The sequence below is a fragment of the Phyllostomus discolor genome, chromosome 4 (assembly GCF_004126475.2).
Source record: "Phyllostomus discolor isolate MPI-MPIP mPhyDis1 chromosome 4, mPhyDis1.pri.v3, whole genome shotgun sequence".
In the NCBI taxonomy this organism is placed as follows: Eukaryota; Metazoa; Chordata; class Mammalia; order Chiroptera; family Phyllostomidae; genus Phyllostomus; species Phyllostomus discolor.
The window spans coordinates 162,360,093-162,432,181 of record NC_040906.2 but is presented as its reverse complement, the minus strand read 5'-3'; positions in this window follow the sequence as shown (position 1 = coordinate 162,432,181).

The window sequence follows — 72,089 nt, the reverse complement described above, 5'->3', positions numbered from 1 at the left end:
GTTCAAGGGATTTTGAACTTTCATATTTGTTTTTATATTTTCATTAAATTTTCAGTTAGAAAATAGGGATGGTGTGAGGGGCAGTCAGGCAGATTAGATATCACCATCTTTATCTCAAAATAGTCTGAAACAACTTTCAGTGAGTTTCCTTATTGTTAAGTCACTGTAAAAATACATTTTTTGACTCTCAGCTTTAATTACTGGTAATCTCAGCAACCCTTATGAATTATGGTATTTATTTACTAGGAACTAACTCCTAAATATGTTTATACTACAAGACTTTTGTATGATGTTGTACAGTTGGAGGCTCTTCTCTGTGACACCCAGCAGTGGTTAAGAGTGACCCTAGACCTACCTGTCCTTCGTGTAGGGCCTCTGTGCCACTGTCAGAGTAGCCAAAATAGTTCTGTCTCCCTCTGTTAGCCCACTCACCTTAAGCAACTTATTTAAACTTTATGTGCTTTAGGATTTGTTAGTTTATTTGTTCTTTTTCTGCCTGTACTATGGGAAAACAAAAACAAAATAAAATTGATAAGCTTGCCTCAAACACTTCATGTAATAACTTTTAGGACATTTGTCATATAGAGTAAGCTTTAAATAAATGTCAGTTTATATTAGTTAATATTTTGCCCAAATAACTAGTCTATTTAGCAATATATCAGGTTTTTTCCCCAAAACATACTAAGTATATTTCTAAAAATATATTAAGACATGTCCAGAAAGTATCTAGCCATGCGCTATGAAAATAGGCATTTATTGGAAAAGGTACAAGATACAAGAAACATTGTATGTAGGACAATGAATCCTCAGTCCACTTCAAAGTAGGCACCTTGGGACCTCACACGGTTCTCCCAATTGCCATCAGCTGCCCCATCATATTTTCCTGAATCTCATCGATGATGGTCTGAAATCTCTTCCCTTTCAAACGTGATTTTAGTTTTGAGAAAAGCCAGAAGTTGCAGGTTCCAAATTTGGGCTGTAGAGGGGCTAAGTCACCTGGTGATTTGATGTTTTGCCCAAAATTTCTGCACGAGTGGTTTGATTCAAGTCATTAGCAACTGTAGTCCAGTGTTCCTTCTGCTCTGGTAGCAGAAGCTACAGAATAAATTTTGCCATGACATATTTCATGCCAAAATTTTACGTCAAATCTTAGTCACAGTAGATTTTGGAATTCCTGAGGCATCTTCTAGTTTTTGCACTTCCAGCTGCTGATCTTTGTTGGTTGCAGCCTATACATGTTCAACATTCTCAGGGGTTCTGCTTGTCGCAGGTCTTCCAGAACGTGGATCACTTTCAGCAGATTCTTGACCATCTTTGAAGAGATTGTGCCACACTTTTATTTGTGTTGCACTCATTGCACTGTCCCTGAAAACCTTCTGAATCATCCGAACACTTTATGCAGAGGAATGTTCAAGCTTCATGCAAAATTTGATGCACATTTGTTGCTTTACTTGCTCAGTCATTTTGAATGTGCAGGCACACAGTACACATGCTCACTCAACAGTGTCTACCATCCCCACTGACTATTTCAGTGAAGTTAACCATTGTTTACGCATGCTCATTGCAGGCCACTCTTCCTGGCTGCCAGGTTATATCAATATTGCCATTGTTCTCATTATATTGACAATGACTGGACTTTTTCCAGACAGACCTTGCACATTTGCATGTAATTTTTATTGGGTAAACATATTTGTTACATGATTTGATCATGAACACAATTGTGTTTATGACCTTAGTAAGAGTTAATCATGTCGATCTATTTGAAAATGTATCTTTTGGTGGGACTAATGAATTTCTCTATGACTACTCTCCCGCAGTCACTGTGTATTTTGCATACATTTTAATATTGAAATGCTTGTTTAGTTTCCTTGTAAGCTCTCTAAAAGTTAGTATACTTGCATTGTAGAAACTATGTTAAATACAGAAAAATGGTTACATGAAGCTCCCTTATAACACCACCCATCCAAGCAAACAACCCTTAAATACTATTGTACTTGAGTGGCACAACACCCTGAGAGTAAAATATTTACTTTGCCCTACTAACAAAAACATTAAGTGATAAAGTCAGGATTTGGATGCACCTATATTGGTTTCTAAAGCTAATACCATTTCCCTTATGCCATGATGTCTTCCCCTTGATTTAAAAATACAAGTCGTCCTTCAGTGCTAGATAGTACTTGAAAATGTTAGCAGTGAGTGATGTCAGTTCTCTCATAGTTGTTACCTACTTTAAAATGGCATGGAATGAAAAACATACTTCTGGGTTGTTAATTTTAAGATGAGCTACAAAGTGTAAATATACACAATATCTAAGCTACTTTAAAAGCATGTCATATTTTCTGTTTTAATCGTGATGGTTAGTGTGTGTGCATGTGTAGAGAAAAGGCACAGATGCAGTTGTGAATGATAATTTATGTAACGAAACTCATGAAAATGAGTTGGCTGAGGATTATTTCAGTGGTCTGAACACCCAAGTAAAGACCTGTTGTTCTCTGGCGAAAGATACCTTACTGTCCTATAGTAGTGTAGCGAAAATCAGGAAGCAGAGTAAATGCACAGGGAATTCAGAATAATGGATCGACAGTGTCTTAGCCCTGAATAAAATGTGGCGATAAAAACTCTATAACATACCCAGAAAATATCTTTTTTAAGAATAATAATACATTCGTGGTATGAATTGCCTGTATCTTTTCTTTTAGCAGTATATAAGTGATCACCTGTGGGTTAGTCTTTTTAAAAGAAGCGCTCCAATGAGCACTTTGACAGTATCAGTGGCACAGCTTCTGAAAGAGCATTGGAAAGATAAGGAATTCTTAGTGTCTTTTTAGTGGTACCAGTTTGTCCGAAAGTGAGAATTGAAGGACTGTGGAACTTGTAGGGGAGGTGAGTGGCAAAGAGGGAAGACTTGGAGGTGAAATTGTGGAGACAGGGCGGTATCTACTTCAGAACTGCAATAAAAGCAATATTTATTGAGCTTGTACTTGGGTGGTTTCACTATTCTAGGTGCTCCTTACACATTATCTTTAACATTTTATCCTGAAAAACAATCTCATAAGTAGATATTATATTTCTTCCCATTCTTTTTAGTAGGTTAACCAGGTAAGTAAAGTTTTGATTTAACTGCAGTGAAAATCAGACCCACCATGATACAGGTTCCTATAACAGTGCTTTATGAGGTTCTTATAGAACAAGTGTAAATATTTGACTCACACCTCTTTGAATTTGCTTCCCTTTTTAAATTAATTTTAGATTTTAAACTACCAGTGCAAATATTTACATTCAACTTTTTATAAAAAAGGTTTTATTTATTCATTTTTAAAGAGAGAGGAAGGGAGGGAGAAAGAGAGGGAGAGAAACATCAATGTGTGGTTGCCTCTTGCATACCACCTACTGGGGACCTGACCTGCAACCCAGGCATATGCCCTGACTGGGAATTGAACCTATGACCCTTTGATTCACAGCCAGCACTCAATTCACTGAGCTACACCAGTCAGGGCTACATCCAACTTTTAATTGCATTTAAGATCAGTATTATTTGTCTTTATCCCCTAAATAACTGAATTATACTAAGTTCCACTAAATAGCCAAATTTATGGAGAACATGTTACATGCCAGATATAGTAGTACATGCCTCACATTCTTTATTTCATTTAATGCTCATAATGGAACTATGAAATTGAGTTTAAAGAAGTTGAGAAACTCATATAAATGCATAGGTCTAACAGGTGTTTTATTTGTGTTTCACTTTACTACGATTACACATGTACAAAAATAGTTATGTTTTTAATAGACAAAAAATATATACATATCTAAAACCCTGATTAAGGTTTTACTCAGGTTAAATAAGGTTATACTCATTACTGTGAATAGAAGACATTATTCGGTTTCATCTAATTTTAAAATCTGTTCATATTTATGTTTCTCACAGTTCCAGTGTGTGTGCTACATGCTGTTGAGTCAGCTCTGACTCCTGGTGACCTTGTGAAGGAGTGATGTTCATGAAGTCCTGTCCCCAACAGCCCTGCTTAGCTCCTGTAGCCTCATGCCAATGGCTTCTTTTAGAGTCTGTCCATCTTGTATTTGGTCTTCCTTTTTCCCGCTGCCTTCTATTTTTTCATCATAATTGTCTTTTCCAAACAACCATGGCTTCTCATAATATGCCTGATGCAAGACAGCTTCAGTTTTGTGACTTTTAGCTCCAGCAATGTTTTAGGCTTAATTTGCTCCAGGACTCACTTGTTTGCCATTCCAGTGGTCCACAGTATCCATAGAGCTCTCCTCCAGTACCATATTTCAAATGAATCACATTCTTCCTCTCAGCCTTCTTCACTGTCCAGCTTTTGCATTTGTACATGATAATTGGGAATATGAGAATTTGGATGATCTTAGCCCTGGTGTGTAATGACACAACTTTGCTCTCAGTGATCTTTCCTAATTTTTCCATTGTTGCCCTTCTGCATCTCAGCCTTCTCTTGATTTCTTGGCTGTAGTCTCCACTTGAATATTTTTAAAGATTTCATTTATTTATTTTTAGAGACAAAGGAAGGGAGGGAGAAAGAGAGAGAGACACACATCTTGTGTGGTTGCCTCTCATGTGCTTGCTACTGGGGACCTGGTTGACAACCCAAGCATGTGCCCTGACTGGGAATCAAACCAGCAACCCTTCTCAGGCTGGTGCTCAATCCACTCAGCCACACTCTCCAGGGCTCCATTTGAATTGATGAATGAGTTAAAGTAAGCAAAATCTTTAGCAATTTCAATGTCTTTATTGTCTGTATTAAAGCTGTGCATTTTCTTCCATAGCCATGGCTTTTTCTTCCTGATGTTCCAATACAGTCCTGCTTTGGTACACTAATTTTTCATTTTGGCGTTCACATTCAAAATGACTGAGCAAGTAGAACAACGAATCTTCATCAAATTTTTTGTTAGGCTTGAACATTCCCCCACAGAGATTATTCAGATGATTCAGAAGGCTGTAGCAATGGGCAACTGGTAATTGGCAGCTTCATCATAACCACACACCCTCTCATGCATCACGTCTCATGCAGAGTTTTTTGGCAAAACATTAAATCACCCAAGTGGCTCAGCCCTCCTACAGCCCAGATTTGGTGCCTTGTGACTTGTGGGTTTTCCCAAAACTAAAATCACCTTCAAAAGGGAAGAGATTTCAGACCATCTATTAGACTGAGGAAAATATGATGGGACAGCTGATGACATTTGGGAGAACTGTGTGAGGTCCTAAGGTGACTACTTTGAAGGGGACCGAGGAATCATTGTCCTATGTACAATGTTTTTTGTATCATGTATCTTCTTTAATAAATGTCTCTATTTTTCATATTACATGGCTGGATTCCTTCTGGACAGATCTCATATAAATATATATTAATATATATGAAATGACCATGTTCACAATAAATAGGTGAATGATAAAAAATATTTAATATAATAATGTCATTTGTTTCTTTGAATGTTCCTGAACTATATCCCCAAAATTGCATAATAATATTTAAAAAATTAAGAAAAATTTTAACACCTTATGAGTTGAAGAGTCTCATGTTGATTTTGGTGAAAGCACAGATTTATAAACACGTTAATGGTAAATGAATTTTATTAAAATGCATTAATATATCATTTTCTACATTTCTAAAAAGTATACCTAAAAACTTTAGCCTCCTAGCTGCTGTGGCTCAGTGGGTTGAATGCCAGCCTGTGATCTGAAAAGTTTCTCAATTTCCAGTCAGGGCACATGCCTGGACTGTGAGCCAGGTCCCCAGCTGGGGGCCCATGGGAAGCAACTGATCAATGTTTTTATTTTTTTTAAGATTTTATGTATTTATTTTTAGGGAGGGAAGGGAGGGAGAAAGGGAGAGAGAGAGAAACATCAATGTGCAGTTGCTGGGGGATGTGGCCTGCAACCCAGGCATGTGCCTGGACTGGAAATCGAACCTGCGATGCTTTGGTTCGCAGCCCGCACTCAATCCACTGAGCTATGCCAGCCAGGGCTTGATCAATGTTTTCTTGCACATCAACATTTCTCTCCCTCTCTTTCTTTCTGCCTTCCCTTCTCTCTAAAAAATAAATAAAACCTAATAATAGAATAAAATAAAATAAAAATAAAAATCTTTAGCAAAGAATTTTAATGTTACTTATTGTTTCTTTACAGGCATCGTATTTTACACATGGTAGGGAAACATTTGTATTTTGCATTTACATCTTATGCTTTTACAAAAGTTTTTATCAAAACTTTAGATTTACTCATTTAATTTATGAAAAATATCTTCCACATAACATAATTTGAAATGCCAGTTTCTGTTGTCAACCTAGTCAATGAAATCAGGCTTATTCACTGTTCAGACAAACATCTCTGCTTATACTTTTATTTGGAAAACTTTTAAATATATATCTCTGTGATAGTCATCTGAAATTTCAATTAAAAGTCTTAAATAGTTAGGTGGGAAAAAGTTTAATATTTCCAGTAACGTTATTGATGTATTGTTACATATATGAGAAGATTTACCAATTTCAATTTAATGACTTTTAGTGTACAATTTAATGACTTTTAGTTACTTTTCCAATTTATGCAACCATCACCATAAATCGGTTTTAGAACCTCTTCATGCCCCTTATTTGTAAATTTCCTCTTGTACTTGATAGGCCCTATCTAAGCACCAGCCTCATGGAACCACTAATCTACTTTTTGTTTCTATATGTATGCCTTTTCTGGAAAATTTATATACATGGGTCATATAGTATGTGGCTTCTGAGTAGCTTTTTTCTTTCAGCATAATAAATGCTACTTTCCTTCTGGATATAACATGTGTCAATGGTCTTTTTTGTTGTTGTTACAAAATAGTATTTCATTGTGTGTATATATTTTGCCTACCTACTAATCACCTCATGGCCAGTTACGTTGTTTCCAGATTTTGGCTATTATGGATAGTGCTACTGTGAACCTTACATGTAACCTATATGGTACATTTACACAGTGGAATTACTGTGCAGCAGATAGAAGGAAGGAGCTCCTACCCTTTGTGACAGCATGGATGGAACTGGAGAGCATTATGCTAAGGGAAATAAACCAGGTGGTGAGGGACCAATACCATATTTTTTGTGTGAATCTTTGTATGGCAGTATGTTTTCATTTGTCTTGGATACATACCTTGGACTAAAAATGCTAGAATTTGTGGTAGTTTTATGTTTTACTTTTTGAAAACTTTCAAACTGTTTTCCAGTGAGAGTACACCAGTCTACATTCCTACCAATAACTTAAAATGATTCCATTACTCCACTTGTTTGCCACCATTTGTCTGTCTTATTTATTGTAGCCATTCTATATAGCATATATGAAAGCTACCTCATTTGGTCTTCATTTGCATTTCCCTGATGGCTAATGATAGTGAGCATCTTTTCATGTGGTTGTAAGCCATCTGTATATCTTCTTTTGTAAATGTTTACATCCTTGTTTATTTTCCTTGGGTTGTTTATTTTTTATTATTCAACTGTAACAGTTATTTGTAAAGTGTAGATATGTCTTTTATAAACTGTGTGATTTGCAAGTATTTTCTCCTGGTATTTATATTGGGTCTTGAGTTCATTTTGTTTATTGTAAGTTGTGAGGTCTACTATAATATTAATTGTATAAGTGAAGACCTTTTTAAAAAACGAAACTTCTATTGTACATCTTGAACAATTACCGTAGTTGTGGAAGGGTCTTACAATGCAATACAGACATTTGTGCATTGGCTTTCTGTCATGTTTATCTATCATGTTTTTACCCTACACATATGTGAATTGACATACATAGTGCAAAGTGAGGGGTGTTTCAATAGGGAAGTGCTTGGCATTTAGAACCTGAGCACTTATTATTTCAATGTGAATAGACTTGCTTGCTTTTTTCTTTGTCAGCATGAAGTGGGCAGCTACAGCTAAGAAAACAAAATTTTAAAAGTTACTTTCTGTTTTCCTGCTTTAAAAAAACAAACAAACCAGGAATATGGTTGAATCTTCCAACAGCTGTTAGTTGCATTGTTCTCTTTTTAAGGATAGACCCAAAAGAGCTGTATGGAGGAATTAGAAAAAACAGTTCAAAATTCCATTAAAGATTTGCTGTGACTGAATGAAACTGCTTATCCATTTTTTAAAAGTATAAACTTATAATATGTTAATCCTCCTCCTAATATGAACTTCATTAGCTTTCTCTTCTTTTGTGTACTGTATTTAGAATTTTTATAGAGTTTAATATACATGCATTTTTATTGTTTTCTTTCTGAAGATAAAAAAATACACTACCAAATGTGACTTATTTTAAAATCAGGTTTAATGTGTTAAATATAACCTGATGGAAATGTCCTTGTCATTGAATATTAGATACAGATAATTTGGTATTGAATACAGTGCCAAAAAATAAACTTAGACTGATATAATGTTATCTTTAACTTAACATTGTTTTTATTTCCTTCTATAAGAAAAAGTATATGCATGCTATTAAGGTGAAATACAGTAATATCATAGCCTTTTATAATGCCAAGAAAAGAGTTTTTCTATCAAAATAGAAGCTAGCATGCTCTGAACAATGTTACAGCTGTAACAGTAGTTATATATGATGAATCTGTTTACCAAAATGAAGAATTAGTGCTCACCCTTTTAGGTGGACATTCTCATTCCTTGACCACACTGTACTCAGGCCTCTTTCTAGTGAACCCTCTTCTGGGCTAGGCCTTAACCTTGGCTTTAAGTATAAGAACTGCAAACTCTCAGCACAAGCAATTTTGTTCACCCCTCACACTAAAAGACTTGAACAAACACTATCATAGTTTCTAGTAGCATAAGGTCTGTCCCTAGGATGACAGCTCTTAGCCCTCCTAAATTGTCTGCCTGAGAAAGCTCAATGTTGCTGAAAACAATTTACTGTTTGTTCCAGTCAAACCTGACTCTAAGACCTTGACCTCTATTTCTAGAAGCATTCTTTTAGAAATCTTCCTTCTCTGTCCCTTTGAGATATGTCTTTTGCAACCCATCTAATATTTAGATTTTCTTAAAAAACTGGGAACCATCCCCTTGCAATATATGCATCAGAAAAAATAGGGCACCATTCTCCCAATATCTATGAAAGGGTAAGAGTCCAACTTCAATAAACACCAGTTAGTAAACACAGGTGACTTAATCATATTGAAGAACTCATACCCAATAGTCCTTTAATATTTTTCATTTAGCACATCCCAGCATTAAAAAAAAAATCTATCACTTTTTGTTTCAATAGACTTGAGCTTAGTTCATGCTGAAATTTCTTTCTTACTGAAAAATAATGAATGGCATCTGTGTTGCCATTTTTAGCAAGAGTTCAGTGAATAATTTCTCTTTGACAATGGCAATTCCATCCTTTCAGTCATGGGGATTAAAACCTTTAGAATTATCCTTGATTCCCCTCTTCATTTCACCTTGACCTGCCGGTAGATCCTGTCACCTTTACCACTGTGGATCATCATTCACTATCCTGGACCAAGCCACATTTATTTACCTTCCCCTGGATTACTGTGATAACCTCTTAATTGTTATTGCATAATGAACCCCCACCCTGTCAGTTAATTTGCAAAACAACAGTCATGGAAATTTTAATAAGACCTAAATCACATATAGCTCTGAGTTGCTTAAATTCCCTTCCTGATAAGTTAAAGTTCTCAGAATGGAATACAAACCCTTATAAAATCTCTCCCCTGCAATTCATAATATTGATAATTAACACACTGACTTATTCCACACTATGTTGGTTGTTTTGTTTTCTTTCTTTTTTTCTGATTAAGACTACATCTTAGAGCACTTGAGAGTTCACAGCAAAACTGAGGAAAAGGTACAAAGCATTCCCATATAACCAACCCCTGCCCCCATGCATGCACAGCCTCCCCTATTACCTACATTCTCCATTAGAGTGGTACTTTTTAAAAAATAATTGATGAATTTACACTGACATATTATTATCACTCTATGTCCATATTTTATATTAGAGTTCACTCTTGGTGTTGTATAATAAAGTATAATGACAAGTTGCATTATTATAGTATCATACAGAATATTTTCACTGGGCCCTGATCAGTGTGGGTCAGATAGTTGGATGTCACCCCACAAAGTGAAAGGTCACTGGTTTGATTCCTGGGCAGGGCACATGTCTGGGCTGTCAATTGGGGTGCATATGAAAGATAACCAGTCAATAATTCTCTCTCATATTGATGTTTCCCTCCTCTTCTTTTTCCCTCCCCTACCCTCTTTCTAAAATAAATAAATAAAAATATTTGGAAATTAAAAATATTTCACTGCCCTAATGATCCACTGTGCTCTGTCTCTTCCTCCTACTCCACCTTCCCCAAATCCCTGGAACCACTGACCTGTTTACTGTCTCCATACTTCTGCTTTCTCCAGAATTTCATATAGTTGGAATCCTACAGAATGTAACGACTTCACACTGGCTCCCTTGACTTAAAAACATGTAAGCTTCCTCCTTGACTTTTCATGATAGCTGGGTTTTTTTTTTTTTAGCACTGAATAATAAGCATTCAATTGTCTAGATGTATCACATTTTACTTATTTGTTAATTAATTGAAGGGCATCTTGGTTCCTTCTCATTTTCTACAGTTATGAATAAAGCTATTATAAATTTCCATGTGCAGCTTTTGTGTGTAGACATACATTTTGAACTTTTGGAAATTACCAAGGAGCACAATTGCTGGGTCATATGGTAAATGCATATTGAGTCAGATAGTCAAATACTGCCAGTCTTCCAAACTGACTATGCAGTTTTTCATTCCCACAAACAATGAATGAGAATTCCCGTTGTTCTGCATTCTTGCCAGCATTTGGTGTCAATCGTGTTCTGGATTTTGGCCATTCTCATAGATGTGTAGTGATATCTATTTATTGCTTTAATTTACTACATTTTCCTGATGACATTTGGTGTAGAGTACCTTTACATATGCTTATTTGTCACATGTATGTCTTATTTGGTGAGATGTCTGTTAAGGTTTTTGGCTCATTTTTAAATTGGGTGGTTTTCTTACTGTTGAGTTTTAGGAATTCTTTGTATATTTTGGATAAGTCCTTTATCAGATTTGTTTATTGCATATATTTTTGTGGCTTTTCTTCCCATTTTCTCTTTTTTATTTTTTTAAATTTATTGATTTTGAGAGACAGAGACAGAGACATTGATTTGTTGTTCCATTTACTTATGCATTCATTGCTTGCTTCTTGTATGCACCCTGACTGGGGTCAGACCCCTAACCTTGGTGTATCAGGACCGTACTCTAACCAAATGAGCCAGGGCTCTTCTTATTCTCTTGACATTGTCATTCACAAGAAAAAGTTTTTAATTTTAATTAAGTCTAGCTTATCAACTACTTATTTGATGGATTATACTTTTGGTGTTATATCTAAATAGTCATCACTATACCCAAGGTCATCTAGGTTTTCTCCTATGTTAGCATCTAGGAGTTTTATAGTTTTGTGTTTTAAAAGTAGGTCTGTGGTACATTTGGGTGTGTCTAGGTTAACTTTTTTATATTTGATGTACAGTTTTCCCAGCAACATTTGTTAAAAAAGTAAAAACAATTTTTCTCCATCATGTTGGTTTTACTTCTTTGTCAAAATCACTTTTATTTGGGTTTATTTTATGGACTGTTCTATTTCATTGATCTATGTGATTATTTTTGCTTTCATCATTTCTACATTGTTTTGATTACCATAGTTTTATAGTGAGGTAGCATCAGTCTTCAAACTTTGTCCTTCTCTTTCAATGATATAGGCTATTCTGCGTCTTTTGCCACTACATACAGTCTCTCAAACCAATTTATTGATACCCACAAAATAACTTTCTGGGATTTTAACTGGAATTGCATTAGTCAATAGATTACATTGAATCTATAGATTACATTGGGAAGAATTTACACTCTGACAACATTGTTTTTTTATCCATTAACATGTAATACATCTTTAGCTACCATTTTATTTCTTTTATTAGAGTTTTGTAGTTTTTTCTTATAAATATTATATATCTTTTGTTAATTTTATACCTAATTATTTCATTTTATGGGGTGCTAATGTAAATGGTATTATATTTTTAATTTCATATTTCACTTTTTCATTATTATAGGAAAGTGATTGATTTTTAACATTTTATCTTGCAACCTTGCTATAATCACTTATAAGATCCAGGAATGTTTGTGTGTATTCTTTGTTTTTTTTCTACAGATTATGTAATCTGTAAAAAAACAAAATTTCATTTCTTTGTTACCAATCTATATATTCCTTTTATTTGCTTGTCTTAGCTTATTGCATTTGTTAGAACTTCCAGTATGATGTTAGGAAGGAGTGGTGGAAACCAGTCCTGGTCTTTGGGGAAGCTTCACATTTATCAGTATCATGAATAATCTTAGCTGCAGGATTTTTGTAGATGTTTTTCATCAAGTCACAAAAATTTACCTCTATCCCTAGTCTATTGAGAGATTTTACCATGGTATTGAATTTTGTCAAATGTTCCTCCACATCTATTGATATACTTATTCAGTTTTGTTTTTAGTCTGTCATCATAATTGATTACATTAATTTATTTTCAAATGTTGAACCAGGCTTGCATAGATAGGATAAATCCAACTTGGTCATGGTATATAATACTTTTTATACATTTTTTGAATTATGTTTGCTAATATTTAATTGAGAATTTTGGAATCTATGTCCATGAAATATGTTGATTTATAATTTATTTTTGTAATGCATTTATTTGAGTTTGGTATCAGAGTAATGCTGGTCTCATCTAATGAATTAGGAAGTATTCCCTCTGCTTTTATTCCCTGAAAGTAATGATATAGTATAATTTCTTACTTAAATGTTTGCTAGAATTCACTATTAGAATCCATTTTAGCCTGGTGCTACCTGCTTTGGAAAGTTATAAATTATTGATTCAATTTCTTTCTTTTTTTAAAGGTTTTATTTATTTATTTTTAGAGAGGGGGAAGGGAGGGAGGGGGGAGGAGAAACATCAGTGTATGGTTGCCTATCACATGGCCCCCACTGGGGACCTAGCCCACAACCCAGGCATGTGTCCTAACTGGGAATCAAACCAGTGACCCTTTGTTTTGCAGGCTGGTGTTCAGTCCACTGAGCTACACCAGCCAGTGCTGATTCAATTTCTTTAATAGATATATGTATACTGAGATGATCTATTTCTTCTTGTGTGTTTTGGTAGATTGTATCTTTCAAGGAATTAGTCTATTTCATCTAATTTTCCAAATTTATGGACATAGAGATATTTATGGTATTCCTCTATTATCATTTAAATGTCAATAGTACATGTAATGGTGTCCCTTCTTTCCTTTTTGATACAGTAATTTGTGTCATTTCTCTTTTTTCTTGGTTGGACTGGCTAGAGGCTTATCAATTTTAAGATTTTTTCCTATAGCCCCTTTCAGAAATTTTTTATTTTTATTTTTGATTTTTTGTAGTTTGAAATGATAAGCCTAGCTATAGGGGTGTGTGTGTGTGTATGTGTGTGTGTGTGTGTTTTAATTTGTTTGCTTTTTGTGCAGGTTTGGCATTAATCCTGCTTGGTATTCTCTGAACTTTCAGGATCTGTGGTTTGGTGTCTGACGTTAATTTGCAAAAGTTCTCAGGAATTATCATTTCTAATATTTCTTCTGTTTCTTGCTCTATCTTTTCTCCTCAAGGAATTCCCATTACTAATGGTATACCTTTTGTAGTTGTCCCACAGTCTGTGGATATTCTGTTCCACTTCTATCAGTCTTTTTCCTTTTGCTTTTTAGTTTTCTAGTACTCTATTAATATATCTTTTAGCTTAGAGGTTCTTTCCTCAGCCATTCCTAGTATACTAATAAGCCCATGGAAAGTGTTCTGTTATAAATATTTTTTTATCTCTAGCATTTCTTTCTGATTCTTTGTTAGAATTTTTCTCTCTCTGCTTAGAGTGCCCACCTGTATTTGCATTCTGTCTATTTTATCCATTAAAGTCCTTAGCATATTAATCATAGTCATTTTAAGTTCCCAGTGTGATAATTCCAACATCCTTGTTATGTCTGTTTCTGATGCTTGCTCTGTATAATCAAGTTGTGTGTACTCCCTTCGGTGTGCCTGGTACCTGTAAGTTTTATTTGATAACTGGGCATGATACACCAGGTAAAAGGAACTACTTTCTGTAAATGGCCTTTAATGATGTGGTGGTGTGGTGTGGGGAGATGTCGGTGGGTGTTCTGGAGTCCTGTGAGTAGGCCTCAGTCTTTTGGTGATCCTATGCCATTGTGAATTTCAGAAGTTTTTCTGTTTTTTTTTTTCTCCCATTTTGTTGGGAGAGCATGGCTAGAGTGGTCTGGAGTTGGATATTTTCCTTCTTCTAAGTCAGTCTCAGGTATAACCCTGTATTTTAGGCTCTGATTAACCATTTCCCCCTGATTAAAGGTCTTGCTAAGAACAGAGTGATCTGGCATATCACAAAATGGTTCTTTTGCCCCTCCTCCTGCTGGAGGCACAAAGTGATTTTCCTCTGTTTACTTTAAGAATCTGATCTTGTTTTGGGGAGTGAAGGTCACTTTGTATTTTTTACTCTCAGACTTGTCAACACTGAGCCTCCAGCAGTTCCTCAGTTATAGTTCTGGCGTTCCTGGCACTGGTACCCAAAGTAGTTTCTGCTTTCTAATCAGTCTCTGTTCCACAAGCCGTAACTTTCTGTACTTGCCTGTCTTTGCAGGCTTGGGGACAGTGGTTTGCTCTGTGTCCTCACCTCATTTATGGAACCAAGAAGAGTTGTTGATTTTTTAGTTTTTTCAGCTTTTTACATCTTAGGATGGAGTGTCTACTTCCATGTTATATGCAGAACCAGAAGCTGAAAGTCGCCTTGCTGGGTAAACATGCAGCACAACAAGCCCATTCCTGCCTGGGGGACTTCATGCTTCCTCTTTCTCTTTCTCTTTCTGGAATGTGCTTCTTCCCAAAGTCTAAATGACATGCTATGGTTTGTTTTTCAGATTTTTGTGGAAATGTCTCCCAGGCGAGGTCTTCTTTGACCATTCATATTTAAAATCGATTCTCTCTTACTGCACCATCTCTTTAAAGTAAGAATCCCTTCTTGTTTTATATTTCTCCAGATACATGTGCCACCTAACCTGTTATTTAGTTATCAGAACACTCACTTGGTTCTAATAGCATCAGTGGTCTTTAGCTTTGGATTGATAATCAGATTCATAATGCAGGAGGCTTTACCAGCACCACACTTATTTAGCTTTAAGAAAGGATCAGAGGCAGAGAACAATATAGAATATACAACAAAAGCTTCACAAATATCTCATTCTCAGATACGGCTTCCTATATTCACATTCAGAACATGTTCAGTCACAAGAGAAGGGTTTGGGTAGGCATAGGTCAGAGAAGCCGTGAGCTTCCGAATCCTTTCATATCTAGTGGCACATGCCCTCAGGAGTTGGTGACTAGTTCCCATTCTCCACTGAGGCTGTATCTCAATAGTCCTGGTAACTCATTTCTCAATAAACATTCTCAACAGTAAAGCACAGGGTCTTGTTCTTATATAGAGTCTTTTGATGAATTTTCAGTTATCTTGGATTTGACATAGTGTTCACCTATGCATTATTTGAGTTAATATTGCAAAGAAACATCATTAAAGGTCAAATCCTTAAGAATCCCTGAGTCCATAAATACACTGAAAGGCCACAGAAACAGTATTTAAACCTTTCCTTCCACTTCATGTATGTTTATTGTCATTTGGTTTATATTTTATCTCCCCTGACATTTCTAAAGTACCAGTATATGGCACGTTATGGCATTAGCAGTGAATGACATTCATGTAAGCTTTACTAACACAGTACTTTGAATATGTGTCGTCTTTAAATCTTTAGCTGAATCTTGAGTTTAATGGTATAGTGGCTAGATGTTCATTATCTTAAATGTAGGTTCTAATGTCTGTTTTCTTTTTTGTTTAGTTTTTCAGTATGACAGCTATGCCATTTATTATATTTATTTTCTTCTCTGAGTGTTGTAAGGCTCATAGTAATATTTGTTAACCCTTTTGGAAATCAGATTTTCTTAACTTTTCCCTATGATTTTGATTCTCTATTACAATTAAAAACCGTAGTTTAATATCTTTTATTTTAAATTTCCTCAGATTATTTGGTAACTATCCAATATATAAATATAACATAAAATAAAAATAATTGATATTTTTGGATTTGATTTTTGTTTTTAAAAGCAAATTTATTGTTAAACAGGTTTCAATTTGCTTAGAAGTTTTCAAGTAATCACCACCAATATAAGCTTTTTTGGTCTATGTATGTGTTTTAAATAAGTATATAGATATAAATATTTAAAATAACACTGAATAATGCATGAGTAGCTGAAAGAATTGGTTCTTTTGATCAAATATTAATATTAAGATAGCCTTAGATAATAGTGGCAAGCTATAAGGGTAGGCCATGATAGATTATTTTAAATAAAAGGTAAAGTATTTGAGTTATAGTTTTTCAAAATTAAATTGTTTCATAGTTTTGGTAAAATAAATATTTTATTTTTAATTACTATTTTAATAAGATGGCAGTAATACTATGTTTTTTCATTTTCATTCAAATTTTGGTTATAGTGGAGTGATAGCTGAATAGGTTGAGATATGAAGTATAATAAATACTAAATTGCTTAAAAATAACAAGAGACAGTAATGGCAAATCCAAAACTCTGGATTACTATAAAGTCAGTGTCTATTTATTTCAAAAGATTTGAATGATTTATTTGGAAATGATTTTGATTTCTTTGAGCTTGCTTTTTGGGGGGTAGTATGAGATCATAGAAGAAACCTATATAAAACAGTGTAGAGAAAATGGCCTGAGAATAAATTTACTGTAGGTTCTCAAGGCATATGATTTGGAGGTAATCTAGATATGATTGCAATTGGAAGTCTTTATCATCAAATTCATTATATACTGGATATACACAGTTGAAACAAAATTGTTTGGCACTTTCCTGAGAAACCTTGGGGAAATGAGATTATTTCAAGTAAATGTGATTAAGAAAATTCTAAAGCAAAAGATACAAGGCAAGCCAATCTTGCTATTTATGATATCGAAACTTTATTTCCAATCCACTTACATGCACTAATTAAAATAAATAATTACAATTCCATTACTTGGAAATGTCCTCAAAGGTAAATTTGTAAAGACTGCCAGAACATTAGCTAAAATTCAAAGTTATTAGGTTTGTACTGCAGGCTCCAGGAAAAAGTAAAAGACTGATAGATGAGAGATGTTTTTATGATATTAATTAAATATAAAAACAAAGAGTTAGTTACAGAGCTTGATCAGAGTAAATAAGAAAGTCAGAGTTTCTGTCTAATTTCACATAATTAATATTTGTCAGGCATTAAAAAGGATTGGAAGAAAAAAGTTCAGATTTAAATTAAACAATTTGGTCTCAACAGCATTGAAATAAGCTCCCACCTGCTTCTAATTTTCTTGTTGATTACAAAGGTCATTGGCTGTTTGAACTTTGAGGGAGAAAAAGAAGCTTTTCCAAGAGCATGCAAATGAAATCTCAAGCAAGGAGCCTGTATGTTAATGAGTGAGGGGCATTGATCAGTATGCAGTTCACAGACTCTGACTATGATAAACATTCCTGGATATTTTTTAATTCGCAAGGGCACTCATTTATGTGTGCAAGTCAGCAGCATAAATCCATTATTTGAAATTGTACTAAGACTTTCAATTACCTTTGTGAAAATAGGTGAACTTTTTGTATTTTGTTGGATTTGGTTTAATGGTTTTAAGTAGAGTTTAAAATTCTACAAAATTACAGATCTCATTAAAATATGCTATTAAATTACATTATCTGTGATTTCTTATAAATATGCTATTTCCTCTTTTTATGTATTTTTTCAACCTTCTACAAGAAAATGATAATAGATATCATTCATTGAATGCTAACAATGGATTAAGTATTTTCTATATTATCTTTATTAGTCATTACAGCACTGTTTATAAGGAATCATTATTCTAATTTTATTGAGGAAAAACTGAGTCTCAGTTCTCAATTCTTTGTCCAAGATGATAGAATTACTTTCTTTCAGGTATAATACTCTTTCAATATTCCTATCACGGAGGAAGGAGTGATTGTAAATACCGCCTAAGACATTTTTGAATTTACAATTACTTGGGCCTGATATCTAAAACTTCTATTCTACAGGTTTTTGGTGATGTCAAGTCTCTGTGTTTTAATTATTTATAATTTATAGATATAAATAATGATGTTGATGTATACACCTATTTGAAAATCACTGTTATTTGCTATTATAGAATATAGTTACTAAAATACTGCTTTCAGCCATCAAAAATGTTTAGATAGAAACTGATGGTCCTAGCCTCCGGGTCCTAGAAAAATGGCTTCTATTCTATTATTACCATCTAATGTCTATTGATCTATTATTATGTGCTTGATACTATTCTAAGCAGTTTATCTCTAATAACTAGTCTTCACAGCAGCATTACTGGATATAAACAAATTTCATAGATAAGAAACTAAGGCATAGTGTTAAGGAATTTGCCCCAAAACTGTTGAGAACTCCCTACCTGGTATCAGAACCCCCACCAAGGCTAAGGTGAGGGAGTGACCTTGGACCATAAGCCAGCAAGGAGACAAAAGCTTATCTCCCTGGCAGGACCGCTGCTTCTGCTGCTTCATTCATAACTGGCCCCCAATGCTTGGTTGGTTAACCAATGATGGGTAAGATTCCCCAAGGGGGGAACGGCCTAAGACAGGCACGATCACATGGGAGGCACCCAAAGAAGGACTTTGGGGGCTACAGCAAAAGGGGGTGATGGACCCTTGCCCCTTGGCTTTGACATAGCCTGAGTCCTCATTGTCTGCGAGAAAATCTCCTAATCTCTTGGCTGCCTTACTTCTCTTGCTCCACCTAAGCCTGAAACAATGACAGGGTGGTGCTGCCCTGTGCTGGAAAGAGCAGGTTCCCTGGGTGATCAGGCCTAAGGAAGAATATGTAAAATCTTGTGAAACCTGCTTTGTTTAGAATGCTCTCAGTTGAATGACGAGGGTCCAGGGAAGAAGTAAGTTTGTTCCTTAAAGTTTTTTACAGCTCTTTGACCCTGACTCAAAATAGGCCCTCAGACTTCCTTGTTACCTATTGTTTGATCCTTACTTCCTAGCAATGAGTAATGAGCTTTACCTGAATCCCTATGCAAATGAAACCAATAAAACGCCTCTCCAGAGGGGGAACGAGGTGCTCTCTTCATCAGAGAGAGTGGCCATTCTGTTCCTATTTCCCCACAGGACTTGGTTGTCTCTGTGTATGTCTTTCTCGTGTGTTGATGAGCCATCCACAGCATTCTGCGGTCACTGCCGGCCAGTGATCGCATCACCAAACAACAAAATTTGAATGAATGCTATGTGATAACAGAGCCTACTTTCATAAGATATTCCCTGAATACTCACTAGTATCTCCATGGTGCTCAAAGACTCTTTTTTTTTTGGATTATGAAACCTTTCACATATCCAAATTAATATGCATATTATCAGTGATAGGTACATGGAATAATAATAAAATACATATTTACTGTTAAGATATAGAATATAAGAACAATTAAACCCCTTTAACATGGCTTCAAAATGTATTTAAAAGAATTTTGTATTTACTTGTGTCTATTTTTATTACATTTTAGATTTTTTCCATTTTTGTGGATTGGATTTGTTTTATGATAAATATATGTGGATATAGATAGGTATATACACACATATAATATACTTTATTTTTCTTACTCAAAAGTGAGTTTTTTTACACTTCACTTTTTTCACTAATAATGTATTCTAGAAATCATTTTATACCTGTTCCAAATACCTTTCTTATTGCTTTTACGTTTTTATAGTATTTCATTTTGTTAAATACCATAGTTTATTTAACCAATCTTCTAATACTTCATGGTTAAACTAAGGCCACAAAAGTTTAAGGGCAAGTTCATAAAAGTGGGATTGCTGAATCAAATGGTAAATGAATATGCAGTTTTGTAATATATTGCCAACTTCTCTGTAAGTCTACAGTACTTTATATTTCCACCTACATTATATAAGCATTCCTATTTCTTCACAGCTTTATCAACAGAAGAGTTGACAACTTCTGAAATTTTGCCAGCCTGGGACATGATATATAATATTTCAATATTTCAGTATAATTTTAATTTCTAAGTGTAATGGGTGTGGGATGAGGTCCATGAACTTGGAGTGTCTGAGAATATAAGATCTCCCCAACAAGCCTAGCTTGGGGGCTGGGAAGAGAGCATCACAGTGATTGAGAGTTACTTTGCATATCAATAACAGCAGACTAGCTTCATAGTAATGCTGAATAGTTTGCCTGGGCCAGGGAGATGGGAATGACTTTGACCCATGATGTAGCTGGGAGGCAACTCCCCCTAGTTACAGCACCTGCATGAGAGCTTGGAGATGATTGGCTCCACAACATGGGGCCACCCCTGCACAGACTCATGGATGGCAGCCCAGTAAAGCAGGAAGGATATTTTAAACCCAGACTCGGCAGCATGAGGAGAAGCACACGGCTGCAGCATATTAAGGAGGACCCCCCCTCCCCCGCCCCCCAAGCCATGAGAAGAATCACCACTCGGCTTTAGCAGATCTCCGGCTTTAGCTGGAGATCCCAGCAACACAGCTGATTGTGCTGAGAATGGAGGAAGGCCTATCAGCTGAGCATGGATTACTAGGAAGAACTGGGACCTGCCTGAGTCATGGACTTCTATTTCTTTTCCTGAGATACGGTACCCCAGACTGGGCAAAGGGGGGGAGGAAGGACTGTGTGTGTTTGTAGGTGTTTTAAGGAACTTTGGGATTTTGACAAAGACATTAAGTCATTACTTTTAGTCTGTATAACTTGAATAAATAACTCCTTTCTTTTTCACCAATCTCTAACATGGAGAGCTATAATTCTCTGGCTTAGGGAAAGGTGAACCTAGTACAGGGGGACCCCAGGAGAAACAGGAGTCAATTCAGTAGCATTGTGGGACCCTCTTCCCTGGTGGCCAATCGGGGAGGATCATGGGAGACCACATGCACAGTAGCTTTGAAGTAATACAACTACTTGTACACACTCAGTAAAAGCCCACCAAAACTAGCCAGGAAGGATCTTTCCTGTAAGAATAGAATCCCTCCAGCCCATGAGGTCAATCTCTGCTTGGAGTTGGCCTGCTCCCATGTTCTCCTCTATGAACTCTGGGTGTTCGGTTCAATACTCTGTCCCGATCACTAAGAACCTGGTTACCTGTGCCCACCTGGGACACTACCAAGCACGCTCAAGCAGGAGTGACTCCTGCCGGACCCTGTATCTAAAACTGAAATGCCATAATGTGCGAACTTTTGGATTGTCAATTTCTTCAAAAGCTAATTACCTACTTGTGTTAATATTCCATTTCTCCCCTCCTCCTTCTCTGTGTCCTTTCCTTCTTCTCATTGTCTCTCTCTTTTCTCCCTCTTCCTCCTCCTCCTTCACTCATTTACTTCCTCTCTGTTTTAAAGGATCTCTCTCAATTCCTTACTATGTTCATCAGTAATTTAAAACAAATTTTTAGGATATGTAGTTTGCATATTGCCATATTATTAGAAAACAGAGCTATCAGACATTGTTTTTCAATAGTTTAGAAGGCCCTGTTGCATATCATTGATAAATCTGATGCATTCCTCTAACTTTATTCTGCACTTCTCCTTTATGAGAGAAAATTGTGTACAAATATTAATTTGTGCACTAAATGTTTGTCCTGAAGCCCAAAAAAGTAGGCATCAAGAAAAAATCCCAAAGAAAAGAAGGTGTGAAGATAAAAATCAGAAAATCCCAGGAGAGTAATGTTTATAGTTAAATTATGCCCAAAATGTAGATCGAAATAATTTACTGCTCCTATATGTTTTTTACTTGGGCGTTTACTTCATATAACTTTTAAAAATAAGTTATTTAATATTTAATTTTCTAATCAGTAGATTTACTGTACATAAAAATCTGTTTGAAACAGGGTTTCTAACACCTATTTATAAACCAAATTCATGGTAGCTGCATGGAAAATACTCAAAAAGCTTATTAAAATATAGATTCTTAGAACTTATGCATATTTAATACAGATAAAAAGCAATGCATCAAATTTACAGATAAATAAAGGAGGGGTTAAAAATAAATTGCCTGAGGTCCCACAGATACTATGGGACAAGCAAGTCGGTTGACAATTATTCTAAAGATGCCAGTATTGGACATATTCCTCATGACATTTGTGTCAGCCTTCTCAGTTTTTCTAATTATCTATTTGTCCATCATGAGGACAATGCAACTGAATGGTATGCTGTTGGGAAATGGTTCAAATTTATTACAAGGTAATTTTTTTTAGCTGCTAGTCAGAATTTTCCAAACTAAATAGAAAAGCAAACACTAAGAAGGGTTAGTCAGGATCAGTTGTTGAATGTGATTCACATTTATTCCTGAAATTGAAGTCATAGTTTATTTTATGGTGGATACAATAAATTGCATGATAAAAATAAACATAAATTGCAAATTTATGTATTTAGAAAATAAAAGTAAACAACATTTTACTGTGATTAGTGTTAGATAAATCTGTTGATAACATATTTACTAGGGTGTATACAGAACAAAGTAGAGAACAAACTGTCAATTTCTTCTCTGAAGAACATTCTTTAAACCAAGCAAAATGGAAATCCATTTAGCTTAAAGGGTACACAAGTAGCCTCTAGAGTATGTAAAAGATACAGAAAGGGATTTGTGTCATGTATTTCTGATTTTGAAATGGCAATCTGTATGAATAACTTCTTCAGTTTATTAGCTTCTCTCATCCTAAGAAGATTCTATCAGTCTTATGGCTAATCTTCTCAAAAGTTCCTCCAAAGAACCTGGAAGATATTGGGGCATGTACAGGGTTCTGAGGTTGAACTGCAGTTAATTACAGTTTGGAAGCCTCCCACAAGAAGCTGCAGTAAATGAGGTAGAGAGAGATGAGTGAACCATTTTTGAATATTTTAGCCAAAAATGGGAGGAAAATGTATCTGTTTGTACATGCATTACTGTATTTGACAGGGGAGACTGAGTTGGAGGCCTTGATGATTATTGAACTTAGAACTTAAGGAGATGCAGTGAATCACATGTCAACAGTGCTTCGTGTGAATATCAGTAGTGTCAATGCAGCTCTTTCCGAGTGCAAAGAGCCAATGAGTAGTTACAGTAATTTCAAAAAGTAGTCACAAATATCTATAGTTTGTCTTAATAATGCAGAAGTATAGACTCCAGAGAATTGTTTTATGAGCCACAATGGACAGGTTGGGGTTATCTTTTTTTCTTAGGTTGTCATTAAGTATGTAGTCTCTAAAATAAAGGATGATCTACCCATAACCCCCACATTTCTGAAATTTGAGAAGGACTTGAGGTATTCCTAGATAGGACAGACTATTCAAGAAAAATTGAGTCCAGAGGAGTAAACATATATATTTTTAAAAGTTTCCAAAAGTTAAAAATATACATATTTTTTTAAGCTCTATTAAGACACTGGCTAAAGGAGGTCATTTTGGTTGCAGGGCCAGGGGGCTGGGCACTGCTTGTGACAGGGCCATTGGAAGGAAGAACGGGCATCTCTGAGGACACAAAGCCCTCCTCACAATGTCTCCCATGTTATGGGGTGTTAATTGGTGCTATAAGGCAGGAAGAGGTAGTTACCAGAGTTTGGCCACTGATGACAGGAGAGCCAGCTGCAGTGGAGGGTCCAGACATGTATCTCCAAAGACACATAGGCTCCCAAGAGGAACTTTTAGCTACTGAGGACTCCAGCCCAAATTAGAGGTCACATAAAGCAGACATTCTGACTTGTAGCTTACATCAGTTCTTGATATAGTTTGGATCTGATGCAAATGTCTTGTTTAAGAATGTCTGTGGCCAGTTTCTCCAACCCATCTTCGATATGTGGTACTCTAGAGAAATTGGCTTTAGGTTTACAGACTAGCCTTTATGCTTTGAGTTGTTGAATAGCTGCAAACCAGTAAAGACACATAGTATGGAAAACTTAATCTTGTATTAAAAACTTGGTATAGACTCAACAAATTTATTTCCTATCTAAGCAGTTGATCCCCTGCACCCCAGCAACAGTGAATCATGGTGACAGTGGATATTGTTACTATCTATGTCAGCACCTGAACAGCAAGGTAATATACTAGAAATGGTGAAAAAGTAAACATTAAAGTCTCCTTTCATCATAACAAGGTATTTCCATCATGACCTCATGCCTCTCACAATATTCATAACAATATATTTTTTGTCACAATAACTGGATCACTTTATATCAAGGCCCTTGGTGCACATGATTTAGAAATATTTCTTTCATGCACTCCAGGTTAATTTATTATCACTAACTTGACCTGTTGATTGATCACCATGTAATTCAGTGGAGGCAATGATTCTGACATATGATTTACCTCATAAATAATTGAATATTCTATACCCAAATGAATTAAAATGTGTTTCATGATAACTATAGACATAGACTTATCACAATCGATAACTCTCATGCTTTTATATTTATGGTGATGGCTTCATGAGAGCATCTCAAAATTATGAGGTCTGTCTGGGGAAAGTCCAGCCATTGTTAATATGGGAACACTTTGTACGACATTGCTGTAACTTGGCAGCCAAAGAGAGTGGACTGGAATATTCATGACTGAACAATGACAACTTCACTGTACTAGTCAGTGGGGGTGATAGACACCATTGAGTAAGCATGTGTATTGTGTGGCTGTCACATTCAAAATGACTACAGCAACAATCTGCAACAAATTTTGCATTAAGTTTGAACATTCCTCTATGGAAACTATTTCAGTGATTCAGAAGTTCACAGTTATGGACACCTAGTGATTGGCAGCTTCATCACAACAACATGCCCACTCATGCATCATATCTTGCACAGGTTTTTGGCAAAACATCAAATCAACCAGGTAACTCAGCCTTCCTACAGTTCAGATTTGAAGTCCTGTGACTTCTGGCTTTCCCAAAACTAAAATCACCTCTGAAAGGGAAGAGATTTCAGATTGTCTATGAGATTCAGGAAAACATAATGGGGCAGCTGATGTTGATTGGGAGAACTGTGTGAGGTCCCAAGGTGCCTACTTTGAGGGGGACTGTGGTGTCATTGTCCTATGCACAATGTTTCTTGTATCTTGTATTTTCTTCAATAAATGTCTCTTTTTCATATTATATGGCTAGATAGCTTTATAGGCCTTATATATTAAGAAATGAAATGGGAGGAGATATGGCTCTATATCAATTATCTTTGGTTTGTCTGATAGTCTAAGATATTGGGTCACTCTTTCTCTCTGTCTCTCTGTCTCTCTCTTTCTTTCTTTTCTTTCTTTCTGCTATCCTCATAGAGAAAAGGGAGAGAAGCATCCATGTGAGAGAGAAGCACCACTTGCACCCCATATGGGCCTGGACCAGGGATTGAACATACAACTTAAGTATACACCCAAACTGGGAATCAAACATGCAACCCTTTAGTGCCAGGATGATGCTCCAACCAATGGAGCCACACTGGCCAGGGCTAGGTGACTCTTACTATTCTTTTTTTAAAGCATGGTAACTGGATCACATCTGTTCTTTTATCTCCTGTCTATTTCATTTTAGGAGCCATCCTGTCTTTTTCACTTTCTTCATCTTTATAAACATAACCCAGTATTCCATGTAGTACAACCAGCAGACAGAATTCAGAGAGAAGAAAGATGTGACCTATTTAGGTTTCCCTTGTTCAAGAGAATAATACACATATACTTGTTTTGGAAGATTAGATTTTGGGTTCCTAGAGTTAACCCCATTATACTCATCAGGTGGTCAAAATGCTCAAGGACATGATTACAAGGAAGATAGGTAAAAGTGTAGGAAAATATGTGATGTGGAAAGCCATTTAAAAACTCTGAGCAGGTTTACCTTTAAAACAGAAGCATCGTGAGAGTTCTGTGGCCAAGGAGCATAAGGGGAGTTTTGTCAAAGGGGAAAATAATTAGCTCCTTTTAGTTTAAGCATGTGTTACCTATGTCAAGTTATCAGACATGCATATAATATTCTCGCTAATGATACTCAGAAGTTTTTAGGAAGAATCATAATTTTCAAAAACTTCTTTATCTCTTTCTCCATTTCTATCAACTACATGTAACTCTACATAGTTTAAAAAATGCTCCAAACCAAATTTCTCTTATTTCAGTTTTTTTTAATTTGTAAATTATCTTGTAGAATGGGAATGCTTTTGTAGTGAAAAAACAATCTTCTAATAAACTCCCCTGAAATATGTCATGAGTTAGACTCCACTGTTAGAGTGATACCCAGGACTAGGTTTCTGTTTGTATTAATGGTACATTCTTGTAAAGCAAGTTACCATAATTCCTACCCAACAGTTACTTTTTTATTAGTATCTCTTTATTACTTTCCCTGAATTGGTGCCCTTTATCCTTTCTTTCTTCCCTCAATCTTAATGGTTATTCCTATTCTTAGAGACATGTAGCCCTATGAATTAGCTCATCCTCACTTTATGTATAATTATTATTTTTATAAATCTCAATAATTCTGTGCTATGGTATATGTACCTTCTTGCCATTTTATTAGTACATGCCATTGATCTGTAATGCATGTCAAGATGCAGATTCTAAGCCCTGGCTTGTGTGGCTCAATGGATTGAGCACTGGCCTATAAACCAAAGGGTCATTGGTTCGATTCCTAGTTAGGGCACATGCCTGGGTTGTGAGCCAGGTCCCCAGCTGGAGGCACATGAGAGGCAACCACACATTGATGTTTCTCTCCCTTTTTTTCTCCCTTCCCCTCTGTCTAAAAATAAATAAATAAATAAAATCTTTAAAACAAAGATATAGATTCCTTAAGCATGATTTAAGGCTAAAGAAAAAAATTGAGAATATAGCAAAAAATAAAGTATTATATTTTATCAAAAATTGTTTTCTTTGAGCTATATCATTATTTTTAACTCAAATAGTGCTTTTGGTAAACTCTTAACATAGTCATCAGTTGACATTTTTAAACTTGACCTATTTTCAATAAAAGTGAAAAATAGAATATGTCATAGACCTAGGTAATAGTGATCAATAATTCACAATGTGGAATTTTCTGATAGAAACTATAACTTGTAAATTCTTAAATATTCTATGAGGGTGCTAACAATGAAAGGTCAGTGTGATTTTTATATAGTTATACTTAGTAAAGTTTAATGAAGACAATTGCAAAGTTGGCTTTCTTTTTGAAGTGACTCATAATGTTTATGTGTAAAAACACCACCTACCCTAATGAGAAAAAATGTGATCACAATATCATTTATTTCACTCTTATATAAAGTATTCTGCTATGTTTGAAATAAGGATTTTATGGATCTGACCCCAGTCTTGAGCCAGCTGTGTGACTTTCTGCTGAATCTACAGCTTTCTTTTTGAGTCACCTTCTTTTCTAAACTAAGAAAATGATATTACAGGTGATGTATTTAAATTTTTAAGGGAGAAATAAAATTCTCTCCTCACTGAGACCTGACTTTTCATTTGAAAAGGACAGGTAGATATAATACCAGCATATCCAGTGTTCTGGTATTCTGGGGTGAAACAATAGCTGTTTGGTATCTTTCTTTTTGAAGTTGATTTCATTTATTTTTAAGGATTTGCTCAACCCTAGAACTCACAGGTGCTAAGGTCAGTTTCTTCTGGACACACAGGGGACTTTCTTGGTGCATCTTTTTTGTTGTTGTTGTTTCTGGGTGTTCTGGTTATAATTAGGAACCTTAATGAGGTTCTACAGTAAACTTCAAAATGTTCTGCTTTGCCTCATGGCCTTGTCTAGATCTTAATTCCTATGGAACCTGCCTCCTGGTTTAGCCATGGGCTATCTATGTAGAACTTATGTTTGACATAATTAGTAAATTTTTTCCTGAACTTTTGGTGATTTGGGGTTCAGAAAGTGGCCCACTTAGATTATCTACAAGGATTGTGGCTATTTTTAGTTAATAGAAGTAAGAGATTTTAGAACTATTCAACAGGACATGCAAAGAGTACATGAAAAATAGGGGATAGTACTGAAGAAATTTGGAGGAAAATACTGTAAATAAAATGGGCCCCTTAGGAGACAGATGGATTAGCTCTTAGATGTGCTCTTAACAGAAGTTTCCTTTTTTTTTTTTTTTGTTAATAAAACCCAGTTTAACTAAGTAATGGACATGGTTGTGTTAAGGGAAGGTGGGCTCCACCACAAGCTCTAGGATTTTCTGTGCTTAAATCAACCATGTAAATTTCTTTCTCCTCTTTCAGAGAGTAGCTTAGAGTTGGACATCTGATCTAATTCAGTTTAATGAGAAATCAAGGAATTATACAAAAAAACTGATAAAAGATTTAAAGGAATCTGTTTTCCTTCTTACCTTGAGACTAAACCTTGGAGCAGTGACATCCATCTTGTAAATGTATGGGAGACCAAGAGTAGTGCAGAGCAGCTGATTTAGATCCTGACTTTGGTGAGCATCTGATTTAACTAATCCTGGATTTACTGCATTCTGGATTTTTGTTTTGTTAGGAATAAATGTTTGTGATTCAAGCCACTTTTAGTTTTAATAGGCTGTCTAAAATTTGTGAGTGTGTATATGTGTTGGTTCTGATTAAAGAATTTGGAGATGCCCTGGCTGGTATGGCTCAGTGGACTGAGATCAGGTTACCTTGTAACTTGATCTCTCTTTCTCCCTCCCTTCCCTTCTCTCTAAAAATAAATAAAATCTTTAAAAAATAAAATAAAGTTTGAACATGCTAGAATAATGTAAGTTTATGTTCCTGCTAAGCAGACATAAATAAATATTACAATTCGCTTTCAGACTGTGCTCTGTAGATACTCTAAGCTGGTGGCCTATGGGCTCCTATATACACTTCTTTGGTCTACATGCTATATGTACCATTTTGTTAATTTTTGCCACATCCCTGTTATGTACTAGCCTATCTCACATATTTTTACAATCTGATTGGCTACTGTAGTCATACAGCTTAAGGTTTCTGGTTAAAAAAGCTATAAAAATTAACATTTGAAACATTTATGTAATCACCTTAAGATTTTGAAAAGGAACTATGGGATATTCTGAAACATATTCTGTATTGATTTCATCACTAATTTTTATTTTAAGAAAATAAATGTGCCAGTTTGCAGAGATGTAGGTATTTAATCCTTAAGTGGTGCTAATTTTAGTGATAAAATCATAAAAATCTCAATTAATATTTTGAAATTTAAATTAAAATATGCTATATTTATTTATAAACCTGTTATTTTTATTTTTCTTATTTGTCTCAGTTTGATCTATTATAATACATTAAAGACAAAATAACTGATCTAACAACCCTTCAGAAGGAATACTTATGGACTATGCAAGACAATTTTTTTAAAGGTTTTTTTTCTAGAGAGAGGGGAAAGGAAAAAGAGAGGGAGAGAAACATCAATCTGTGGTTGCCTCTTATGCACCCCTACTGGGGACCTGGCCTGAAACCCAGGCATGTGCCCTGCCTGGTAATCAAACCGGTGATTTTTCGGTTTGCAGGCCAATACTCAACCCACTGAGCCACACCAGCCAGGGCACATAAGACAATTTTATATGGCTCTAAAGCAGATGTATTTCATGATTTTTGGTGAATATTCATAAGCCTGTCAGAGCCATGCACATACAGAATAAACACTCAATTTCAACTTTGACTGTGCTTATAGAACTACATTTGTAGAACATTTGTTGTGGAATTTGCATATTTAAATTGAAAGACAAATAAGGGAAGAACTGTACTGACATGACTGAGAATGGCAAAGGAAATTGCGAGCCATAGGTTTGTAAAAGAGTCCATTACTAGTTTATCAGTTTAGGGTAACCTGTTATAAAGTCAGCATAGCAGTAGACTTATAAAGTCCGAGGCACTGAGACAGTGATTTAAGTTCTTTAAATTAAAATGACCTCTTTGATGATGATTATACCTGCCTCTATTTACATTCTGACACATGAAGGTAAATGATAAGAATCTATGTGAATTGTCTTTGTAAAAAATATATTTGGTAAATTACCTAAAGGTGTTTGAAAAATGTGCTATTTTGGTCAAAGACTATTGACATTTAGGATATTTACTGGTAAAGTAAAGCATTCAAAAAATGAAAATCTTTTGAAAGTGAAGCATTAAATAAATTGCCTTCAAATTTGCATTTTGTATTGCTTTTGCTGCTGTTACATTTGTCTTTAGCCTCAGCCAAGTGTCACATTCATAATATATTGTGTGAGTGAATTTTAATGAACTTCATAAATTTTAAATTAGAACTTTGCTTATGATATTCCAATAAGGGAATAAACCATTACTTGTAGAAAAGAAGGGCAAGGACCCACTAATGGTTTCATTTATGCTTTCTCTTAACCTTAAATTATACTTAAATATTTTAGTCTTTAGTAGATAGCATTCCATTCAAGGGAAGCAGGAAGTTTCTACATGTTTATGCTTTTCAAAACAAAATAATAAAGCAGGTAGAATACTAGGTCATGAACCTACCCATCTGTGTCAATGTGGTATGCCACCAAATAAGCTAGATTCTATCAGATATGTTTACAGCTTTTTATATATGTTTATGTTTCATATATGTTTATAGCTATCATATATGTTTATCATATTTGCAGCTTTATATGGTGGTTTTTGGACATGAAGATTGTTTAATGCTGTGGATGGCTGGTGACTTAGGGGAGGAACTGAAAAGTTTGTCATAAAGTTTATAATCAGGAATGAAAAAATTTTGAGAAAAAATAGTTTATATTGGTTAAGGGGAGGGTTCCCTTAACTTATTATAGATAAATGATGTAGTACAAGAAACATGGAATTCTATTTAATAGGCTTTTATTCATGGCAACCTGACCAAAATAACACATGCTTCTTTCTTTCTACTAATTTTGTCTTGGTGACAAAATGATGGTGAGCCCTAAAAATCAGCCACTGTCAAGTTAGTGTAGGTGTTGCATATAGATTATAGCAGAATGCATAATTTATCAACTATCCAGATATTAGTTCTTTAATCTCTAAAGTGAACAGAAGAAGGATATTTACTAAAAGATAATAAAATGTGTTAAGTGCTTGGACAGCCCTGTGCAGAGCAAATGGAAGGTACCAGGTGTGCTGCAGAGGTAACAGAAACCGGTAGGAGCAGAAGAAAGGCTGAGCTGAGGCAGAGGGAAAGGAAAGGAAGGTGCTCGGCAAAGCCAGGAGGAAGGAGTGGGGAGATGGGTTGCTGTGATGGTTGTTGTATAGGTCATAAAGTCATGTCTTTTAAGAAAGGGAAGCCTTTCATGTGCCCACAACAAAAAAGTAGGAAAAAGGAGTAATGCATGGTATTTGATGTAGAAAATGTAATCATTTTGAAAAAGAAGCATGCAAATTGAAAGGAAAAGTCATATTAGCTAACAATACCTAGGGGGAAAGATAAGAAAACTTCAATGTGGTAGTGTGTGAGAGATTCGGGGTGACTGCCAGTCATAATGGGACCGTGTCAGTAGACCACACAGAGGCTAAACATGTGTCCCGGAGGACTGCAAAGAAAATATTTGGAGTTTCGTCCTCCGAGGAACAATACAATGCCATTTTGTCCCCGGCACTCCCTTAGTCATCTGCCTTATTTCCCAAGAACCTCATCATTTATTCATTTTTTTAACAGTGTGGGATAAAATCCATGCCAAAGGGATTCTTTCAAAGGTATCCTTTTGAGAAAATATTAATTTCATGTTGACTACGAAAGTGCTGAAATGTTGATGATTGAATTTACAAAATTAACAAATGTCTACTACTAGAGTTAGGTGCACAATACTTGAAAATCAAATTTGATACGATTACATTTTATTCAAGAAAATTTTAGAGAAATAGAAATGCCTTTGGATTGCCTTACAAGCAAAATTCAGAACTTTGGTTTTTATTCTTAGATGCAGCTGTTAAACAGAAATGTGTGTGTGTGTTATGTACAACTATTTATACTTGGCTAGATAAAGGCTAAGCTTGAGCTGCTTTATTTGATGTGGTAAAAGAATCCAAAGTTATGTATTTTAAAGATTGACAGTTTGTATTATTATCTTCCTCTTATGTAAAATAAATCTTAAATATCTAGCCCACTGTATATTTGAAAAGTGTTAACATCTGCTACTTATCCACTGTAGAGTTACAAAATGTTAATATGTAAAGCTTCACTAAATTCTTTCATGTGAAGAAAGTCACTTTCATGTGAGTGAAATGATTAGTCATATTTCAAAATGGCAAACTATCTGTGCTCTCTGTTTGGTTGTTATATATCTCTTCTAAAAGCATGAGAATACATAGACGATATTTTAAAGTAGACTTTTGAAACAAGCATGACATTTTATGAATCGTTAAAATACCTTATGGAAAGAGTTAAGATTCCAAATGACATCTTATTTCGAACACAGAGCACAGCTAGTCAAATTTATCCAAAGCATATATTCACCTGATCAAAAATAACAGTTGGAAAACTTGTTCCATATTTTTTTCTAAAGACTTATGACTATCATGACCCAGAAATTCATGCTAAAGCATTTTGTTCCAATGAATAAGAGAACATTTCCAGAAATTTCAGGCTTGTCAAAACTTCAGTCACCTATTTAAAAATCCATCACCAAGAAATCTAACTTTTAAGGAAAAAATGCATTTGTCAGAAACACTTGTACACATAAAATGTTCACCTAAAAAAGCTATTGTCTCATTCCAAAAACACAGATTAGAAATATTACTGTTTTAAAAAATGTTTTAAATTTATCATGATAAATTTAGTCAGGTTTATTTACAAAGGTTTTTTTTTTTTTTTAAGAAGAGAAATATTTGCATTTGAGCTAAAGCTTAAATTGTGAAATAAGAGGTTTTGTCTTTAAAAATATTTTTCTGACATTAAAAGTGAGTATGGCAGTACTGAGGGATCAAAGAGGTGACTTTTTTGTCCATGATTCAGGTGGAACTCAGTTACATACCTTTCCTAAAGGTGAGGGCTTTGGTTTTGAAGGGTGAACCTGATCAGACTGGCAACTTGTTAACCAAACAATCATATCAGTAAAGGAGGTGTGATTATCACCTCTATTCTCATTATTGGTAATCATTTGTTCTCTGAGTTCTCATGGGTAATTCTGTGCTATAAAATAAATATGAGTTCTAAAATGTGCTGTCTTAATGGATTTATACTGGTATATTCTATGACTTAAAGAATCTTTTATATACCTCCAACATTATAAAGTTTCAATTAACATAGTAAATAGCATAATGAAAAAATGTAATGAAATAAATCATAATAGCTTTTCACAGAATGCCAAATAGATGGATAATGATTGCATTTTCTATTCTCATCTTAGTTTTAAATCACATGTCTATCTCAATAAATATCGAGTAATAGGTCTCAGACCTGCAATCCAATCCTAATTTCTGTGTGAAATTTGAAAGGCTGTGCATTTTTATGTGTGGAATTTTTAAAAAGTTTCAGCACTGAGATGACTTTAGTTTATATAATGGCATAGGCTGCTGACTTTATTTAAAAGGTGGAGGTTAAAAGAAAATTGGGACGTACTGAGAACTCACTTGCAGGAACAGATGTGCTAGTAGGGATCCCATTAACACATTACTAGGAGTTGGTAATTCAATATTTTTTCTATACAATTAGTAATTTTTAGATTTGTATTTTGCTGGCACCATAGAGTTCACAAATAATTCCCCCCAAATTTTCTTATATGTGACTCTCACAACAATTTCTAAAAGAGATGGATGGCTTTATTCACAAGTTTTCACAAAAGAAAATAAAGAAAGAAGCCAAGAGACACCCTAATGACAGTCAGAGACGAACAGTCTCCCACCCTTGGTTCACTGCTCTCTGCATTACATTACTGCTTTCTTGATTCCCAGGGAAAGAGTATTTGCTGATACAATATTTTGGATATAGCCTGTGCTGATGTTTTGAGCTGGTGAAAGAATACATAAGGGAAATATGCTAGACAAAAAGTCTAAAAATAAAAATGTGCATTATTTATCTCTCTATCATACAAAGCTATGTTGATGGCTCTTACTTTGAAATAATTCAAACAAGGAAGATGAGATAACAGAACCTCTGTAGATTGCTTTGAAGTATTTAGTAGGCACTAGAGAAAAGGTTTCTTGTTTTTGCTTTGTTTTTTAATACTATGAAAAATTTTGTTTGGTCTTGGAATAGACACAGTCCCGAACACTTGTGAATTCTTGTATTCTATCCAGGTCTTTGGAGGGTCAGGGGCATCTCACTCTAGCAAGAGTGTGTGCTGTAATAGTAATTATTCTAAGAAGTTTTATGTAAAAGACAAGCCAGAAGGAAGTTAAGTAACAAATATAACTAATTATTAGTTTAATAGATTCAGTTTCTTTAAATTATGTTTTACTTTGAAAAGCTATGTGCCCCATTCATATTTTTCACTCAGTCTCACAACTCCCATCTCTTCTGGCATTTATCAGTCTGTTCAAAGTCATGGGCTGTGAAGTCAAGTCCAGCATAGGGAATATAGTTGATAATATTGTAGTAGCTACATATGGTGTTGGGTAGTTACTTGAAATATCCAGGGTATAACTTTATAAAGCATATGACTGTGTAGCTACTATGCTGTACACATGAAACTAATATAAAATAATATTGAATGTAAACTCTTAATTAAAACTAAAATTAAAAATAGTTATATATCACAAAAAGAAGATATTTTGTGTTTTAGTTATTATTTTTACTTTAACAAATTAAGAGAAAAAGTATTCTAGAAGTACACTGTATTTTTACCAATTATATAACTAACATTAAATTTGGGAGGATTGAACACTTACCCTTCTTTAGCAAACAGTGAGGACAGGGGATAAAGACCTATACCTTAATATTTTTTAACATTTCCTCTTAAAAACACTACAATGCTGAGGAGAGTTTTCATTTCACATCTAGAAAATTCAATTCATTTTAAATACTGCTGAAATTGTAAAAAAATGTAGAAGAAAATGGTGGATCATGTAATTAGCTATGCAATAAAATGTCACAGAAAATTAAGGTTCAAAGTTTTATACTGGATCATCATCCTTAATAAAGACATTTCTGTAGGAGTGACTTCGCTGTGTCTGTGTATTCATGGGGAGGCTGAATGTAGGAAAATGTATATGACTTTAAAATAAATAATGAAGGCAAAACTCAGCAAGATCTATAAAACAGATTGGTTGGGGGAGGGGTATAGACTAATACCTGTTTCTTCCTTCATTTTTTAAAAAAGTTAAAGTAAATTAAAATGTATAGCTTGAATTTTGGTAAAAATCCAAGTTGGGAGATTTTGGTTTACATACTTTCATAATGCATCTTACTATTCCTGAATTCAAATTCTAGAGTTGATCATATGATTCTTTGCTTTAGTGAAGATGGTTGATTTTGCTCTAGCGTAAAAATGGGTTACTCTTGTGGATATATGATGTACAGAATAGTCTCCCTGATTTGTTTATTTTTCTAATTTCCTTGCTTTTTGAATACAGTTGGCTTTCATATTTTTGAAATTGTGCATTTAGACTTTCAGATAATCAGATAACTTTTCTTCACTTTCATTTTCCCTTCTATTCACAATGTGTTTTAATTCTAAGATCCACTCTCTCCTTCATCTTTGTGAACAGCAGTGATTTTCTTCAAATCATGTTAGATGTAGTGTGATCTGCCCTAAAGCCCAGAAGCTTACTTGTAAGACATTTACTTAGCTTTTATTCCTAATTTGAATATGTTTCATTTAGTATTGTTATTTAATTTTTATTTGAAAGTTGCATATATACATATATATATATTTATGGCTTATTGCATAACTAGTTAAAGCAAGAACAATGCTTTGTACTTTCTCACATCATCTTTTTAAGTTAAGCTCCACTGGACTCAGTGTATTTGGGTTCTGGAAGTGAGTTCATATGGAATGCAAGGACTTCATATGCAACCAGCTCTGTGTGTTTGCCCATGTGCTATACAAATATTATCTTTTTCCTTTGTACCATTATGTGAGTGAAGTTAAGGTATATAATATACTTCATTGACCAATTCATTTGTCTGAACAGTGATCTATATTCATTATTCACTGTGTAGTAAGTAGGGACTGTGCCTTTGGTAAAAGCTCCTGTCTTCTTGCTGGCACAGTTCAACTGTAACCTTCCCAGGATAGTTTTTTCCCAGGTTAGGACTGGTTTTCTGGTCTCTCTATTTTAGTTCTTAAAAATTTTCTGTAGTCTTAGAAGAAAATGCAATTTTTAAAATTTGTATAAAAGCACAGTTTTAACTATAATGAATTATGTTTTGTAAGTATTCCACATCCCTTAGGTATGGTATTTTGCTCTTTCATAGATTGGCAGTAACCTGATCTGTTGTTTACTCAAATTACATTTTTCTTGAGAGTTGCAATCACACAACATTTTATTCTGTGCTAGTCATCACATAAGTATTTACAGCTGGCACTTAAGTATTTGTTTTCTTTTAACTATTAAAATACATGAAACAAAGAGGCAAAACTCTGGAGACAATAAAATAACTGGTGCATGGTTGCCAGGCAGTGGTGTGTAAGAGAGGGATGAATAGGCCAAACACAGAGAGCTTTTAGGGCAGTGAGAATATTCTGTATGATGTTATAATGATAGATATATGTTATTATATATTTCCAAACCCATAGAGTGGACAACACCAAGAGTGAAGTGGGGACTTTGAGAGATTATAATGTGTCAGTGGAGGTTCATCTTTGGTAACAAATATGCTATTCTGGTTGCCGATGCTGTTTTGGTTTTTTTTTTTTAATTTTATTTTAATCATTGTTCAAGTACAGTTTTCTCCCCCCTACTCCCATTCCAGCCCACCCACCCAACCCTCCCCCTTTCCCCCCATTACCCCCCACCCCTAGTTTTTGTCCATGTGTCCTCCAAATTTGTTCCTGTAAACCCTACCCATTCCCCCCTGAAATTCCCTCTTCCCTCCCCTCTGGTCACTGTCAGACTATCCCCTATTTCAGTGTCTTTGGTTATATTTTGCTAGTTTTTTTTTGTTTTGTTGTTTAGATTCCTTTTAAAGGTGATTATCATGTGGTATTCGTCTTTCACTGCCTGGCTTGTTTTGCTTAGCATAATGCTTTCCAGCTCCATCCATGCTGTTGCAAAGGGTAGGAGCTCCTTCTTTCTTTCTGCTGCATAGAATTCCATTGTGTAAATGTACCATAGTTTTTTGATCCATTCATTTACTGATGGGCATCTAGGTTGCTTCCAGCACCTAGCTATTGTAAATTGTGCTGCTATGAACATCGGGGTGCTGATGCTGTTAATGGGAGAGGCAATGCATGTGAGGAGGCATAGGGTACACGCGAACTCTATATTTTTTGTGTGAATCTTAAATTTCTTTGGGAGCCTTGCAATATTGAAGCAACATAAAAACATGTTAGAAAAAAAGACATGTGTGTCATGTAGCTGAAGACCAGATGGAGATATTTGAGCCTCTTAGAAGTGTACATTCAAGTTTAAACCTGGCAGAGAAGCTGCCAGCCATAACATTTGTGAGGTTAATATGTTTAAGACAGAATAATTTGCATGTTGAAAAGAGCTAGTGGTACACAAGGAACTGAAAAACAGGTTTAAAGGGGTAACTGACTAGATCCAAGTTTGGAGAGAATGGTAGAAACCATACCATGCAAGACTGTAGTAGCACATTGTTAAGCTGCTATAACTTGGTAACATTAAAAACGTCTTATAGGATAATTATCAGAATGTTACTACACTAATGGAATTTTATCCCTTTATTGGTTTATTATTCAAGGTGAAATTTAATATTTTTTGAATATTTTAAAAATTAAACACTTTTGGGAACGGCATAAATTATAGAATTTAATTTCAATAACATTGATATTTTTATTACTAAATCATTCTATAAAGCTATGTCTCTCTATTTAAAGAATTGCTATTTTATATCCTATATAGATCGCAAAATTTCATTATGAGTCTAGAAAAATTATTTCTAATTTTTCTTAGATATGTAGATATTTTGGCATAATTATGAATAAAACACTAAAAATATGTATTCTAAATGTCTGCTACTTTTTTTATAAAATGTGTTTTTTGTACTCAGTCAACACATTGCTACTACTTATTAGTTGATACTTATATTGAGAATCTCTCTCTTTTTCTCACACGCACACATGCACAGAGACACAATTTTTAGGATGCCAATTCCTATAATTTATATTTTATGACATTTTCCAAATACTGTTAGAATAAAGTTTTTATTTCTTAGGCTGGAAGCCTTTGCCATTACCATTTATGGTGTATTTTACATTTTTCAAATATTTATTACTTTTAATACTATTAAGCGTTCATGCTTCTAAGATACTCTTTGTGCTATTTCTTCTATTGGAATATCCTGTCCCAATCCCTTCTTTCATTGCCTGTTATTTATTTGTAAAGATTTTTGTTCAGTCATTGGTTTCCTAGAGAAATGTTCTTGATTTCTCTCTTCCTCACTATTTACCAGTCAACCTCTGGACATGTCCCACAGCATTCTTGTATCTCTCTCAGAATTTATTTTGCTCTGTTATAAACACTTTAATTATCTCCATCTTCTACTAATCTGAATCAACAAAAACTACTGCTTATACCCACTTCAAAAGAAGTGTTCAGTGTAAGCATTTATTGAAAGAATAAACAATCTCTTGCCTGTATCTTTATATTTTGTGCATCTTAGTATTTCTTATTACTAAGAAGGCATAAAATCTTGACCTTTCTGTTTACGGTCTACTCTCCAGAAATGAATTAATGGTGAAATTCTTCTTTTTTTAAAGGCTTATTTATTTATTTTTAGAGAGGGAAGGGAGGGAGAAAGAGAGAGAGAGAGAAACATGAATGTGCGGTTGCTGGGGGCCGTGGCCTGCAACCCTGGCATGTGCCCTGGCTGGGAATAGAACCTGTGATGCTTTGGTTTGTAGTCCGTGCTCAATCTACTGAGCTATACCAGCCAGGGCTTGAAATTCTTCTTATATGATTAGAAATTAGTTAAGGGACCAGAAATAAATATCAACGTTAAAAAAAATGGTTATAATTTGTGAAAGAATTAGTACTGTTATCCTTAGAAAGAGGAGTTCACTACTACCTAGACAGCACCCTTACCAACTTCTTTATGCTTGTCACTAAGTAAATCATCTAAAGTTAAAGTTTTCAAGGATTCAGGTCTAAGGTTGGAATGAGGGAAGAAAACAAGTCTATTTTCTCTTATTCCTCTTTCCATCACCTTAGGAAAAATAGCTAAGTACCCTTGCCAGCTTCCTTTAGACACCTGACCTTTTCCCTGTACAAAATCCTGCAGGTACGGTTCTTCAGAACAGACATGATAGAAATCACAGTAAGCAGAAAAAGTAAACTGTCTTTGTAATCATCTATTTGACTCTCTTTACTTCCCATGTTCTTTTTGTTCTAAAGACTTCTTGCCCACCTACCTGCCTTGACCTTCCTCCTGTCCTCATGCATAAGTTAAATTGATGGATTCTTGGTCTGAGTCCCCATCTTCTCTTACCTGGATTCCTGAAATGACCCCTAAATGGTCTCCCTGATGTCTGTTCTCATACTGTCTGTTTTTATTACAGTGACCCAAGTAATTTCTTTAAAATATCTACCAACCGCATTGTGCTTTGCCTTTGTGCAGAACCTTGCATTGACTCCACATTTCATAATGACCTACAGAGACCTTGTATAGCTCAGTATCCCACTTTTCTTCCTTTTGGGCATTCCTATGTTCCATCACACACACATTTGCTCAAGCTGTTTCAAACACGTTAGAATATTCCATTTATGCTTCAGCTTTAGGGCCTTTGCATGAGCTCTGACTTTTGCATGGGAAGGTCTTCCCTCAGGTACCTACATGGTTAGTTCCTCACTTCCTTCAAATTCTAGCTCTAATGCCATTTTTTCCATGGACCTACCCTAATTATGCTTTTGGACATGTTACCAATCATTCTTCATCACCATTATCTTTTCCTATTTTTCTGTTTCACATAGCCCAGCGGATGTTCTATCACATCATGCAATTAACTTATTTATTATATAGATTGGTGGTTATCTCTCCATACTGCTAAATGGTTTCATGAAAGCTCTATTTATTTTTCCTAATATTGTTCACCAATATCCTAAGACCCTAAACAGTACCTGGCATAGATCAGGAGCCCCCCAAAGTGTATTTATGTATATTTAATGAAAGAAAAATTATTGACTATTTTGAATTGGACTAGATCATCCCACATTATTTTAAAAATGAAATAGGTTAATGTTTCTCCTACCCTAATACATTATAATACAGAAGAAAATAAGTGTCAGTAAACAAATATTTATTTTTTACCTAATGTTTATTTATTACCTACTGTGTTAGACTTGCCTTATTATACTTCATTTGACTCTAATAACTCTATTAATAATAACAATTTTATAGAATAGGAAGTTGAGAGTAGGAGTTTTAATATAACTTATGGTCCCACCTTGGAAGTACTAGAATGTCTTAACCCTTGTTTTTTTCCATTAGATTTAGTAGACTAAACAGTTCTTTAAGATGATTGGTATATTTTTCCAAAATTGGTGTCAATACATGTGTAATTCCTCTGACAATCGGAAAGAAGCAAAATTGGCTTTAAAGGCTGTGCAGGGGGAAGAGGGAGAGACTCTACTTACCCATTGATTAGAAAGGCTGCTATTTCTGTCACATCATGGCTAATATATTCTTAGACAAAGAGAAAAAACATTCTAAAATGTCTGGTAAAAAAATCCTGTTGTGACAGTTCAATCAAACAAGCATTAAAATTAATACCACAGGTTTTCATGGGTTGTTTTGATTTCTGACTTTATGAGAAAGAACTAATGTTATAAGGAATTAAGTTTAGATGTTACATTTTCAAATGAGTGAAGGCTTTTATTTACAAGTACATCTTTGGCAATCTTTGCCAAATGTTATGATCTTGAAAATACAGTAATAGCTATCAAAAAGTATTGCTATTGCTTCATGTGAACCAGAAATAAGGATTTGTTTTCCTGTTTTGGAAATTCAGATGAAGAGCTCTTTTTGGCTGCTTGAAGATGTCCTAATGCCATAGAAATTCTCTATAATCCTATGGCAAACTCAAAATTGGTTTTTATGTGGTTTTGAAAAAATAATCTACCTACACATTCAACCTTATATTTAAGAAAAGGATGGAATTAATAATCTTTCCTTCTTTAAAATAGGATGTTCCATATCAGAGTCAAATTGTCTTCTCAGTTGACCTAGAATACTTTTTCTTTTTCATAATGACATGGCATCTTTAAGAATATGTTTGAATTAATATGCCCATTTGAGTGTAAATAATATCTGGAAGACGTAAGTAATTTCTTCTAGATTATGAGTCCTATTCACCTGAAGACACTTTATAAGTAATTTTATTGGCAATTTACCTAGTTCTCTGAAGGATTTCAATCCTTTGAAATTGGTTGAGATTTTCTTATGATGCAGCATAGGGTCTTATATTGGTAAGTGTTCCATGTGTACTTGAAAAAAGTGTATTATGTTGTGGTTGGGAGTGTTCTGTTTCAAGTAGGTTAAGTTTTCTTATCATTTAGTTCTTCATCCTTACTCATTTCTTTTTTATTTCAGGGTATTCTATATGGAGAGCTATGTTAATGTCTCCAATTATTATTAATGAAAACCCATGACATCTGGGGCAATGGGATATTTAAAAGTAAAATCTACCCTTGGAAGAGGGATAGTTATACTTGACAGGCCCAGAACTACAGGTCAAAAAAGGAGAGGAGAACTTATGTCATCATACCCCTGACACCCATCCACAGAAGAAATGCATACCTGCTTCCCCAAGTCCCCTCACCAGTATAACAAGTACTGGATAAAGTAACAGTATTCCAAAAGTAAATGGAATGCAGTGGTGCTAGCTGCAAGCCGCTGCCTCCGAGGTGCAGTACAAAAGGAAAACTGGCTGCTGAAAGTGGAAAGAACATTGAGCCTAATTATGACATACCTAAACATAAGATATTGCTAGCGCAAAATGAGTTAATTTATTATAATTACTAGATCTAGAACTTTCTAAAGTGCATTCCCATTTGTTCATGTGCTTTAGAAAGTTATCAATCATTTAACTATATATTTGAACTCACTGGCACAGTTAAGGTTAAATTCATGATAACTGTTGGAACTTTTCTTCTGATTTTTCTATCATGTTACTCTTCTGATGGGTCCCAAAGAATGTATTTTTTAAATTATTTTAGAAGGAACTTGAGGCCTAGGATGAAGCGATCACATGAGTGCACTAATTTGGCTTTGTCTGAGAGATAGAGGAATTAGAATTAATAAACCCAGAGCAGTATAACTTTCCTCACCTGCTCCCCCGCCCTACAAAGAAAGAGACAAATATGCCCTGGCTGGTGTAGCTTAGTGGGTTGAGTGCGGGCTGCGAACCAAAGCATCGCAGGTTCGATTCCCAGTCAGGGCACATGCCTGGGTTGCGGGCCAGGTCCCCAGTGAGGGCCACATGAGGAGCAACCACACATTGATGTTTCTCTCTCTCTCTTTCTCCATGCCTTCCTGTCTCTAAAAATACATAAATAAAATATTTAAAAAAAAAGAAAGAAAGAGACAAATATCATCTGAGAGAGAAACAGTAATTGCTTGCTTCTTGTATGTGTCCTGACTGGGGACCAAACCCACAACTTAGACATGTGCCCCAACCAGGAATCAAATTCATGAACCTTTGGCTTACAGGAGGACACTCCAGCAAACTGAGCCACATGGGACAGAACAGAACCATTTAATTTCATTGGGGATTTAGATCATGCAAAGCAAGACTTTCTGTCCTGTGAGTTCAGGCATGTTTCCAATCCCTATTATTTTTTCTGAGATAATAACCTTTAATGATTCCTTCTCAAGCATGTGTATTTATGAGCTTCCCCCTCCTTGTCAGCTTCTGAATACTCTCCCAGGTTCCACGTGTCTATAGAAAGCTGCATTCAGCTGCTCAGCCTCTTAGCCATCCACTGAAGGACCAGCAGAAGCCTTTGAGGGAAATATGGGCCCAAAGTCCAGGCTTAACTACCTGGATTCTCTTCCTTTCCTGAATATTAGCCCCATAGTTTCACATTACTTTGGTAATAATTCCTACTTCATTATAGTTTGCTGGTCTTTCATTCCTAGTCTATCATTCCTGGCCTACATGTAATTTTATGTCATGCATCTTCAATGTTCCCAGTAGGTTAAGCATTTTGCCATAGGTTAACATTCCATGTTAATTTCCTTCTTCATGAATTGTCTACCATGTATTCTTATGTATGATTAGATTAAGAGTACATTTTGGCAACAGTACCACTGAAATTATATACCCTTCTCTGTGTATCATGTCTGAAGGCACATGACATTGATGGTCTTTTTATCAATGATGTTGATCTTGATTACTGGGTTAAGGCAGTGTCTGTCAAGTTTATCCACAGTTAAGTTACTCTTTTTCCCTTTTAGACTTAATAAATACCTTGGGGAGGTATTTTGAAGCAACACAAATATCTTGTGTCTCCACAATATTTGCTCAATGATATTAGGTTCTGCTATAACCATTTAGGCTACTGTAACAAAATACCGAAGAGTAGGTGGCTTATAAAAAACAGAAATTTATTTCTCAGAGTTTCAGCAGCTTGAATTTGAGAGCAGGGAGCCAGCATGGTCGGGTTCTGGTGAAGGGTGTCTTCTGGGTTTCAGACTGTCTACTACTTCTGGCTGTGTCCTCACATGGTAGAAGGGGCTAGGCTTCTCTGTAGTGTCTCTTTTATAAGGGCACTAATCCCATTCATGAGGGTTCTACCCTGATGACCTAGGCCCCTCCCAAAGATCCCACCTTTTAATACCATGACACTGAGTGTTTGGTAATTTTTAGGGGACACAAATATTCAGACTATAGCAGCACACATCCTTGGACGTGATTTCTAATAATGATTACTGTGGGGCTTGCAAATGGAAATTTTGTATTTTTCTCTTTCTACATTTATTAAATTAAATATTTCTCATATATATTGAAATATATATATATTTCAGGTCCTTCTCATCTATATATTTATTTATTCATTTATATTATTTATTTATGTTACCCATTTATTTATTCATATCATTTATATTAGCATAGACTCATTATTATATTTTGTGGGTTATAGTAAAAAATTATGGTATTATATATATATCACAAATTATATACAAGTACACGCACACACATACACACACATACATACACATACCTCCTTGGGAAAGGAAAGCAAAATAAATAAACAGACTACATCAAACTAAAAGCTTTTGCACAGTAAAGAAAGTCATCAACAAACTAAGACAACCCACTAACTTGGAGATTATATTCCCCACTACATCTGATAAGGAGTTAATATGTAAAATTTATTAATAACTTATAAAACTCAACACTAAAAAATCAAACAATCCAATTAAAAAGTGGGCAAAGGACCTGAATAGACACTTCTCTAAAGAGGACATATAGATGACCCATAGGCATGTGAACAGATGCTACTAATGTCACTAATCATCAGAGAAATGCCAATTAAAACCACAATAAGATAATACCTCACATGGGTCACAATGGCTATCATCAATAAATTAACAAGGAACAAGTGTTGACAAGGGCATAGAGAAAGGGGAACGTTTTTGTACTGTTAGTGGGAATATAGACTAGTGGAAAACAGTATGGAGATATCTCAAAAAATTAAAAATAGATCTTCCTTATGACCCAGTGATTTCACTTCTGGAAATTTACATTAAGAAACCTGAAACACTAATTTGAAAGAACATAAGCAACTCTATGTTGTAGCATTATGTACAATCCCCCAAATATGGAAGCAGCCCATGTATCCATCAGTATATGAGTGTATCAAACAACCATGGGACATTTACACAGTGGAATACTACTGGGATGCAAAAAGGATTTTATCTTTTGTGATGGCATGGATGGACCTGGAGAACATTATGTTCAGTGAAATAAGTCAGTCTGAGAAAGACAACTAACATATGATTTCACTCTTATGTGGAATCTAATGAACAAACTGAACTAACAAGCACAATAGAGACAGACTCATAGATAGAGAACAGCTTGGTGGGGTGTGTTTGGGGGTAGAGGGATTAAGCAAAAAAGAAAAAGGACTCATGGACATGGACAACAGTTTGGTGACTGGGGGATAGGAGGGTAATAGGGGGATAAACAATAATAGGAAAAATCCAATAAATATGATAAAATAATTATTTTCTTGGAAAAACAGCCAATTATCAAGCTTAACTGTATATCAGATTTTTTTTTTTGGCTATAAGGTTTGGAAACATGCTCTGCTTCTCAAAAGTGACAAGCAATTTATAGGTTTCTTTTCTTGTAAAGGAAAAGCTTATATTTTATTAGTTCAGCGCTACTGTGCTGATTTCATAACATCACCATTGCCTCAGGGTCCTATTTTTCTTCTTCCACCATCTCTTTATCCTGATTTATATCCTCAAGTTTGCATCCTGTGTTGAAATGGCTGATGTAGTTTTAATCATCATGTATGATTCCCAAATAGGAAGAAGGAAGAGGACAAAGAGGAAGGAATTTATCTGTTGGTGAGCCAAGTGATTTTTTTTAAGGCACTTGTCTAACAATTTCTTTCTATTATTCCTATTAGTATTAATAACCAGGACTTACCAATGGCCATCCCTTACATCACTCAGAAATGCAGTGTTTTCTTTGGGCATTTTGCCACCTTAACCAATTTATTGTACTATTAGTGCAGAAGAAACTCTGCTATTGTTTGTTTTTGTTGCTTATTAATGTGCATCTGGTAATTTGCTATTTTGCTCAGACCAGATTTTGTGTAAAAGCGAATACATTTACCTTTTGTTTTCTTTAAAAAACTTATTTTTTCTTTTTAGAAGTATTGTATTTATTTTTAATGAGAGAGAAAGGGATGAAGAAAAAGAGGGAGAGAAACATTGATGTGAGAGAGAAACATCAATTGGCTGCTTTCACAGGTGCCCCGACCTGGGACCAAACCTGAAAACCAGGCATGTGCCTGACTGACAATCAATCACTGACCTTTTGCTTTGTGAGATCATGCCCAACCAATTGAGCCATACTGGTCAGGGCTAAATTTGTTTTCTGATGAACAAAAAACACTAGAATAAAACTTGACTCATAATAAAAGCATAGTAGTCAGAAGAAATTGATGAATACCAATAAACATATATCTTCCTTCAAAATTTTAGGCAATTTAAAATTTCTTTTATAATATAATTTTTTCATTTCTTTTAACTCAGTAAATTTTGTCAAATCTAAAAAGGAATTAAAAACACAAAAGTTCTGTGAACGTTGACATTTGATAATGTACTTTTTTAAAAGTTTTTAAAATATATATATATATATATTTTAAAGAATTTATTTATTTATTTTTAGATAGGGAAGGTAGGGAGATAGAGAGAGAGAGAAACATTAATGTGAGAGAAACATTAATGTGTGGCTGGGGGTCATGGCCCGCAACCCATGCATGTGCCCTGACTGGGAATCGAACCTGCAACACTTTGGTTCGCAGCCCGTGCTCAATCCACTGAGCTACGCCAGCCAGGGCTAAAATATATTTTATTGATTATGCTATTACACTTGTCCCATTTCCCCCCCTTCACTCCCCTTCACCCTGTACACCCTCTCCCTCCCATATCCCCCCTTTAGTCATGTCTATGTGTCATACTTATAATTTCTTTAGCTTCTACATTTCCCATACTATTCTTACCCTCCCCCTATCTATTTTCAACCTACATTCTATGCTACTTATTCTCTGTACCTTTTCCCCCTCTCTCCTCCTCCCACTCCCCTGTTGATAACCCTCCATGTGATCTCCATTTCTGTGGTTCTATTCCTGTTCTAGTTGTTTGCTTAGTTTCTTTTGATTTTGCTTTAGGTGTGGTTGGTAATAATTGTGAGTTTTGCTGTCCTTTTACTATACATGTTTTTTCTTTATCTTCTTTTCCTAGATAAGTCCCTTTAACATGTCCTAAAATAAGGGCTTGGTGATGATGAACTCCTTTAACTTGACCTTAATTGAGAAGCACTTTATCTGCCCTTCCATTCTAAATGAGAGTTTTGCTGGATAGAGCAATCTGGGATATAGGTCCTTGTCTTTCATGACTTGGAATACTTCTTTCCAGCCCCTTCTTGCCTGTAAGGTCTCTTTGGAGAAATCAGCTGACAGTCTGATGGGAACTCCTTTGTAGGTTACTGTCCCCTTATCTCTTGCTGCTTCTAGGATTCTCTCCTTCATGTTTACCTTGGCTAATGTAATTATGATGTGCCTTGGTGTGTTTCTTCTTGGGTCCAACTTCTTTGGGGCTCTCTGAGCTTCCTGGATTTCTTGGAAGACTATTTCCTTTGCCAGACTGGGGAAGTTCTCCTTTATTATTTGTTCAAATATGTGCTCAATCTGTTGCTTTTTCTCTTCCCCTTCTGGTACCCCTATAATTTGGATGTTGGAACGTTTAAAGATGTCCTGGAGGTTCCTAAGCTTCTCATTTTTTTGAATTCTTATTTCTTCCTTCTTTCCTGCTTGTTTTTTCTTTTGTTTGTTTGTTTGTTTCTTCTGGTCCACTCTATTGTTTTGAGTCCCAGTTTCCTTCCCTTCACTATTGGCTCTCCATGCATCTTCCTTCATCTCTTTTATGGTAACCTGCATTTTTTCATGTAATTTGTGCCCAAAATTAATCAATTTGTGAGTTTCCTGATCACCAGTGTTTTGAACTGTGCATCTGATAGATTGGCTATCTCTTGGTTGCTCAAAAGGATGAGTCCTGTGGAACTGATCTGTTCTTCTGTTGGAGTCATGTCTCTCTCTCTCTCTCTCTCTCTCTACTTTTCTTTTTTTTGGGGGGGGGTGTCTGGTAGCTCTTGTTACGTTGAGGGGAGGAGCCTTAGGTGTTCACCTGGGCTGAGCATCCCAGTCGCTAGATTGTGGCGTTGTATGTGGGGGTGGGGGCTGGAGGGAACAATGGCAGTAGCTCCATTTTCCTGAGATCTCAGTCCCTTCCCTGGGATCCTGGGTTCTGTGCTCTGCCCTGGTCCACAATGCCGCCTCACTGGGTCTGCCAGCCACCGCTTGCATACTCAGGGTCCACCACTGCATCCAGGAATGCTTACGCACTCCTGATTGCCTTACGTGCCCAGTTCTCCCCGATCTCTGTGTGCCACAAACCCACCCGCTCCTCCTCTCAGCCTCTCCTACCGGTCTGGATGAACAGGTCTACTTCAACTTCTTGGCTGTCCGACTTCCATTCAGATAAATTCTCTGTCAGTTCTGGGTGTTATTCTGGCTCTAAATTGTTGTTCTAATTTTAGTCGTGCATGGAGGTACGGTGCATCCACCTATGCCTCCATCTTGCCGGAAGTCCGATAATGTACTTAATAGCAGGTCATATCTAGTAATTTTAAATGTTGTTTTATGAAATTCTTGCTCATTGGAGATTATATATGAATATCATACTATGGTTAAAATTAGCTCTCCCAGCTGCAGTGCATCCTGCATCAAGATATTGCTCTAGCATTGGATTTATGCAACAAAACAAACTTGCCTGAGTTGTTACTACATATTCACTTTGATTCCCTCATTCTTCCAGAACTCTTCCTGGTGCTCATTTAGAACTGTGAAGAGAAGGAAACTCACTTTGCAGGATTTCCAAAGTTTGATCTTAGCATAGAGTGTCACCTATCTGGAAACAAAAGCTTTAAATTATGTAACTAATGATGTTGTAGCAGCTGTATCCCTGGGTGTGAACAATGGCAAAATGAATGCATCACTTGCTAGCTACTTGTCTTTGTCTTGCTAAGTTTCCACAAGAGGCTATCTTATCATTTTTTTTTTTCAGTGCTTACACCAGGCCACTGTTCACTATAAAAACAGAAATGTTAGCTTTTCTTAACTGAACCATTTCATTCTATCCCTCTCTTACTCCCACTAATAAGAATATGAGTTTTTCTAGGCTCAAATAGAATGAAAATCAGAACAGAAAACTTTTTTTCCTTTGCAGCAGACTTCGCTGAAAGTTCACTGAGGATCTGAATTTGTTCATTAGTGATTGAATGGGGTTTGCTAATGGTGATCCAAGGAGATACCTAAGAATGTAATTCCGAGGTCAGATCTTGGGTTAGGGATCTGAGACAGCCCCAAACACAAAGGGAAGACTTTATCAGCTGTGCTTCCTTTGCCTCTTTCGTCTTAGGAGCTGCTGAATCACAGCGTTCTCTTCTATTTTCGTTCCCCAGTACTCTCACGTAGATTTCTTTTGGTTCTCCTGACACTGAAGCTTAGTGCCCACTCAGGCCTGCTGGGTCTGGTCTTTGTCTGGACCCAGCACTCCTGTCTTTCCACTTGTTCCCTATTGTATATTTGATTCCTGCAGAGTTATGCCCAAGAACTTCTATTATAAATTAAAAGGGATATAGCCTTGATAGAGAGGCTTTTAAAAATATTCTACATGTCCTTATATTACTAGTAATTCTTAGTGGAGTAGAAAAGATCCGAGTGGATACTTTTCAAAAACTTTTATACCTCACTTCATTCTAGTGTGGGCCTCAGTGGCGTGGAGTTTAGCTCTAATTTTATTCTAAATGAGTATTACACAAACTACCTCTGGTGATAGGCCATCAAAAAATATTCAATGCATTGAGATCAATACATTTGAAGAAACAATAAAATGTTTGCAACAATGTTGCATTGTTATGAAAGTTTGTAAACACTTATCCACACTTTCTCTATGTATGTATCCCACAGTAATATCAATTTGTGAGCTGGCATTGCTCCACACACATTTTGATTAGACTTGTTGGTCAATGAAACCTGAACCTGATGGAAGACTCAAGAGTTGGAAAATTTTAGTTTGAGGTAATAGTTAATGAGCCTAGAAAGCTATTGTTTCAGAAGCTGCAGGTATGGCCCATCCTGATTCCAGGAGACCACACGTGATTGGCCTTTGGGCTCCATGAGAGACTGTAAGCAATCGAGGTGGTATCTGAGCCTTGTGTTCCAGGGAGAGACAGTCTGCTGCCCAGGACACGGATAAAGAAAATGACGGGTCAGTGGATGAAAGGATGTTAGGGAAATTGCCGGACTGCAGCTTTTATCCAATTAACTTTCCTCCTGAATTCCAAATTCCTTACCTACACTTTTCCCCCCTTACAAAAAAGTCTGGCTTGAAAGGAAATGTAGATTGTGTGTTAGGGTACAAATCAACCATCTTTTCAGATCATTGGCCATCTGAATAAAGTGCCCATAAAGATTCAATCCCTGCCTCTGCTTATTGGGTCTGGTAGGTGACAGGCAGCATGAACACTGGCTTTTCCAGTTTGAAAGCCTTGAATTTAATTTATGGTTATCCTCAGCCATATATCCTGGTTGGAAACACATACAAATCCTGCATGGATAATTCCACTTGCATCCTAAGCATCAGAAATTATGCTCCAAGTAAAATGAGAATTCCATAACCAGAAATCACAGGATTAACTCTGAGGAGTCCTCAAAAGTGCTACCACACTTTGGTAGCCCTAGAGTAATGTCTACTCTGTGCTTGCATGAACAAAGTTAAAAAATAAGCCTCTACTGGATCAAGTTGGTCTGCAAACCACTTAAATGACAAGTATACTCTTCAACCTTTAAATGAAGACAACAAAATCCAGACAGTTAGTATAAAATATCAAAACAGCTAGGAAAGATGAGCTCAAGCAGAATGACAGCTAAGGCAAGGTGGGTAGGGTGTGGAGGGATTGAGCAAAAAGAAAAAGGGACACATGGACATGGACAACAGAGTGATGATTGTGGGGGGCAAGGGAGCATAAGGAGACTAGTGGTAATGGAACAATATTAAAAAGTCTATGAAAGAAAGAATGAAAGACAAAATAGCTCAATCATTGCAGGATAATAGAGGTATAGTGAAAAAGGAAATGAAAAATGTAGATAATAAAAGGGGAAAGATAGAACTAAAAAAACTAGAATCTGAAATAAGAAATGCATAGTATGGATTTAACAGAAGATGGAAGAGGGAAGATGTTGCAATATAAATTCTCCAAACTAAAACATGGAGAAAAAAAGAGACCAAAAAAAAATCAACAAAGATTCAGAGACTATTGAATATTCTAAACAATATAGCATAAGAATTACTAAATACCAAGAAAGGAGGGGGTGAAGAAAAATGTTTGAAGGTGTCATAGTTGAAATATTGCTGAATTTGAAGAAAACTCTAAGAAACTGATGCAGGAAGTTCAGTGAGATTTAAAAACAAAGATAATGGAAGCCACATTAATATGTTATACACATATTAAAATCATGCTGGTGAAAGCAGTCATGAAGAGAAAACGGGTGGGATTAAGACAGGGAGAGGGTGTTCACACGGTAGCAGGACAGAAGCTGGTCTCTTATTAATCTAACCTCTGATGTGGCATCATGTTACTTTTGTCTGTTCTATTACACTTGTGTCCCTAGGTACTGTACTCAGTCAGGAAGATGAGATTACATAAGGATATGGATACCAGGGTATAGGGAGATAATAAAACTATAAACAGATATCAATGAAACACAACACGATATTGAGATAGGATATAAATGCTATTGAGAATGAAAAGGGAGATATCTCAACAAATTTGTCTCACATTAAATGGGTAAGAAGGGAAGTCTCTAATTATATGCCAATAAATATTGTTACAACTTAGATGAAACAGACAAATTCCTTGATGGCAGAAATTGCAAAATTGAGTAATAGGAAATAGGAAGTTAAAAAACAAGTATAGATGCTATAGTGATTCTTCATTCTTGATATTGTCAATTTCTTTTTTTATAACTTGTATTGATGAGGCTTATAATTAACTTGTACTGATCTCTCAAAGAAATTTTGATTCTGCTGATTTTCATTGTTGTTTGTCCATGTAATATTTTATTGATAATTAACACATCCTTCTTTTTGTCTCAGATCTAATTTGTTCTCTTTCAGCTTCTCAAGGTGGACAGTTAGCAATGGGATCCCACTCCATGCTTAAGGTTGCTATTCCTTTTTTCAATAGCCCGTCTTAAGGAGCATTCTCACATTGGGGCATCCTAATTCCTTAGGAAGGGGAAAGAGCAAGAGAGATGATAGGAACATAAATGTCTTTTAGAGCATCTGCTTCTTTTCTACTCACGTTTCATTGCCCGAAGTAAATTGTGTGGTAAAGCTCTGCATTGACAAGTTGGGGAAATATATGCCTCCCATTGGAGGTGCTCTAAGTCACATGGCTGTGGATAAATAACCCTTTACAGGAAACAGGAAATATATTCTCTGACAGGACTAAAGCCTCTAATGATGATACTATTGTATTAAAGCTGTGTGCAGCATTTAAAGAAGACAGTTTCAGAAATTAATGGAGTCATTGCAGTGCTCTGCTTTGTGAACTTTTCTGCACATTATGTCACTGTTGAGTGTTAGCTTCTATTTGAAACTTTCTGTTTTCTTGTCTTCACTGATTTTGCGATTCTTCACAATAACATCCCTGCAATGTGTCCATAACTTCCCAACGGTTTTAACTGTATTTTCTCTTTTGGTTATGCTTCTCCTTCCACCAACACAGTGGTTAGATTTGTTTTCTGAATATAGAACAAATTTTCAAATAATATTGTCTATTTTACAAATAATATGTGCATAAAGCAAAGTTCTTGAGAATTAGAGAAATACACAGACATGCACATCCACAAAGTACAAACTAAAATTACTTGTATTCTCTTTCTATGCTAATAATCTCTATACACAGTTAAGGTTAGGTTAATTACAAGTTTACCATTTATTTTAATATATGGAAGCCTTTTAATAAAAACTATCATACACTATATAGCTTGCTTTTTCATATACAGTGTAATCATTTATATATAAAGATATTTTTCAAGTGTGATTATGAATGCCTTTGTATTATTCCATGTTAATATTTTTAATAATTATTTACCAACTTACACTTGTGCAGTTAGGTAGTTTCCTTATTGTATGTTGTTATAAATGTTACTGCACCACACACATTGTTTTACATATTATATACATATATAATATCTGTATTATCCTTATATATACCACTATGCTAATAAATTTTAAAACACTATTTTTTATTTTATTTTATTTTATTTTATTTTATTTTATTTTATTTTATTTTATTTTATTTTATTTTATTTTATTTCATCCTACTCTCAACTGAGGAAATGCTCATTGATTTCTGAAAGAAGGGCAGGAAGAAAGGGAGGTAGAGAAACATTGATGTTGGAAACATCGATCCTGATTCCCTCTTGTATCCACCCGACCATGGACTGAACCTGCAATGTAGGCATGTGTCCTGACTGGAAATCAAACTTGGAAACTTTTGGTTTATAGGATGATACTCCAACCAACTGAGCCACACTAGCCAGGGCTTAAAACACATTTTAAAATATAGGCATATTTTTGAGACATTTAGTAAAGGTAGCCAGTATCCATAAGAGAAGGATAACAACAATTATATGATCATTTATATATGTTTTTCTTTATTGTTGAGTTTATTGGGATGACATTGGTTAACAAAATTTTATAGGTTTTAAGTATAAAATTTTATAATACATCATCTGTATATTTTAGTGTATGCCCACCTCCCTAAGTCAAGTCTTCTTCTGTCATCATTTGTGTCCCCTTTAACTCTCCCATCCCCACTTCCCTCTAGTGATCATGGTACTGTTATCTGTGTCTACTAGTTTTCTGTGCTTACTCCCCACACCTTTTTCACCCAGCCCCTCAACCCACATCCCTCTGACAGCCATCAGTCTATTCTCTATGAGTCTGTTTCTATTTTGTTTGTTAATTTATTTTGTTCATTAGATTTTACATATGAGTGAAATCATATGGTAGTTGTCAGTTGTCTTTCTCTGACTGTCTTATTTCACTTAGCATAATACTGTCCAGGTCCATCCCTGCTGTCACAAAAGGTAAAATTTTGGGGTTTTTTGTTGTTGTTGTTTGTTTGTTTGTTTTATGGTTGCAGAGTATTCCACTATGCAAATACCATAGCTATTTTATCTACTCATCCACCAATGGATACCTGGGCTGCTTCTAAAACTTGGCTATTGTAAATAATACTGTAATAAACACAGGGAGTTCATATATTCTTTTAAAGTGTTTTAGGTTTCTTTGGATAAATTCCCAGGAGTGGAATTGCTGGATCTTAAGGCAGTTCCATTTTAATTTTTTGAGATAACTCCTTACTGCTTTCCATGGTGATTGTACCAGTCTGCATTCCCACCAATAGTATAAAAGTGTTCCCCTTTCTCCACATCCTTTTCAACACTTGTTTGTTGATTTATTCTGATTGGTGTGAGATGCTATCTTATTGTGTTTTTAATTTTCACTTCTCTGATTATTAGTGATGTTGAGCATCTGTATATGTTTCTTTACAACATTGCATAATGGTTTTTTCACTTTTAACTAAGAAATAAAACTTAACATCTCATTTTAATATTTTTATAACAAATTTTGTGAACCTATTAATATATAATTGTCCATTTACATTTTTTAATACATTTTGTTTTTTTAAAATCCATTGTTCACTGGGTAGTTTTTCTTATTGTGCAAAAACTTATAGCCATAAAAAGTTTTCCATTTTAGCTTAATTTTTGAACTACAAAAGTGACATAAGCTTGTTAGAACTATTAAAATAATACTAAAATATTTAAAGTAATGTCAGTAATCCGGATATGTTGGAAAATTTGACAGAAGAAACCTGAATCTTAAGAACTTTCTCTCCTAATGATACATAAGGAAAAATGGTTAGAAAATATTTCTAATAGCAAAAATAAAATAAAATGATTCCAATTTTATGTCATAACTTGAAAACAGGAAGTCTATTTGAGACCAGAATCATTGCTAGAAGTCCTGGACATTTCTATTGTCTCCACTTTTTCTAGGGAAATGAGCTATATCAACAGAATCATGAAATTCTCTTTAAAGCACAGAGAGGTCAAGGAAAACATTTCAAAAGTAGAAAATCTAAATATCTTTAGATAATTTGAAGGAAGATGGAACAGACAATAAAGTTTGTCACATTTCAAGAAATCCTGAAATCTGAGGATAGAGCCATTGCTATGGGCAATACCCAGTCTGGGTGGAGTCTATCCTGGTAAAGAGACTCATGGACATGGACAACAGTGTGGTAATTGTGGGGGGAAGAGAGTAGAAGGGGACTAAGTGGTAATGGGAAAAATACAATAAAATTTTTAAAAAAATCTCAGGCAAGAAAACAAAACCTAGATATTCAAGGAATGCATGGATTATCAACAACGATCTTCCCTTATGTTGTCCTACTTTTGAGCCCATGCAAATGTGCTTAGATTCAAGAACATGTTAGTTGCCTTTATTGGCATGGCTCAGCTGGCTGAGCATCATCCTACAAAGCAAAAGGTCTCCCATTGGTTTGATTCCTGGAAGAACACATTCTTAGATTGCAAGCATGGTCCCCTATTGATGTTTCTCTCACACATTGATGTTTTCCTCCTTCTTTTTTCCTCCCTTCCCTCTCTCTAAAAGTAAATAAATAAAATCTTTTTAAAAATAATGTGCTAGTTGATATAAAATGGACAAATACATGTATAGTGGAATTCAAAGAAGGAAAAGTTATGGTCTTTTTCTCTGTACTGATTTTTCTTTTAACTACTGATAATATGTTTGCTGCTTCTTTGCTTGTCTAGTAATTTGACATCTAGGCATTATGAGTTTTACCTTATTCAGTGCTGAATTTCATTTTTGTTCTTCAAAGGATGTTTACTTTTTTTTTCCCCTTCTTTCAGGTTGTTGTCAATTACTCTGATCCTTCTGTTTTGTTTTGTTTGAGCAGGTCTAGTTATATAATTAGCCATACTTTTATTGTATGTCCCTTTTGAAGTCTCTGTTTGATGGCCAAGTTGTCCCAAATTATTCTGTTTGGTTGTTGGAAAAAGCTGAAAATTCTCCAGCTCTGGATGAGTTCTTCTAATTGTTCATCTTCCAACTCCTCAACTTCACTTTTCTCATTTTCATGGAGTTTCATATTCTATATGTTCAGCTAGCTGTTTATTAACAGATCAGTGAACACCCTGTGCAACTTTCTGTACTTTTCTTTCTGTGCAGCCTCCTTCTCTCCTGCTCTCTGACATACAAATTGCTTATCCTAATCTCCTTGAATCTCCATTTCAAGCTCCTCAATTCAATGAGATTGCCAGGCTCTGCTAATGTTCTTCCTTCACCACAGTCCAGGATGTTTCTTCAAGCCTAATCCTGGGTAAATTATATGGCTAAACTTACTTGTTTCTTTTTTCTCAAAGAACAGTTTGGTGCTGCCTGTTGTTTGTTTTCTCAAAACACCTATTAATTACATATAGTTCTTTATTTTGTATTTAAAAAATCTTTACTTAAGGATATGTTTATTGATTTTTAGAGAATGAGAGAGAGAGAGAGAGAGAAAGAGAGAGAGAGAGAGATGAAAACAGAGGGAGGAGGGAGAGAGATTAGAGATAGAGATAGAGATAGAGATAATAGAGATAGAGAGGGAGAGGCGTTGATTGGTTGCCTCCAGAATGTGCCCAGACCAGGGATTGAAACTGCAACCTAGTTATGTGTCCTGACCCAGAATCCAACGGGCAACCTTTTGGTGTACAGGATGATGTGCCAACCAACCAAGCCACCTGGTCAGGTCTGTTTGCATTTTATCTCTGTTAACAGATGGCAATGCGTTGAACCCAGTTGCCTTGTCCTTATTCTGTAACAAGAACAATTTTTATTGTCATTTTATTTCCTGCCTCCTAAATTTCAAAGAATCTACATTTCCTGGCCTAGTGCTCTGTGTTTTGAGTAGCTACTGGGAAATAAATATTACTTTATTGTGAATGTAGATTTATTTGTTTGTTTGTGCTGAGACAGGAGACATTCATATAATTTTTAACCCTATGCACACCATATATTATAGAAATTGCTCAAAGATTTCTCCTTGTTGAAGAAACTGTTCCTTGTTTTCTAGCACTCTTACATGTATAAAAGTTTATTTCTGTTCCTGATTTGCAATGAGGGTTTTGGAGGTAATTGAGATACTTAGGTTCATGACTCTATCTTGAAATAAAAGTCTTCTACAGATTTATTAACTAATAAAATCAATAAATCCCCATTAAGCATCAAGGAATAAAATTAGTATCAAACCCATTCAACAATCTAAATCTCTATTTACTGCCCAGAATTTAGGACATTGATTACATAAACAATAATGGGTAGCATGGCATTTTATAGAGAAATGTATAAGCTCAGTAGCAATTAAAGAGGTGCACATTAAAACAATTTTAAGGCACAGTTATATTCCTCTTAAACTGTCAAAACAAAATAAAATATAAATACCACTTATTGGCTTTTTGAGTTCATGCTATTTATATGTCTCTTATGATACTTAAAATTTGTTATGTTCTTTCTAGAGTTAAATTTCACAATTCAAAAAAATGAACCAACAAAACTATCTACATACTTTAAAACTTTATTTTCCCTTTAGGAATATTCTTTCAGAAAACTATTCCTCAAGAAGGAATTTTAAAGTAAATTAAGCTTGGGGTTTATGGTCTCAGTACCACTATAAAAAAGTCAGAAATGAACCAAATGTCCAACAAAAATATCATTTCTACACAAAGTATACAAGGTTAACATAATGGAATACTTTATATATTTAAAATGTTAAGTGTGTGCCCCATTTCAACAGATGAAAATCTTTACAGGAAATGCTAATTAGTGTGAAACACAAAATAGTCTAGTGATGTCAAACATGTATATATCTATTTAAATATTAAAACATTTGCATATTTGAAAGATAATCCTTGGTCAATATTAAAAATATTCATCAGTTTACATACTTTCTTAAGGTTAAAGCTTGATTTTTTGAAACTCATTTTAATATAAGAAAATCATATTAAAAAATTGAACTTCTTTTCAAACATTTTTGCTCTAATTGTTACATTATAAGCAAATAACATGATTATTAATGTAATAGTTGGCTTTTACAAATTTGTCATTTTGAAATTTTAAAAATATTTTCAGGAGAAGAGCAATTGCAGAAAATTTCATGGGAAGAGGTAGAAGTAGTGTATAAATCTTAAGAAGTCATCAAACTAAGCTGCTGTGTAAGGGAATCACTGTGGTGTTTCACACACAATAGAATTTCTCTTGCAATTACCATTATTTTCCTCAGTTTTTGATTATTTGCAAAACAATAAGCATTTGGGCAGTAGTTAATTGTTTCTCTTCAAACATTTGACACATTCTTCATTACTTTTAGTAAATGTGAGTCTTTTACTAAACCACAATTATAATTAAGACTGATGAAATCATTAGGCTTGTTGTAAACATTCAGTTTATCCAAATAGAGTTTGGCAACATTTTAAAGGTCTTCCGTCAGGTTCATTCAATGTTTAATTATTTGTTGTTAATGTTGAATGCCAGCATGATTTTTGTCATTTGTCATTATTTTCTATTGGAGTAAATCAGCTAATTTTATTTATAATATTTCTTACTTATCTACATTAAAATAACAGCAAATATTATTCTCTTATGGTGTTAATCCATCTCTTTCCTTACTGATTATAGTGGATGCTAGCCTGTATTGTTATTCTGTTCACTTTCTGATTAAGTAAATAGGTACTTAGTATTTGTTATGGACCAAGCCCAGGTGAGACAGAAATTAAAATAACCATCATGATCCCTGACCTCCAGGCTCTCACAGTTCATGATAGTGTCACGTGCACAAAGTGGTATGAAAAACCCAGCAAGCTCTACCTAAATCCCGATCCAGTTAAAGGTTCTTTAGAAAAGGTTTGCCTCTCTGACTTTTTATATTATATGCTGTGAAAATAGATAAAATATTTTTACACAATTAAACTTTGCATTTGGAAGATCCACTTGCCCCTTGTCCAATATTTGTTCCTTGTGAATCTGTAAGATTGCACAAAGAATATGGAAACTTACTAGGTAATGTTCTTTCTTTCATAAACAAATGTGGTGGTATGAAATTTGTGGCAGCTCTAACCTCAAGACTTGGTCTTAAAGTACTTTCAGATAGTCTAACTGATGACCATCCAGTTTTTGAGATTTATATAATGAAAAGCTTTAGTTCTATTTAGTTGGAAGTTAATAACAATGATAACAAACACCAAACATTCTGTTTCACAAAGGCCTAGGATATTTGGTGACTTTGAGTGATTATTGAAGATAGCACTGCTTGCTCACTTCTACTCTCAGCCATTAGATCTTTAAATTTCACAGAAGGGATTATAATCTAGGGTAACATTCCTTACTTGCATTTAAAGTGAAGGTATGATCTGTATTAAAAGTGAAGTTAAAGACTTATGTAAAATCTCTTTAAAGGGTTAATTCTTCCAAAGTACTTGCTATTACTTGCTATAATTCTTGCTATTTTACAGTTCTTCAAGACATATTTCATAGGCTTTGTCTAGAGAAACCACATTAGTTTGCTAATCAATTTAGAGGGTCAGCATGGAATGTGTTTTATATAACTTATTGGCAAATATTTATTTTTAAACATAAAGATAATAGTGTCATCTGAAACTTACTGTGAATCAGGTAAGGTATCTTTGATTCATCCTGATTACACCTTAAGATCACCTGAAGAATTTTGGAGAAAATACTGATGCACACACACAACCATAGAGTGATCAATTCAAATTTCTAGGGATAAGGACCTAGCAAGGGTATTTAAAACTCTTTAAGTGTTTCAATATACAGGCTGGTGTGGAAACTTCCTTGGTAGGGGTTAGCAACCCTAGTCAGGCTGCAGAAGGCCACACTAAACATTGGGTTTATAGACTGAATTGAAAGAAATATAGTGTCTGTGAGATGGAGTGCTATTTTAAATTTAAAATTAAACCCCAAAATGCACATCATTGACTATTATATCAACCTTGATCCCTCCCCAAAATAAGAAAATCAATAGTTTTTGGGTCTGCTGAAGAACCAAGAAAAGATTGTTTTAACACCTCCACATTATGAAAATTCAGATGCTTGTTCAAATGTAAGAAAATGACCATAGTATACATGTACTAGGCTCCTGAAAATAAGCTCATTGAAGACTACAGAATGCATGCTTGACCTGTTTGCAGTCATTGCATGTACAGCAAATTACTGGAGATTCCCTCAGGCTCTTTGAAGTGGAAGTTCTATGGTGGGGGGGTGATGGGTGGGGGAAGTGAACAGAGGAATAGGTCAGGTACCATCAGAAACTATTTCATTAATATACAATGCTAAATACAAACATTTTAGAACTGTTTAGGTTGTTGGACTATTAGTAATAACAATCTTTTATATATGAGTGATTCCTAGCAGTTGAACTATTTATATGGTCTTGGGAAAAATCAGTACACCAAACCATTTTCCCCAGAATTGTGAATGGTTGTGAGTGAAAATGAAGGCACAAGCCATCTGGAATATACAAATAGTAGGAAAGATTTATGTGTTTCCTTGTTCTATAAAGGACAAGACCCACAAAAACCCACCTGGTGGTTTGTAAAAAGAATGGGCTTTGTAGGCAGATAGGCCTGTTTTTCAGTCACACCCATATTTACTAGTTGTGTGATCTATGACAAGACCCACATCTTGTAGTTGGATTTCAACAATGGTAGTTGCTTCTTTATAGCTATCATTATTATTCATCTTTCCTTTCCCAACCCTATAATTATAAGCAGTCTTCGAAATTTGTTAATTCTTTTCTCCTTCTCCACATTCTGCTCATTACATTCACCTCATCTCCTGGCTTCAGATGGTGACTCTAAACTGCAGATACAGTCACAGCTTGGTTATAGCCCTGAATGCCCTAACTAAATAAGATGTCTGATTATGTCTCAGACACATCTTCTCAAGTCACTTCCAGGTATCATAAAGCTCAGCACAATCCAAAATTAAATTTGTCTCCATTCCCCCAAAAGACTCCTTCTCATGTATCCCTACCTCAGTGAATAATACTTCTAATTTTGATTCAAATTAAGAATCTGAAAAAGAAAAATCTGCATATTCAGCCTTGTCTACAATGTTCAGTCTGTCACCAACTCATGCCAGTCTTTCACCTAACATATCTTTGAGTCTGATTATATCCACTTGTACCCCATTCTTCTTTCTACTTTCTTATTTTAGGTTAATTATCTGAACTTTAGGTTAATTATTACAAAAGCCTTCTTAGTGATTTTGCTATCTCTTGACTTGCAAATATTCATGAATTTTTGCTCTGTAATCACAATATTTTCCTTTTTCATATTTATTGACTTTAGAGAGAAAGAGGGAGGGAGGGAGGGAGAGAGAGAGAGATCAGCACTGATTTATTGCTCCACTTATTTATACATTCATTAGTTGATGCTTGTATGTGCCCTGATTGGGGATCAAACACACGACCTTGGCATATCTGGAAAATGCTCTAAGTAACTGAGCTACCCAGCCAGGGCCATAATCTTCTTAAACAAATCTCTTTGTGTTGTTTTTGGATCAACACCTTACAATGACTCTTTATGCAACTTCTTTTCATGGCCTTTTCCCTAGTAACCAAGCACTTCCTTTCATTTAACATTTTCCATGTACATGATTCTAGCACATGAATTATGTGCTCTAGTATTCTACTACTTTCCACACGCTGCTTCCTCTGCCCAAAATCCATTATCTACACCCCAAAATTCCCTACAACTGAACTTTCAGTTTAAATTCAGTAAAAGTTAATGGAATATCTATTGGAGTTATCCTTCCTTATGTCAAATTTTTATTTAGATGTATGGAAAGCAGATAGCTTTTATTTCAAGTACATATGTTTCTGAGTAAAAAGGAGACAAAGCTGTACCTTGATTTGATTTTAGATCACGAGGTCCTAGGTTTTAAGTTTGATGCCATTAACAAGTGAGACTTTCCAGATCTTAATATAAGGTGAACATATTTTGCTTACAGGAGGGTTGTAAGTGTAATACTCATGGTCAGAGGACAGAATGTTAGATTACAAAGTATTGTCTTTCAGTAATTTGCATCCCATCTCAACAAAAGGTTGAGTCACTCTTGAATTTGTTTGGGATTGTGACTAATATGATTTGAGCAATACAATGTGGTAGAAATGATGTTCTGTGTACTCTGAACCCAGAGACATTGGACCTTCATCTTGCTGCTTCTTGTGACCATAGAATGACAAGTGAACAAATGCAACAGATTGCTGGAGGATTAGAGAACATGAGCAATACATACAGGCCTTTTAAACTCAGCAACGCTACCACCTCCACCACTCCAGCTACCCGTAGAAGCTAACTTCAGACTCATGAATGGAATCATTCAGGACCACGAGAAGGAAGAATCAAATAGTTGATCTGTCCAAGTTGAGAAGTTAAGATCACATCATTCCTCAGTTCCAATCTTTGTAAACACTCTCTATATTACTCCACATGGAAGCCATCTTGCCCAGATTCAAAGAGTGGTATGATATGGTCCCCTTCTATCACTCTGCCATATTTTTCTAATATTCTTGCCTTTTACTTTTCACATCAGCTTCATTGATTACTCCTCAAACAGTCTGGACAAACAAGCATTTACTATAGTTATTACCTCTACTCATAATATGTTTCCCAGTAAACCACTGGACAACATCATTTAATCAAGGCTTTGCTTTGATATCACCTTTTTGTGGGCTACTGTAACTTTTACTGAAATCTGCAGACTTTCTTCAGTGTCTCTTTTCTAGTTTTTTTTCCCCACAGCACTTAGGACTTTCTAAATAATGTGTAATTTATAGAGTTCTATTATTTATGTTTTACCACCCACAAGAACCTAAGTTCCACCAGGGCAGAGATCTTTGGTTCATGATGCTGTCTCATGCACCTAGGACAATATATATTAAGTGCTCAATACAAAAATAAATTTATATCAGGTATATGTACACATATTTGTATTTTTTAATTTCATGTTATTTTCTAGACATTTCATCATGTTTTAAAATATTCTTTAAGCATTTTAATATGTACACCATTAATTTAATCATTCAGTGATTAATGGAGTTAAGCTTTACACTATTAGATATAATGCATGAATGAAAATCTTTTAAATGAGTTTGGGTTTTAGAATAAATCCAGTAAGAAAATGTGATGGATCAGAGGATATGAACATTTTAAAGTCACATTTTTAATGTAAATATAATTAATACTCAATACTAATCTTTTTAAAAAGTGAAAATTAGTATAGTGAATAAATGACAAATAACTATGATTCTGTTTTATAATTTCTGTATAAAATAAAATAAATGCAATCATTCAAATATATTTATTGCTATACATATATGGCATTAAAATATATACAAACATCTTTGCATAAACTTGTGTACATTATAGGGCAGAATTTTGATTAAATTCTGACATCTGAATTACATTGTGGGCAATTATGCATGTAAATAATTAAATATGTTCCATAACTAAGTAGCTGGATTACAGTTGCAATTCTGCATTTCAGTAATATTTTTATATGAATATATAAGAAAAAATATTAGTTCAGAATTTAGAGGTAATAATATTATTATTAAGTAACCTTTAAGTTACATAATTATATAGTGGATACACATTTCTCTACAAATTGCATTCATTACTTTTTTCTCTAGGAAAAAATGACATGAGTTGAATAATGAATACTTCATTTTAACTTATTAATCAAAATATTAAAATATACACTGTCTAGAATATCCAACAATCTAGAAATTGTAGTCATAACTGATCTCACCTTTTTTTATTGGAAGACAGAAACTATTAAAGGATAAACATGAAAAATATACATGTTTACCTTATAGTAGATTACATAGGAAAAACATTTTATTTTATTGTTCACATTCATAGTTTTTCATAATGTACATTTTGTAAAAATATTCCTTTATATAGAAATCTAACAATTTTGTTCATCTTGACCTGTCTCCTAATATTTAAAGCAATGCTAGAAGGTGTTTATGTAAAGGAGCTAATTTTTCCCTGATGATTTGATTTACATTGATATCCCCTTCAAAACCTCCTTTTGTAGCTTTTGCCTGGAACAAAAAATTAGCAACTTGTTACATGTTTTCATGTTCAATGCTGGCTCCAGGAAACAATGAATTCCCTAAGGTTGTCTGGATCCTCCTTCCCTCTCCTTTTTATATCTTTTCCTACTTTGTAGGAAGCCTCTACCTCAGATACTTTAAATCTTTCTAAAAATGACTCAGCCTGAGTGTAAATTATTATGAAACCATTATTTTCTTCTTTCAATGTTGACTGGTTTACATTTTGGGGCAAAAGTTTCTGTTACCTGAAACAAAAAACAAACTCTGCATTTTTAAGTGGGAAGTATTCAGTGATTCCCAAATCATAAAATAGAGCTTTATCTTGTCATCCTTTCTCCATAAACTGGATTTACAGATTAAGTTTTTTCAGATAGTGAAGGTGTAGTTTGCACAAGTTCATGAAGAAAAGCGGTGACTTCTTGCCTCATTATGCCTCCTAGCACTTCCCACGCCTCCATAGATGTATGTCAGGAACGTAATATACACATACAGGTAGACAAAGAGGATATTGATTTATATTATTTTATTTTAGTGGATTAGGTGAATCAGAGAAAATTTATATTCTGATTTGGGGAAATATAATTCTAGACATCTCTCTATGTACATATGCCAAAAAAAATGGTACAGATATGTATTTGGATAAAATATTTTTTATGGAATTGTGACAATAATACACAACATTTATGAGTTTTAAAATATAAACTATTAGGTTTATTGTATTCATTTTGAACAGGAAGAATAACATGCTTTGAGAATGTTGAACTTCATATAATTTTTAACCAAAACAATATTTTTTAAAGGCTTTCTGACATTTTTCCCCTTTATTCAAAGCTGGGAGTGTGTGAATCCTTCAGCCAATAAAGTATGCCAAGTTTAATTCTATCTTACTTTGGAGGTTAGGTCACAAAAGGTCATACAGCTTCTTCCTGACTCACTTGGGACTCTCACTCGGGAGGAAGGCTGATGGCAGGCACAAATTCCCTTTATCCTAAGGCAGCATGGACTCATCGGAGCAGCTCAGTGCAGCCTCGTATGTAGGTCCAGATGTGGGAGTGAAGCCCTCTTCCATTGCTCACCCGGTCCATACAATAGCTGCGTATCTCTAAGTGTTCTTAGTCCCTCTCATAAGACACAGAGAAAACGCTAAAAATCACTCGACTCATCCCTGCTGAAATTCATGATCTACTAAGCCTGTGAGATAGATTAGAATGGCTGTATTTTTGTGGTAGTTTCTTTTAACATTTTACTGTATGGTAGTATTGTATAACTGGAATAGCTTTTGGAAGGAAGGAAGGAAGGAAGGAAGGAAGGAAGGAAGGAAGGAAGGAAGGAAAGGAAGGAAGGAAGGGAGAGGGAGGGAAGAAGGAAGGAAGGAAGGAAGAAAGGAAGAAAGGAAGAAGAGGAAGGAAGGAAGGAAGGAAGGAAGGAAGAAAGGAAAGAGAAAGGAAGAAAGAAAAAGAGGGAGAGAGAAAGAGAGAGAGGGAGAGAGGGAGGGAGGGAGGGAGGGAGGGAAGGAAGAAATCTCAATGAGTTTCAAAGAATGGTAATATCAAAATCTCTGTGCCAAATCAAGAAATGTCATATTGTATATTATAAGCGTATGCCAAGTGAACACAGAAAAAATGAAGCCCAACACAAAAGATAATCCAAGGATGTTGAGAATAATTTAAAATAACAAATAAAATAAATTTTTTGTTACAAATGACGATGAACATGCTGAATAATTTAAACAAGAGTATGAAGGGCTGTTATAATACTATATATTTATAAATAATTGCAATCTGCCCCTTTCCCGGCCTTATTCCTTCTATCCTCTCAGGTTTTCTTAGGTGTATTTATTATTTCTTTAAGAAAAATATCTAATAACTATGGATAATATTGCTTTCTTCACAGGACAAAAGTCTATTTTTTATGTTTTTCTGAAGTGTATAAGTATACATACATATATAAAAATACAGTATATGGATTACTTAATAAAATAAATGTTAATTATGTTTCAATGTCTTTTTATTTACAAGCACCTTGTTTTATCCAATATCCACAGGAAGGGCTGAAAATTGAAATGTTAATTGTAATGTAGCATGACCAATGTAGCATTTTTTGGGATACATCTCTCATATCACCCACTTTCATATATTTTTGTCAGAATTTTAGAGCTATAAATTTGATTCCTTCTGTTTGCGGAAAATAACCGGAAAATGTCAGTCCTTATTGTCATATCTATCAGCCAAATTATTCCATTAGGGTAAAAGTCCACCTTGTTTTTCAACTCAAATGAGCATGTTAACATGCATCGCAGCCCTGATCCCCCACCCCCACTTCTCAACACTGAGAAGAAGACTCGGTGTGGTAGAGCCTCACCTTCACTGTTTTTAAGGATGTTTTGCTTGTGTTTGTTTCAAATGACTCACACTTAGATGTCATTCATTCTTTGATGAGAGGGAATGGAAAAGTTAAATTTTCAAAATATTCCTCTGCTAAGCACCAGATGTCTTCACACCTGCAGGCAATGCATCACTTTAAGACGCAGGATCCTTGCAGGAAGGGCCTTCTTTCTGGGGCTGGGAGAAGGCAGCTTGGAAAGAGTGAAAGGGAAAAGTGAGCTCCCTTGATAGCTATGTAAATTGTTGGCACATCTCAAGCAGATCAGTTTTAGAAAGAAATATATTTGTAAGTTAAAAATCTATAAGGTGATTTGTTTAAAACTCCCTCCCCTTACCTACCACCTACCTTGAAAATCCAGATGTAAATCAAGGTTTAAAATGTCTTCTTTAAAGAAATCAACAAACACATCAGGGTTTAAATTGATTTAATTTATTATTTAATCACAGGTAACTAATAAACGACTATTGTTATTTTATTTCAATTGATATTTATACTTTATTTATATTATCAGTATTGTATGTAATTTGGACTTTACTCCAAAGTCCTCCAAGTCTGTTGTTATTTATTATTTATTAACTCTATCAGTGTGGGAATGAGTGTTGAGTAATGGGGAAATTTCTGTTATAAATTCCCAGACCATAGAGGATTAGCTGTCATTACTTGGCCCATACTGACACAAACCATCAATGACATCTTTCATGCTTTATCTATATTACTTAATTTGTTGTAATAAATTAATAAGATTATGTAATTTTATTAAAAAATAATTCCATTTTTGAAAGTATATAATATCAATTTGTTCAGAATGCTTTTTCATTTCCTTAAGGTCATATGCCCAGTCTCAACATCATTGTTCAGTAAGAGCTCAGTCATTTGTGCATCATATTTCCACTGTTATTGTCTACAATTGCTCATGTACATCTCATCATTTGGACAATCCTCATCACCATTCCAGTCCAACATTTCGTATGTGCCCTACAACCATGTCTGTTTTGTCCATCACTACATCCCCAGCAATTAACCTAAGTGTCTGATTTGTAGATGGGTTAAACGATTTTGAGGAATAAACTAATTAATTAACAGAAATTTGTTCTTGATTAATATTACCAGGCTTGCTATTTATTTTTTCAGATTTTTGTTTGATTATTTTCTTGGAGGATATAAATTAGCAGCAGCAAAAAAATTACTTAGCAGCACCTAAATCAAATTACTTTAATCTAGGAAGCAAAGTATATGATGGCATGTTGGCCAGGCTCAAGTTACAGTTGTGTCCATATCAAATCTCTGAACATTTGAAAATAATAATAATACCATACTCTTAATAATAATCATAAAATAACCCCCTAATCCATACAACAGCTGTGGCACTTACTCTTTTTTTTTTTTATAAAGATTTTATTTATTTATTTTTAGAGAGGGAAGGGAGGGAGATAGAGAGAGACAGAGAAACATCAATGTGCGGTTGCTGGGGGTTATGGCCTGCAACCCAGGCATGTACCCTGGCTGGGAATTGAACCTGCAACACTTTGGTCCGCAGGCCACGCTCAATCCATTGAGCTATGCCAGCCAGGGCTTGGCACTTACTCTTTAAAAAATCTAAATGTTGATTTATTTTGAAACTTATTTGCTCTTTATGACTCTGATGATATCATGCAGTTTTTTTCAAGTTTAAGCATTCCTTTGATACATGTTATTTTATATTTTGAGAAAATATCTTTTACTATCTTTGTTTCTAGAATGCTTTAATATAATTTTGTACTAAGTAAACCCATATTTACTTTGAAAAATCATAAAAATTTTATGTAATAAGGTGTTATTTTAATGCAGTTGAAACCTATTTGTCTTATTGAAAATTTCTTCTCATTCTGTTCCAAGATTACTGTCATTTGACAACATTTTCATTTACAAATTTTATTTATCCTTTTGAGAATAAATTTCATAAGTATTGCATAATTTCATATGTATGTATGTTTTTCTATCACGTATTCTTAAAGGATTTCATTTGGAATTATTTTAGTATAGCTATTCATTTTTAAATGATTTTATTTTCATTAAATAATTGAATTATATCTATGATCTTCTATCTGTTTATATAAAATGCTGTTAGAATAATCACTGAGCAAACTTTAATTGGTGAAATAATAATGAAACTTTAATAATGAAATAATAATTTCATTATTATTATAAAATTGTTGACCTGTACTTAGTGTACTTGGAAAGACAATATCCTGTTCAGTTGACATATCTTTTGTGATAACTTCTGAAAAGTAATGTCTGGACAAACATTATTACTGTCCAACTGTGCTTGGTGAAAACCTCAGTACACAATTTTTTTATAGTATTCTCTGAATGCTCTTCTTTGTCCAGAATTCTGAAAGCTACTCCATCTCCTCTGACTCAGGTTGGTCCAGACTGACTTTGCTAATAATGACCTGATAATTTATGACTAGCTGTCTCCATGTGAGAGGACTATAATTCTATTTCACAAGCACTTCTGTATAGTTCAAGGAGATGACAATGCCAGGAGGAAAGAAGAAAAAGAGCATCTTTTCTGACCCTATGATTATAAAAGCTATCAATTTCATTGCAATCTGAGATTTTTATCTGAAAACTGAAAAAAAATATTGATGTAATGCATCCAATTTATTGCTAGGTTATTGAACTGATAGCTTTTTGGTCAAACATCCCTGTAAACAACTTAGCAACTATTTTCTTTCTTTTTTTTTTTAAAGATTTTATTTATTTATTTTTAGAGAGAGAAAGGAGGGAGGGAGAAGAGAGAGAGAGAGACATCAATGTGTGTTTGCTGGGGGTTATGGCCAGCAACCCAGGAATGTACCCTGGCTGAGAATCGAACCTGCGACACTTTGGTTCGCAGCCCACACTCAATCCACTGAGCTACACCAGCCAGGGCTTAGCAACTATTTTCTAAGCAGATATTCAAGTGTACTTCAGTTTATTAAATTAATCTTTTTGATAAAATGAAGCCACCTGAAGAAGCCACCTGGAAGGATTATCAAGTTTACACAACACTCTGCATTTCATAATACAGTTCTTTTATGCAAATCAGGCCCTGAAGAGCAATATGAAAAGAGATCTCATTATAATTCAATAAAAATAAACAATAGTTGCCTAATTTTCAAGATTAGGTTTTATTATTTGCTTTCACAATTACTGTGCTTTCTAATTTTGGGTAAATATCCTAAAGAGCCTATAAAGGGAGGAAAATAGAACGTTTAGTGTGTCCTGATTCCCTGTGTGTGGGTGTTTTCTTGATAATGTTAGGAAAAGAGCTATAAGACCCTCCATTATCTTTACAATTTGCCAGATCACATTTTGTCTCATGTAACATTACATTTATATTTGATGATTTGATCTGTAATCTTCATTTTTTCTCCTAAATAGGTAAATACTTATTTTTGTTTCATTTGCCCTTCACTTTTTTGAGTAAAATTCAGTCCTCACTATCCTGAACAAGGGCAGAAACTGCTGATGATCTTTCGACATTCTGACTCATATTAATGATAACCTCACATCTTTTCAATTGTTCTTGACCCTTCTTCTTTTCTCTGTGAAAACCTATGAATGACACCTGATTAGAAGCTTTCAATCTGAACTTGAATTGGCAGTAAGCATCTCTGAATTTCAAGTTCATTATTCTTTCTGGAATTACTGTCTGCACTTTTTTTGAATGAAATTTGGGCAAACTTTATATCACTCATGGTTAATTGCTATTAGAAAAAAAAATATCCTTTTTGTTTTTTGGCTTAAGCCTACTAATAGTAATGACCTAAGACAAAACTTATAAAAAGAAATATGTCCTATTTTAGCTTGTATATTCAGCCAGAGCCATTTGAGACCCTTTGGCAAAGCGGGGAGCTCTAGGTCAGAGCCTGTGGTTTAGGATTCAGATTATGTGTGGGAATGTGTGTGAGAATCCAGGATGACTGCACCAAGGGAGCTGATGCACTTTATCTGGGAGGCACAGCAGGGAAGCTGACCATGAAAACTCTAGAAAGGAAGGTAAGAAAAAAGGTATGTTTATCTTGCTGGAGCAGACAGTTAGATAGGAGGAATATTAGAATGTATTTGGTAAGGAAAAATGATAGCATCCTGAATTATAATCTTAATTTAATTTGCTTTAATTTATAATAAGTCTCTGAATTTTGTTAAATGTTAGTGTACTGACATTTTTCTTAGAGTTGACTGAAATAAAAGAATATTGCTTTAAGTAGAAACATTTTCTTATATAATAGCAGAGAAACTGTTTACAGGAGGCAACAGTATATTGATTTTAATAAGGATACTGTTTTTATGTGAACCAATAAACAAATGATAAATGTTTTATTCAGTTCATCATACATTGATTGAATACATGAAGAAGAGCTCTTGTCTGAAGTAGAAATTATTTGGCTGCAGTAGCATATGGAATGTGAGCTAGCATAAGCAAATAAAGGAATTTATTGGAAAGCCAGAATATCTTGTCTCACAGAGAAGTAGAAGTGAAAGAGATTAGACATTAAGCCAAGTTTCCCTCAGAATTTCACTTTCTGCTCAAAGTTTTTTTGTTTTTTAATTTGATGCCCAAATTATAAACTCTGCCAAGAACAAAATTAGCTTCCCTCAAAGTGTTGGTTAGTTACTTTGGAAGTATTAAGTCGAGGTTGGTGTTTTATCTCCAGCAGCCTGTGAAGGGCCATCTTTATGCTTTTGCGCTGTTGCTCTAGCTTCTTGGGTCCCATGCAAAAGGAGAACAGCACTGTTCCCGCCCTGTGCAGTTCTTTGGTGTGGATGCATGAGGCTTTGCTTGTGCTCAGAGTTTTACTAGACCTCATAGGAATTATTCCTCATCTTCAATAATTATGCAGAATAGTAGGGTTCTCTGGAAAATTTTACCTTCTTTAAAATTCTCATCTTGAAATCCAGTGAGCTCATGGCAAGTCCAAGCAAACCAGAAACCATCCCATCCCTTAAATCTTCTACTTTTCTCAGCACTTCACCCTCCTCCCATCAAAGATCCTGCAAACCTTTGTTTTAATCAGCTTCTAGATGAGGAGCCAAGCATACACACATGCACTTTGACTCTAGGAAGTCATTGTTACTGAGAAAAGATCTTTCCTGTTGGATAAGAGAAGACCTCAAAATGCATTTCCTAGATAGGAGTGCTCTTGCCCTTACTAGCGTCACTTCTTACACTCAATTTTGCAAGGCAATCAGTTCTGCTAAGTCCTGACTTCTACATCCAGACACTCAGAATGGGATTGACAGTTGCCTCGGTCAGAATGCCTTCTTCGTGCATTTTCATCAGGAGTTGGTGGGTGCTCTACAGATTAATTCTGATCTACATCCTGAATAAAAGTATACTTGATTATCGATCATTTCTCTGACTGATAGGTTCTTAAATTGTTTGATTTTGGTGATGTACATTTCTGACCCTTA